Source organism: Anastrepha obliqua, chromosome 1, assembly GCF_027943255.1.
Source record: "Anastrepha obliqua isolate idAnaObli1 chromosome 1, idAnaObli1_1.0, whole genome shotgun sequence".
NCBI classification, from domain to species: domain Eukaryota; kingdom Metazoa; phylum Arthropoda; class Insecta; order Diptera; family Tephritidae; genus Anastrepha; species Anastrepha obliqua.
In genome coordinates this window covers 44849159-44910106 of record NC_072892.1, presented here as the reverse complement: position 1 = coordinate 44910106, position 60948 = coordinate 44849159, and the positions used below count along the sequence as shown (strand labels likewise).

Sequence of the window (60948 nt, the reverse complement as noted above, 5' to 3'; positions counted from 1 at the left end):
CTTCTAGCGGTTAGGAATTGAGCGAAATGAAGAAGTTGAGCATAGGTTATGAAATTTATTTTACTATGACAATTTCGAATTTTGAAAAACTCACATCTAATTTGTAATCAACGGCTCGGAAAATTCCCAAGTTGAGCTTAGTTTGCAATTTGAATGTAATCACGGAACCTTAAAGGATTAAAGCCATTCTATTCAAAGGTATTTTAGCTTGGTTTTTTGGAATGTGCTTCTGTGAGCTTTATATTGTACGCATGAATTATTTTTCAGTACAGCTTGTAGCCTCTGGCATGTTAGAGTTTTTGGAAAAATAATTTTTGAGTATTTTTCCACAAACTATTTTTCTCAAACCCGTGATGTGATGGACACTTTTGGACAACAGAATCGTGTTCAGCGCACAAAAATACATTGGTAAGCAATCGCATATAAAACATAAACAAAAAATCGTATAGATCTGGGTTTTCCGTCGAATTCGAGTAACGAGGCGAACACTATAATCAAGTGGCTATTCAATTTAAAATGATGTAATACGATGGACCATTTCTTACTGAACTAATATTAAAAAGATCAATGCAATACTTGGAGAAGTTCGCTGGTAGTGCAAGTATTATTTCAAAAACTTAAATAACTTAAAATAACTACTTAAAAAACAACGTTGAGCATTCGCTATGTTAATGCCTATGAAACAAAACGTAGCATACCTTAAGGAGAACTGGGAAATTAGTTGCTATTTTAATTTCTGTGTGTTCTTTCTATGTAGATTTTGACTGAGGAAAGCCCTAGTGAATTTTTTCGAGGAGCAACTTTCTAGATCATTTTAATCCTCTATTTACTCTACAAATGCATTGCTTTTAAATTTTTTTTAAGAAAAGCGCAAAATGAACCAATTTCGAGGAAGTTAATGGGAAGAAATATTCTACAGAAATAGTTCGGGTGCAATTCTGCTATACGTGCGTTAACTAAGTATTTCGTTGAAGTGAGTATTTCAACTGTTCTTTCCACGTTTTCCAAAGCGTTTAGGTACGTGATATAAAAATTAATTAGGCTATATAAAAATGTATCTGGGAATGCAAAAAGTTTTGGGCACTTTACTACATAACCTAATACTTTCTTCCTTAATTGAAATCAATGCGCTTCAAAAATGACTGTTGAATTGTGTTAGCTGAAAATTGTATGTCTTATTGGTGAATTCCGGATAAAAGTTAAACTATGTGCAAGCTTTTAGAACTTTATAAGCTAGAACTTGATGATTCAAAAACCGTATTTTTTCTAATATGAAAAACGAAAAATTTGATTTAAAATTTTTTACAAATGGAAGTTCAACATCTGGCAAATATTTGGGTTTTTATTTCAAAATTTTTAAATTTCAGCCATTCGAGTCACATTTTTTATGACCTGTCGGAATAAAGTTCCTTGGTGTTCCCGAAATAATGCATCGAAACTTTATATGAAATAAACAAAAAACACCAAATTAATTTTAGTTGCAGATATATTTGCAGATAAAAATACGATAATTTTGTTCTATGAAAAAAACGTATAACACCGTCAAGACAAAAACTTATGGCATTTTACAGCTTATAAGATTTAAGACTGCACCTAAAAAAATGTTTTCTTAGAAATTCTATCAAAAACGTGGAATTGGAATAAAAAAATGTTTCTAAGTTTTGTATAAAACTTCAGACGGAGTGGGAGCAGGTATATACTGCTCAAAACTAGGGATAAGGCAGCTTATCAAGCTGCCAGACCACAGCAATATTTTCCAAGCGGAAGTTTTTGCTGTGGGGAAAGCCGCGGAGCTAGCCTGCACTAGAACAAGGAAGAACTCAACAATTAATATATACGTGGACAGTCAAGCAGCAATAAAAGCAATAAGCTCATATTGTATTAAGTCTAAAAATGTTCGACGGAGCAGGGAGACCATAGAAAGGCTAGCCGCAAACAGTAGGTTGCATATCTATTAGGTACGTGATGACAAAGGCATTATGGGGAACGAAATAGTAGATAAGATAGCAAAAAGTGCTGTTACACTACCGTTTGAACAAGAGAACGACACACCAAAACCGCTAAATACAATATACAATGAACGATTATATGAAAAGGCGAGTGGAAGCTAGGTGGACTAACCTGACCACTTGCAAAACAGCAAAAGTCATGTGTAGAACTAACGACAATAATCTGACTCAATATGACTTACGCTCTCGCGAAAGGACTGCAGAACTATCATAGGTATGCTAACAGGTCATAATCTATTTGCTGCACATGCGTACAAGATAGGGATTGCTACACAGACAAATGCAGGAAATGCAGAGAGGATGTTGAGGAAACTTTAGAACACCTTTTGTGCGTTTGTCCGGTATTATTAAAAACGCGACTAAGATGCCTGGGAGCCCCACTGTTTGAGGGTCTGGAGGACGTCTCAAAAGCGGATCTCCCAGCTCTGCTTAGATGCACCAAAAGCGCTGACATCCTACATGATGTCTACTTTCAGTATTCATAGAGGTCGGTCCCTATCTGATATCACTAGGGACCAAAAGGTCTATGCGTGGCTTCTTGCCAACCAGGCTAACCTAACCTAACCTTATGTAAGGTTTCAAACATTTTTGTATGGTTTTGTTAGGCAATGAACTCTACTTAAAATGAGATATAGTCAATGTTCAAAAAGAAAAATAGTGAACACTGGTCAAAATGTTGAGGAGCTATGTTTATTTAAGGTTATTTAAGGTAAGGAAAGGATGAAAGTTTAATTTAAAGTAAAAAAAAAAATAGGTAGTAGAATTAAAACTGGAACGTTTTAGCTCCAGCAATCCTTGAGAAATATTAATATTATTACTATAAGTATAGAAGTATGGTATAAGTATTAATACCACTGAGTCAGTGAACGCAATTTTATGTCCCTTAATTCTCAAATTCCCAAGCTGTTTATTTTTTTGGTTAAATGATCAGATGAATATTTGATAAATAAGAAATTAAAAAAGGTTGACCTAATTAAAAAAAAAAATTTTAATAAAAGAAAAAAAATTATAAGAAATCAAGAGCATTTTTAAGTGACTTTAGATATTTACACTTTATTGCTCTAGAATTTATTAGTCTTTAAAACTACATATGAAATCTTTTTCTAAGAATTCTTGGCATGAAAAGTTAGTGGAATTTCTTTAATTTGTGTATAAAATGAAAATTGAATTAAAAACTAAAAATTAAAAAAATTTCAAATTTCGGGCCGAAAAACCTTTTTCAAGCTCTTACGACATTACTTTTTAAGAACCGATTTCAAAAATTGAGTATTGAGAAAAATATGACAGATCACACCGATCAGACAGAAATAGCGCAGCTTTCCAAGGGTTTTTCTGCAAAACTTTTATCTACAGCTAAATTTACTTGTCAGTTAGACGTAAGACGTTGGGTAAAAATTTTTTTGGCAAATTGTACATTTTCAGCGTATCGTATAAACGGATAACACTGTGCTGCAAAATTCAAATATTTTTGTTGAAAATGAAAACATCGAAATCGATACACGAAAATGTAATGAATTTGCCTTTTTAGTTCTTTTACACGACGTCTGAATTTTTATTTTCAAGGATCTTAAAAAAAAAACGAGTTAATACAAAATTGTACCAGGCATTAAAATATTTGTGTTGAATGAAATAGGAGAGTACACACAATCCTAAAAATTAGTTTTCGTGCTACCTATGCTAAAATACTCAAAAATATTCTTTATGGTTTTTGTCCTTGCATATCTTTGACGATTTTCATTAAAATCTTTAAACGGAAATATATTATGGGATATGTGATATTATATGGCGTTAGTGCTTATAACAGAATAGCTCAGACCTTCCGTAGAAAGCAAGAATCTCAAATTTATTATATGCGCGCTCTAATCTCGTGCGTATATCGACTTCCTCATGTGCTATTTTGATTGCCTCTTGGGGTGTAAGTTAATAGGAAATATTTTTTTTTTTAATTTGTGAGCCCATTTTATTATTTTTACTTAGTAAAAAAATAGCTTGGCACTAAAAACATCATCATTAATCTCAATTATCTCAATTATCTTCCAGTTATGGCCTTTTGGGCGCTTCAGGTTGCGGTAAAACAACTCTACTTTCTTGCATCGTAGGCAGACGTCGCTTGAATTCCGGCGAGATATGGGTACTCGGTGGACGGCCAGGTTCTAGAGGTTCCGGAGTGCCAGGGCCGCGTATCGGATACATGCCTCAAGTAAGTTCATGTTGATATTTTATGAATAACCTAAATACATTCGAAAAAAAACGAGTACAGTTTAACGCCTTTCACAGTTATTTGCTCCATGATGTGATAAAATATGTATAAGTACAGTCTGTGTCAGAAAAAACGAACCGCGATTAATCATGAAGTTTAAAATATATATATTAAAAGTTTGGTTTTGCATACAAGTATGTATAGCCTGACACCTTCTCGGCATGCTTTGAAGCTTTTCTGCGTAGCTCGTCGACAAAGAGCACCAAATTTTGCGAACTTGACGCACAAGTGGTTTAAATCGTGGACTATCTTTTCGACAAGCTGCGCTTTCATAATCCTCCACACATTTACAATGGGGTTGGCGTTTGGGGACTGAGAAGGCCAGTGCAATACTGTAACGCCATTTTCTTGTCTTGTTGTTTCTCAATGTGTTTTTCTGAGAGCAGTGGTTTTTTACGAAATGGGATGGTAGATAAGTTGACCTCCGGTCAGTCGTCGTTCGATGGTGTTGATACTCACATCTATTCCTTTTTTAATAAGAACTGATCGTGCTTGGCGTAGTCGCAAAGAAAGGTCCCGCTTAAAAAGTTGGACGATCTCTTTATCCTGTTTTTTCATCGTCACTCGATTCACCGCACTCGGAATAGTCATCAACATTTTTGTACGCTTTATACCGCTGATTCCACATCACAACAAACTTTTTTGATTTTTTAATCACTTTTGCAGCCGCCCCGTAAGATAATTGCGGTCCTTTTGAATACGTGCATAAAAATACCGCCTCGAAATTCTTCGGGTACTTCTCACTCATTTTGGTTTGGTTGCGTTTACGGGAAAGTTTCAAACGACACTAACTTGAGTTAGTACTGGCGTCGTAGCCCTTGAGTGGGACTATTATGCAATAAAGAGCAGAACGAAATATATCTTCAAGTCACACGGTTCTGTTTCTCCTGACACAGACTGTATGTGGTCACTTTTCTAATAATATCCTTTTTCATTTGAAGTTCGATTTGATCATTTACAATTTTTCTAATACGACTGGTTTTTAAATAATAGGATAAAATTTTATAAAAATACGAAAAATTAACGCAAGTGAAAATGGAGTTCTAGAAGGAAATATAATCAATGGGGAAATGCTTTCTTAGCTGGAAGTATACTTATTTCTAGGAGTCATCTAGATGTCACTAGTGAATAATCCCAGATTGTACCCTGTTTTTTGTATCATCTTTGACATTTGTCAAGTAGACAAATATACAACGCGTTAAAATTACTAAAACTTGTTTTGAAAATGATCGAACTTTAAGAACGACATATTACAAAATTCGAGGTTTTTTGGTAGAAAGAATTGTCCAAATGAGTCGAAAATTCAAAAGTAGGTGTATGAATTTCTAGAAACGGGTTCTGTCGAGAATAGAAAAAAGACGAGCAGACCAAAAATTGAACGCTTTGTTGAAAATATTGTTGCTGCAGCGGAAAGTGTTGTTGAACAACCGTCCACATCGATAACACGACGATCTCAACAATCAGGCATTCATGAATCGACTGTTTGGTATATTACATCTGCAGATGTGCTGAGTGTGGACATTTAAATTATATATAATTTTTCACATACGATTGCTAAGAGCTGTATTTTGGATACAAATAGTGAAATCTACAAGAATCTAAACTTTTACATGTTTTCTTTTAATACAACTCTAGGCGCGACTTTTGAGAGACATTTTACTTATGCGCATCACTTATACGCCCTGTGGCACAACACATGTGGAGTGAGGAAATAATATGCAAATTAGACGCGTTATCCATACGCCGCAGCACACCATTGTAGCTGTTAGACCGTGCTTTTCTTATTTCAGGTTTCTCTGACCCTTAAATAATTCGAATCCGTAAGGTATGAAGGCAAGCATGGATTTTCTGCGTTTCTTAAACAAGCTATAAATATTGATTGGGGGTATTTGAACAGAAATTCGCTTAGATCAGAAATCTACCCCTAACTTCTATTAGAAAGTTTCACTCTTAACGCTTCAGGTATTTTAATAATAATTATTAGCCTTGAAACCATAAATGTAAATTAATTTTCTAATAATAATCGAACCAAAACCTCTGAAAAGTAAACAAACGCCCCCAGGGTTCAGAAATTGAAAATAAATATAGGGAATAACTCCCAGGGTTAAAGAAATTGTTCACTGCCTGTGCTCCCTTTACTTCCCTTTCCCAATTTTCTTATGTTTGCCACTTAAGGCCTCTGCAAAACTTAATAAACACTCAATATTGCCTTAAAAATATCTACATAAAGTTGCATAAGAAGCTCAATCCGACACCAACAAATCACTAATCAGTAACACAATTAAATTGCAAAAAACAAAGCGTGCAGCGTAGTCCACAGAGAAGAAAAAATTTCAAGGCAGACAAAGAAAGAGGGAGAGACCCGAGAGAAATAGATATGATAGAGAAAAATATATATCTAAATAAATTCACCACATTTGCAGAGAATACAAATAGACAAAATTTACAAAAAACGGTGAGGGATCGACTGGTGCAGGTAGACGCCGGACACAAACCGTGGCAACAACGCGCACTATACCGAGCGTTTATCACCCGCACAAACACAGCGATTCGATACCGCAGAAACGGTACAAATTACCGCACGGCAATACCAATAAAACCGACGACGGAATAGATAGCACTTTAGAGTACGCACAAGCACTAGCCAGGAAACGGAAATAAGCGCCAAAACGTAGACACCAAAAAACAAAAACGCCAAAAAAATTGAGACCGAAAAACGCCCCAAACAGTAGGCACCGAGGAAATATAACGCCAAAAAGTAGTCACCAAAAGTAGATTTCCTACAAGTTTGCACCAACAAACCAGCGCCATAAAGTAGGCAGTGTTATTTCTCACTAGAAACTAGCAACCACAAGGAAAAACTCAGGAAAAATAGAAAAATGTATTTATGATATATATAAGGTATAGCTCTCTCTCTCCTTTTCCTCTACGTTATATCTTTTTTCTCTCTCGCCGAACGAAAATGCCCAAAACGTTGCATGGCCTTGAAATTTTCCTCTCCATTCTCGCTCGTTCATCGACACCTAAGAGATTTCACTTCAACAAATCGCTTCAAGCTCATTTACGTAGCCTAAAAATTAATTATTCAAAATCGATACTTCAGTTAACTTGACTTAAATGAGCCAAAAATAGAAACTTAACTGAACAAGGCTCCTGGTAGTGGCACACACGCACACACGCCGCTGTACATGTCTTTTGAAAACTTCTCGCTTAACGCGCATAACAAAAAAAATGCATCGCATTTGGATTATGAAGAATATTCTCAACTTTTCCTTCAAACTGCACGACGCGCTGAAATGACATATTCACATACCCACACACACTCATACAAATGTTACTACTAAAGGAAAATGCAACAAGACCATAATAATTGGAATTCAGCGAAATACTCTTACCCAGAAGCATTGCGTTAAGCTACCGCATAAGCCACTTTTGTAGCACTTAAACAAAAACATAAACAATCGAAAGCTGAAAAGTATTTTATGCGGCTTTTCGTGAGTTCGCACGTGAAGTTGCATTGAGTTTACGTAGCAGGCTTCGCTATATTTATTTTCAATATTTTCGTTGCTCTAGTAAAATATTACCAGCGCAGCAAAGGTGTGCGTAGCTTGAGGAGGGTAAGAGCGAATGCGATAAATTCAGATTAAATAGTACTTACAAAAAATTAACAAACTGCGTGGAATAGCTGTAGCGCAAGCGTTTCTTGCTAAATTTTAACAATTTAATTCTTTTTTATTTACTTTAGAACGATATAAATTAGAGTTTAAAGCTTTGTGCATATTAAAAAAAAATTTGCTAAAAATTTCGCGTATGCAATTTTATGGTTTATAGAGATCTGATATGATAAAGTGTAAATATGATGTGCTTCAAAAATTGCGTTAAATTTTTACAATTTTTGTCCTGATAGTGTAGAGCATTTAAATCGGGAATTTTTTAAGAGCTTGAGCACCTATAATGATAATACAAAACAGAATTATTGTTGGAATGCACTTTTTGAAATTTATTTTTTTGAACAAAATCATAAAATCAGTTAAATGTTTGCTTACTTTTTATCTGGCCGTATGTCGTAATGGTGGTTTGAATATTGCAATACCATCGCTGTATGGTAAGGAGCGTCGTCTTGTTGGAACCAAATGTCTTCGATGTTTAGCTGATTAATTTTTGGAAGCACATACAAACTGAGTGAGCATGGCGGACAGTGCTCGCCATTCTCGGTAACGGCAACATTTTCCCCATTTCGAACAAATGGACCGATGATGCTGTCAGTGCTCTTTGTGAACTTAGCATACAGAGCTTTTTTTCAAGGTAAATTTTCACCATTTGGAAGTGTCGTTTTAGCGTTAAACGGATCATGATGACTTGCCAAACTTTACTGAACAGAAATGTCAATACAGTTTGCCGTTCTCAGCTGTCAAGCCATGGTTATCTATAGCGATAGTTCTTATCCAGCTAAAAAACACCCGATACTAAAACTTCTTGGACTATAAAATGTTTAATTCTTTTTAAAGATTCCTTCTAAAAAGTGTGCAATTTTGATGAAAATTTATTGATTTTTTTATTATTTATAACCTGGACTAAAATGTTTTTTTTCCGGAGAATAAAATATATTTTCTTAAGGAAGTTATTAAAATTAAATAAGAGGCAAACAAGTGGTTCAAACTAGTCAGTAGCTCCCTAAGCTATAGTTTTATAATGCAGAGTACCTCTCAGAGAAGAGTAACTGGCTCCTCGTACACTAAGCTCAGTTGTGATTTATTACGCAAAGTCTGCCTAATCTATTTGCGCTCAGTTAGGTCTTTTGGATTGTATTTCTTATTTTGTTTAAGTCAAACATAGAACCATTGCTTAGTTTTACAATGACTGACCTTAAGAAGATATTACATATTTAATTATGGGATTACAAAAATTAACTATAAAATTAATATTAAAATTGCAGTAGTGATTTAAAAGCAGAAGTAGCAAAAAAGTTGAAATTGTAAAAAGTATTAAAAAAGAGATCAAATTAAAAATAGTAGTGTGTTAGTAGTAGAGGTAGGGATTGAGTAGTGTTAAAGAATGAGAAATTTTATTGAGTACATTCAGCAATATTTGGCAAAGTATCGAAGTTCTGAAGCGCACGTTCTCTTTTATACACTTAATTTTTAGCAGTAAAATATTCCAAAGACAGACAGAGAACATAAGGTGCTGACGTTCAGTCACCAAAAAACTGTATTTCTATGGGGCTAAATTTAGCGAACGGCAAGATTTTGAAAACATAAGTCGATTTTAGAGGTATCTGCTTAAGATACCAATGACAATAAAAATGTGGTTAATCCATTTCAAAGTTCTATTAAATGTAATCCCTATATTTCTAACAGTGTCCACGTATTTAATCACAGAGCTATTTTTTTTTTGTCGGGACAGACTAGCAAGTACATAACTCGGACAACATTAAGCCTTTTGTACTACACTCAGATTCCCTCTTTAATTTCTTTTAAGTCTACCCGACCTCCGAATAAATCTGCGTAGATCTTGTGGTGCCAAGGAGCCAAAGTGGTGGCTTCTTAAGACATCAGTGCCAAAGATCTCAAGCCAGATGCACAGAAAGTGGCCCGCCACATGCTGGGAAGAGTGCACTGTCTAAGATGCGTACCTTTTCTAAGTGTTTCGCCCATAGAAAGTGGCCCGCCATCAGTCCAATCAGCTGCCTACAGTCCCTTCCCTTTACTGATAGGAGGATCTGCGATAGTCGGTCGGACATTATAGGTAATATTAGTTTTGTACATCTGCCGCCTCTGGACAGTAATAAATCTCAGGCCTACAGGCTGGCGTAACACAAGGTGACACACTCTGGTGAAATATTTATAACTTTATGTTGTGCTGTGCAATAGATAGGGTAAACGATGCGAAAGGATCTAGCCCACGTGAGCTGTGATAGATTCACAGTAAAGAAAAATTAATTTTCAATTTGGTTTTTGAATAACTTTTTCACTAGATAAAAAGTAATGATTTTGAGTAATACTAATCTTTATCTGGATGTTTGCAATTTTTCCTCTTAAAAGGTAAAGATAGCATCTGTGAACAAATGCGGCAGCCTCAATGTTAAATAATGTTTTATCGAATTTTTCCATCACTTTCCGGTGATAATCGTTCTCATTCCTGTCGAATATTTTTCTTTAGGGTTGCGTTTATCTGAAACTTGTTGATATAAACCCGTGACTTCAAGTAGCCCCAAAGAAAAAATCTGGAATGGTTAAATCGGGCGATCTTGCTGACGAAGCCAAACCGTCAAAACGGGAGACTACGCGGCCAGGAAATGCTTCCTTCACAATATCATTTGAGGCCAGTGCTGTGTTTACGGTTACACCGCCTTGTGGAAACTACTTATACATGTTCACCAATCTCCGCTCATCATGTAGCAATCGCCAGTAAGTGTGACTGTGTTGGCGATGACGTCCTCAAATACATCTGGCCCATTCAGTTCTCTCGCGTGAGCGCCGCAACACATAATGGCTTTGAGTGGTTGCAATGGTTCTTCGTGCATCACACGTTGATTTTCAGTACCACAAAAACGAAAACTTTGCTTATTGACATAACTGCTTAAGTGAAAATGCTACGCGGTTCCGATGATGATTTTCGTCCACGAATCGTTCTCCTAGTTGTTAAAATTCAAGATGGATTAATTGATGCACGGTGTGCACTTTGTATGGAAACATTTGTAATTCTTTCACTAAAATTTGGGCAGCGTCCATCTGATGATGCCTGTTCGCGTGGCCCATCATCTGATTGATGTTTCATCGCTCTTAGTGACACCGGCAGCCACAGCCGTGATATTCTCGGTTGAACGGCCAGACCGATAGCGGTCGCGCTCTGCTAGATCTCATGTGGTTCCAGTCGAGCAACGAAGTGCCGAAATTTTTGTTCAGATGGCGCTGCACGATTAGGAAATCGACGTCTATATTCACGCTGCGCCAACACCGTTGATCGATTATTTGCGCAAGAAATTTAAATCCATTGTCCTGCGCAATCTAGCGCTCCATTGCTTGTCTGTTTGTATACTGCGAGATTGCTTACGACGTCATATGCAACAAACATACCATACACCGGCAGGGTGATTAATTTTATGTCACCTTTTACACCGAGCCTTTATGTGCATTGGGTATAAAAATGCACATAGAACATTTTTGGGGTTTTTTCTCTTAAGAAATTTATAATTTTTTTGTAACATTTTTTTTTTTGTGCTTTCCAACTTTCATTTTGTTCTCCTCCTCATGCTGTCTTCCTCGCTCTATAGCTGACTTTTTGTATGCATGCATGTGTCGCGTACAATTTTTAAGTGCTTTGGCAGCAACTTTCTCTTATCGCAAATACAGCTTAACATCCTTAAAATGTCCTCTCAATGTCTTCATAGTTGTCGAAAATGTCGAAAGCGAAACAGCAGAATGAAAATCAGACTGCTATTTTCTAGTAAACATGCATGTTTGTGTGCATGTGTATTTATATAAATTCGCTATTCAAAATTAATAGGAAACTTTTTTTCGTGGCGCATACAATTCTTAAACTCATCCACTTGGTGACATACTATGTTGCAGCCGATACGCATCACGCACACACATCTAGCCTGCCTTAAATACTTCGTCTTAGCGGTATGCTGCAACCAGTGTTTGTCGCCTCTTGATTGTATTCATAGTAACATGCTTGTGGGAATTCGAAAATACATAAGTACCCACGGCTAAGTACATTGCTCGATTTTGAAGAAGAACGAGAGCGCACAGGAAACAGGGCGTGAAAAGCGTAAATGAAAAAGAAAAGCGCATAGCAGCAAATGTGGCGACAGATGGTGGGAAAAAGAGGTGTACGTCAAAAAAGAGGTAAAGTGACGGGAAAACGCGCGCGCGCAAGCATACATACACACACATACACACGAAAATTCTCACAAGCGCGCTTACGACGATAGACAAAGTTGATGGAAAAAAGAATCCTTCCAACTGGTTAAACAACCGACATGGAATACTCGTTCTGTTGCCGTCTTCTCAACCATAGCAGTACTTGCACAATTGTCATGCTCGCCAGTGCGGCTTGTCCATTGTGACGCGTCTGCATGAATCAAGTCCGGATTATGGGCGGATTTGTGAGCGACAACTCAAGGATTCAACTGGAGTGAAGGAAATAAAAAAAGAAAATTATTATAAACCAGTACCAGTACGGCAAACTCAGTTTTGCGCACAGCAGTGGCGACAGCCGCAATAACCGCCAATGCCATTCCCGACGCCCTGAGCGTGATTGCACGCACGCACGCACTCACGTATACACACATACAAACTTGCTAACGACACACGTTTCGGTTGTAGTTACTATTGTATGCTTGTTCGCAGATTTTTGGTCATAAATCTAGCAAATTTAGCTCACTTGCCTCCCACCACCACCTATTCCTGTCGCTCACTTAGCCTCAACACACCACAACTCATCCTATCCACATCCACATTTATATTGCTCCTTTAACGCTACCGAAATATATGAGCGAGCGCCACAAAATATATAGCCCAACGCGACGTTCTCGCCTTTCACCTAACATTCAACGCAACTGGCTGAGCTTGCTTGTGTCGCGCGTTATTTTCTATTCTTGCGGGTTTTTCGGCATCTATTTGTGGGTGGCGTGTGTGCCTGTGTGAGTGTATGAATGTTTGTATTGTGTGCCGATTGTTGCCACAATAACGAAATTCCCGCAGGCCATGTCAGACAACAAGCGAATCTTTTGAGCTGAGCTCCTGAGATGCTTAAAAACGCTTAGATGTGTACCATTGAATTACAGAAGACGCTGCCAGGAGGCAAATACACGCACCCGCACAAGGTTGTGACCGAGGGAGAGAGAGCGGGAAAGAAAGAGTGAGAGCAACAGAACGAGGCGTTAAACCCAAGTGTTTCTTTTGGTTTTTCTTGTATTGGTTTTGGTGGGTGTGATGTTCGCCGCAAATAGCTTAGAACGACATTTTGAAGATCGGATTAAATGTTTGGCGCTTTGTGCATTGCCAATACGAGTAAATACCAAAAATCTAGTCGCACTTGTTCTACACACATTTTACACATCGCGTGGCGCATAGTTTTTCATTGTTGATGTGCGTTGTTTTGGTTCAATGAAAAATGATTTGTTTTTTAGCTGTTCGTGTAGTAAAAAGTATTTTTTTTGTCATCAGGCGTCCGGAAAAACAATTTTATTTGACAGCGCGAAAGTGCGGCAGTGGCATGGAACACACTCATCACGTCAGTGTTAAGTTGCGGGAAGAGAGGCTGAAAATTTTGTCCAAGATTACTTAAATTTAAATGTTTCAATTCGATATCGTTCAGTGTAAAGAGACATGGTTCTTGATATGCAGTTCCACTCTAATATACTCTATAATACGAGATACTCACTTTTATGGATAAGCTGCACAGTCTCTTTCTAATGACGCCATGGAAAAAAGTCAGTGAGATCATGGCGAAACTGAAAAGATAAATTTGAATCAAAAAAATTGTGTGTAAAAGAATTTAGTCTATCGTCTTTGGTTAATTCACTCCACACAAAACATCACAGAACTGGTATTCTTAAGGGGTTCCATAAGTCCAGCAGCGTCAAAATCGCGCCAAAAGAAAAACTGTTTTTAGAAGGTATAACAATAGAAATAAATATAAAAAGTTGACACATTCTTTATTCGTACTTAAACTTTATAAACAAATTTACTTTAATTTTTCTTTACAAAAATTAGAATATAAAAAATCATGTGACCCAAAGTACAATGAAAAAAAGTTGCTCCACGGTCTGCATAATTTCTCCTTGAAATGTTGATGGATTTGTAAAAAGTAAAAAAAATCTTGTAAAATAAAGTTGTAATTATAGTCTGTTTAGCCGGATTTTTGAATTTGAAAAAATTTTGTAAATTACGGCATTTAAAAAAAAAGTAAATCGTTTTACGTCATAAATTTCACACTTTAATTATGTTTATAAAATGTTTCAATAACAAACTATAGGGAAAACACTTTCGAATATTTAAAAAAAATCGCATCAAAAAATATTAAAAACTGTATGAGTTATCATGCAGACCGTGCCGGAAAAAGTAGTTTCGAGAAAAACGAGTTTATGGTTTGAGGTACAGGAGTTAGTGGACTGTAGAAGCTATAATATTGGGAATTTCCACATGAAAATTTCACAGTGTATTCTTAAAATACTATACTTTCGAAATATCGAAAAAAGTCGATTTTCTGAAAAATCTGGACGTATTTAACCCCTTCATCTACATTCGGTTCTCACTTAGCGAACGAGTCCGTTTTACAGATGTCAAACTGGACTGATGGCTCAGCCTTTTCTGATAAATTTTGAGCATCGAGCATTTTGATCACGTGGTACATATTTGCGATTTTTAATAAATAAATACAAAGACTGACATACTTAAAAAATACGCCATTTATTTTAGTGCGAATAGTGAACAATTAGAGAGACACTGTTGTAAAGAAAATTGGTCGACCATAACTAGCGTTTCACAATTCTTGGATCCATTTTCCACTGCAGCGATAACCAATGTCAAATTTATCTCACTCATGCATCAACAAAGGTGTACTTTGTGAATTCGTCATATTGAATAAATTTTTTTTTCAAATGGCTGGTTGAATAACAATAATACTGACAAAGGAACAATAATTTGTGGACCGGAAAAGTTGTTGGACCTAATAGACGAAACAACAGCGCAATAAAAAATAAATCAAATACAGATAAAGAAAAAAATGTACCTAATTATGAAAGAATAAAATGACAAATAAATAAACTAGCAACGGGATATGGATTTTTCGATTAGTCGTTTGTTAAGTCTTTCGATAAACATAAAACAAGAGGTTGTGTTACAGCTTCTTCTCTCACATTTTGGGACAAATATCCGGTGCCCGAGTCGTGCCTATCTTAAAAATCATTTTCAATGTAATTTTTAACCAACAAACTAATTTCATATTCGTCTATCTTAAATGGATTTGAAACATCAGTTGGATATTGACCGTAAAGTATGAATACCTTTATATTATTTGAATATAAACAAGAAAAGGGTGTCGTAGCCCCAATGGCAAACGAGGAAAAAAGCACATACGTTCAATCCAATCCAGCTCCACGCTGAGTTTAATAAGGGAACTGCGTCTGTATGAGGTACTGTGATGGGTAGAGGGCACAAAATACTATGGTATGGCAGTGTAAACCTCACAAAGAATCTAATCTCATCTACCAAATGGCGTGAGTAGTGACGCAAACAACGCTACGAAAACATTCAAAGCAAACAAAACTAAGGTCAATATGACTCATGAGTCTGAATTATTAAACCTTTTCCAAAATTTTTTTTTAATTAAGTACAGTATCATTGTTAAAAATAGGATGTTTCCCGCTGTAGTAACTTTTTCTTTTTATTAAGTCTAGCTTCCCTTAATAAACTATATATACATAGTTGTTTTTGCTCAAATCGTGCAGCATTTAAAGATTGGACATCCGACATATAAATGGTCGTGGGTAAAGCAGGGTTTTCCTAGCGTAAAGACAGTAAATGCTAATGCTTGATTTTGCAATTTTTTTTAAAGAAAATTTAGAGAATTTAAGTAAAATGGAAGAACTGAAGGAATTAATAGAATTCTTGGCAGAAATGCTTTTCTCCTTCGCATCATCCGTCAATGGTTTCGAGATTTGCTGGTATCCACAATTGGCGCGCACTCAAACCATGCTGGGTTAAGCAATCACAAAAGTGCTTAAAGGTCGTTTTGGAAGAAAACATTTCACGTGCTTGCTTGGGTTGTCTCACACTGTATTACGGGTGTTAGCAACACTGATGTAAAACTTCTGACTTGGCAGTATGAAAATGAAATTGAAATGTTTTACTCTTCCACAAGAATTCTTATCGAAAATTCATTCGGAATACTTGAAACTAAGCCCAGATCCTGTTTATTTAATTTCAAGGAAAATAGAAATTTGCGCTCAGTCGTTGCAATATTTGTATGTAGATACATTCTATAAGTGCACAACATTTGCTTTTTAGATCAAGTCAGCACTGCCGATGAAACATTAATAGAAGGTAAAGGACCTGTTGATTAAAAATAATTTAAAGAAAACGACATGTCAACACAAAACCGGACCAAGAGCTAATCAGTTCAAATTTCGTATTAGTTTAACACATGAGCTGAAAAGTCCCCGGTGTAACACATTGAGGGCACTAGTTTTATTACATTTACCTCTTTTTTAGTTAGTATTACTCTTAAAAAAGACAGCTGTTAAAATTTCATGATATTCTATTCATTAGTTTGTGAGTTATTCTGCTGGGAGTGACACTACTTTTGTAGTATTCACAACTGGATCAAAAAGAATTTCGTGTTTTAATTTTGACATGCTCTTTGATGGGAAAAAATACTGTTCAAGTGGCTTGAGTGGTGTTATGAGTATTCCGCTCCATCAAAAACAACAATAAATCTATGGTTTGCTGACTTCAAATGTGATCGTAAAGACACCGATGATGCATATCGCAGTGGAGGTCTAAATGATCTGGTAACACCAGAAAACATAAAAATATCCACAAAATAGCTTTGAATGATCGAAAAGTGAAGTTTCATGAGTTAGCTGACACCGTAAAGATATCAAGAGTACGAGTTGGCTGTATATTGCTTGACTTTTAACTATGAGAAAGCTCTGGTCAAAGTGGGTGCCGCGTTTGTTTACTGTTGACCAAAAATAAGAACGTATTGATGATAGCAAAACAATTGCAAAACTATATGAATTGAATTTCGAATTGCTCCCACATCCTCTGTATTTGCCAAATTTGGCTCCCAGCTACTACTGCCTGTTCGCAGGCTTGAAAAAATGCTCGTCGGTAAGAAATTTCGCTCGAAAGAAGAGGTTATCGCTGAATCTGAGATCTATTTTAAGGCAAAAGATAACTCGTTCGACATAAGTGGTATTGAAATGTTAGAGTGGCGCTGGAATGATAGCGTTTTTCTTGATGGGAATCACGTTGATGAATAAAGCTGATTTTGAACATAAAAAAAGTGTTTTCTTTGTTAGGCCCGGGACTTTTCAGCCCATGTGTTATGTCTAATAGCGTAGCATTACATTTTTTTGCAGAAACCCTCATTCAACATGAAACTTATCTCTGTAAAAGTTCAGTGTTTTAGACTTGCTTTTTATTAGATATTTTATTGCTCGTGGATTCAAAATTTTCCCGATTGCTAAACGCAAGTGAATAACTGCAGATGAAATGCTCGTTCTTATAGCCCTCCGTGTAAGGATCTGCAGTATGTAAGAAAAGGGCAAATATGTATACTTACAATAGTAAGCGGTCAAAACTTGAAAGTATCACCAGACTTATCTTGGCATTAAATGCCTTAACGATATACAGATATGCCACATGTTTACACAGAGTAATTATAGGAGCAATGCATGGCAAATTAATCCTGTAATGAAAGTGCTACATTTTTAGAATAAGAGTTTTTCTAATTTGCTTTATAAAACTCCATGTTTATGCCTACACTCGTTAGTCAGAGCTACCAAAGATAAAAGGCTGTGCTGCTAAACTAATGGCGAAAAAAAAAACAAAAACGAACAGAACAGAACAGATTATAAATTTAAACAATTTTCTATTGTAATCATTTTGTTGTTGTTGCATTTGCATGCAGAACTTGTTTCCAGATACCAAGTGTATTTTACGTTCGGAGGCGGCACAAATCTGTGGGTCCTGCCATTTGTGAACCAACATCTAGTAGCACACTACAAACAGGGGGGAGGAGCTCGGCAAAATACCTAAAAATGCAAGAAAATATATATATAAATACATATACTTACATAGTTTACCTAAGTCACCTGTTGGAAGAATAATGGATTTATTTTTATTTCACCTTGCCCTTGTCTACAAGTATACACACAAATACCCAACCTTCTTGGGCACTACGGAATTGAACGTCGCAGGCTTTATTTTAAATATTCATTAATTTATTTCGCGTAAAGCGGCTGATATCCGGTTTGCTGCCCTTAGCAATTGACTTTGTTTTTGCCTCGTTTTCTCCGCCGTATTACGCATGCTTCATTTCATTACACTTTTTTTTTGCTAGTTTTTATTTCAAATTAAATTTTCATTTTCAATACTCCCACTTTTCGCATTCCATTATTGACTGAATTTAAGCTGACATTTTAAATTCCGCCATTCGTTTTCCTCGAAAAATGTTAACCGATTTTTTTGCTTATTTTGTTTTTCTCCCTTACGCAGGAAGTCGCACTCTATGGCGAGTTCACTTTGCGCGAAACACTAATCTACTTCGGCATAATTGCGGACATGCCCCGTAACGAAATCGATGACCGCACTGAGTTTTTGCTCAAATTTCTGAATCTGCCAAATGGTTCGCGACAGGTAAAAAATCTAAGTGGTGGCCAGCAGCGCCGCATGAGCTTGGCAGTGGTCTTGTTGCACGAACCGGAGTTGCTGATACTTGACGAGCCAACCGTGGGCGTAGATCCCGTGTTGCGCCAGAGGTAAATTAATAGCGTGCGGCGTGTATTATTGTGCACATGTGTATGTTTGCATTTTCGTATATATTTCTTTTTCATATATCTTCTTGCTTTTTGGTTTGCTTGTGGTTTGCAGTATCTGGGATCATCTGGTTGACATAACAAAAACTGGGAATACAACTGTGATAATCACAACTCACTACATCGACGAGTGCGCTCAGGCACATGTGGTAAGTTTTTTAAATTTCGATTTAATTTAATGTAATTTAATGTAATTAATCAATATAATAGAATTATACACAGCGTGGGTCCTTTAACTGTCACACCTAATCTTTCGATGTAAAGAAAAACCTCAAAGAAATTTAGATATGAAACTTTATTTATTTGAGTTTTAGAGTATTCTCCAATATTATTTATAATTGAGCTCAAATCTTTCACTTTTTTCTTTGCTTACTAGCTTCAAAGGCTATTTAAGCCCAGAGCAGGCGGCATGGATGAATTCGTCTTGTTTTACCAACAATTTTCTTGAATAGACGCTTAAATTGTAACAATTTCAGGTTCTTAAGATTTTTGAATTTGACCAGCATATATTCTCATATTGGTACAGAAGGGGGTTAATAATCGGCTTAAGTGCAAAGAAGATCAAGGCGATCCATCCTTTGGAATAAAATATGAAATATTGCCATTCTACTACTTCTGCACAGTTTTTCCTTGTGATCCGTAGCAGAGCTTTGCTGGAAGCAATATGGGTCTTCACTAGGGTGTCCCAGGCTACAAGGGGGAATTTTTTTTTCGGAATTTCAATACGCATACCCTTTATTTTTTTCCATTTGACTCTAAAAATTTAAATATAAAATATTATTGAGATCGGAAGTCATTAACCCGTGCCGACTTGATGTCAAACTTTAAGTTTAAAAGTTAGTATGAAAACTATAGGCTCACAATAGAGAAAAGTTTAATTGAATTTTTAGATTAATTAAATAAATAAAAATAAAACACATATTTCGTATTTATTTCCCTTTTATTATAAAAGGGGCATCAATCATCGAATTTTCTTTTCAAAGTTTGCTTTTTACAGTCGGGATATACCTGTCTGTGTTCTTGTACGCAACGTAATAAAAATTGTTTTTGTTCCTCTTGAACAGTGATCAAACCATGGAAGTCTTGCATTAACTTAACCGCTCTTTCTGCCGTATCATTAACTGCTTTCAGTCCAGCAGCTTCTTTTTAGCCTGTAGAAACGAATCATCATTTGACCACGAAGAGGGGCACTTGTTAAGAAAACTGTCGGCAATCTGGAGTCGATTAAACAAGAACTTGCTTTTGACAGAGACGAAGTCATCAATGTTTCTCTCTGAAATTAAAACAGATAGATCAGTTATCAATTATACCTATTAGCAAACTTAGTCATAGAACAAAATCAAAGCTTAATTAACGTACCAAAAAGTGGACCACAGAGTTCTTCTTTGGATGCAATGTAACGTTTATTGTGGGCTGTTGGGTTTTCTCTAGTTAAGTTAGCAATCATTTTTACTTTAGTTTCTAGATCAACATCATCATCAAATAAAGCCAGAATAGATACTTCATCTGTCAAATACCACAAATGCTGGCAAAACTTTTGCAAAGCTGCTTTTGAAATGCTTTTGTCTATTGTTTCGTAATTTTTCATGGCCTTCAAAAAACACAAATCCTGATACGGCGCCTTTACTGCTAAAATACATTGGAGCCAGGGTTTTACGTAGAATGTCACGATGAACAGACATACGTCCAACAGAGCTGCCTTATCCTTGTTTGAAATTCTGAATTGAGAGCTAAGTAACGATATTTTGAATGAATAAATGGCTCTCGCCATCCATCGAGCCTGGTGCATAGCACCTGGAGGCCGAATCTTATATTTCTTCTCTGAATCTCCGCCAAGAAATATAATTGAAAGCTCAATTAATTCGCGATAGTCATCTCTAACGATTTCTTTGGTTAATTCAGTTTTGTAGAATTCTGGCAGCTTGTCAATTTCCGAAACATTAAAACAAGATAGCTTTTTTGTACAGCTTTGTTTTTTCTCGGGATCGATATTTTTCCAGTTTTCTCGGAATTTCTTGAATAAAGGGATGTCTGGGCTTGTAGTTACTTGACTGATTTTCGCTTCAAACGCGCCTTTAAGTACTAATTTGTAAACGTGATGACGGCAAGCAAAAATAAGCACTTCTCTACCCAGTTTTTGTTCGAGAAGCACACATGCTCCATTTATGCGGCCTGTGTTAGAAGCAGTAGTATCACAACAGAGAATCTGCGCTTTGTCTTCGAGGTTATAGTTCGTAATAGCATCCCAAACTGCGTCTGCCTGTTCCCTTCCTGTCGAGCTATCCAATTTAGGAACAGCAATAATTTGTTCTTTATTATCGTACGTAATAACTACCGGTAGGCGTTCTTCTTTACTTTTACGTGAATCTACAGCTGGCAACAGTTTTCCGTCCCAGTGGACAGTTACCGTGTCCGGGACCTTGTTTTGAAAATCAATTTTTATAGCTTCAGCCCGTTCTTTTCGCATTTCCGTACGAACTCTATGGATAGAGGACTTGCTTATAGGGAATTCATCCGTATTGTGCCCCGGAGCCTCAATAGTAGCTTCAATTATAAAGACAGAATCCCTCAGACTTAACTGACTCCTGTCTAATGCGGCAACTAACTTGGGAGTTATGATATTTTTTCGCCTAGAAGTTTTATCGGGCTGAGAGGAGGCTTCTCTTGCACTGGGCCTATTTTCTTCTAATTCTATTATTTCAGAATCAGAAGACGACTTTTCTAGTGGTGGTTTGCAAGTTGATGTGGATGGTGCTAAGGTGAACAATTTTTAGCACGTCGCTTTTCCTCCTCGATGATTCTAAGGCGCGTCCTTTCCTCTTTTTTTGTTAGTTTTTTGTCCACTCCGGCTAAGTGACCGGGCCGACCTGGTTCTCTTTGGCGCTGCAAGAAGATCTTATCTTCATTTATTTTAATCGATTAAAGAGCATTGACATGTGCGATGTCAAACAAATTGTTTAAGTTTGAAACAAACTCCTGTCGACGCTGTTCAAACACTTCCTGAGTTTTTTTCGCATTTTTTTGCAATTCTCTCCAAACTTGGTATAAGTTAACTAGTTTCTTAACACAGTTAGATATTGATCCGGTCGGCACACATGCCTTTTCCTAATAAATAATACACTCACGAATTGTGAGATTTGCACTTTCATTGACACTTAAGTTCACTTCACGAATATTATAGAAAAAAATTGCCAGTACTTGCCCGTTAGAGGGAAGTTTAGAACCGGTAATTTGATGTTTTACGTCGCCTATTAAAAATATCTCCTTTTTGGAACTTCGTAACTCCACTGACATGTTGACTACACGAAAAACCCGCGATTACTAATAAAACAAACAAGTAATTACACGCAATCAATCCGACAGTTCGCCCTACTGTACAAGTACCGTTAGGTTTCCGCGCAACTCGGCACGGGTTGCCGTGATTCTAAATAGACGAAACTTTATTTTTAGATGTTTTGAGACAATTCAAACAAAATAGGGACACTCTAGTCTTCACCAAAAATAATTGAGTAGAAATTCGTCCCAACAATACCGAGCCTTGATTTTAACTCCTTTGTGGATAAAAATTATGAGCTCCCCAAACTATATTGCATGAGGTGCTTTGATAACTTTGAATAGTTGTCTTGTCTGCTGGAATACCTGCCTTACTTGTTGAATACTCTGTATTGTACAGCGTTTTATGCATTTTTTGCAGCAGGTACAATTTCTCATCAATTACGCATTTCTGTCTTGCGTGTTCTTGCCTTTACCCCTCTGGATGGTTTTTTGATGCTCCGTAGGACTATGAATTTTCTTCTTCTTATAAGCTTTCGTCTTTAATTAATTTATTAATATTTCGAAAGGTCTTAAGCTCTCTTTTGGTGTCGGGGCCATTTGTCTTTGCCCAAAACTACGCGATTCCTTCTTGTTCGGTGACGGTCAGTCTTGGTGAAACCTTCAAGAACTGCGCTACAATTTCGACCTTAATATGGAATATTTCAACACTTTCTGTTGCCTCATAACGAACCCCTGTACGTTTTACAAGTCTATGGTTAAGTCCTAGATTCCTTTGCGACTTGACAATCTCACTTGTTGTCCTGTCATGTAAATTATAACTTGTTTGCCTTCATGGATCACAAATGTTTTTCAATTGAATCAGCTTCTTTAAAATAGTGCGACAGTTATTAGGGCCTTGGGTAGGGCTGCAGGTTATTTATACAAGGTAGCGCAAAAATAATCATCCAATTTTGTTTTTGAATAACTTTTTTACTAAACAGAAAAAAATAATAATTTTAAGTTAACAAAACAAAAAAACAGATATTTTGAGTGATGGGAATCTTTATTTTGACCTTTACGTGCTCCACTGCTTATCTGTTTGTATATTGCAGCTGCCTAGTCAAATATGATTGACGTACGACGCCATCTGCAAAAATTCCAAATTTTTCAATAGGATGATTAAATTTGCACCATCTTGCGTAATATTAAAATTATCATAAAAACTATGAACGAGCATCACACTAGTGTCAAAAACTTTTGGAGGCTGTGGTGGAGGCTTTTGGCATATGAGTTTTTCGTTATTGGAAACATTTTGTTTTGTGGTAGCCACAACTTCTGATTCTACCCTGACCTAGTCGTGCCATAAGCTCTCATACAACTTAATGTTAGTGTAAAAATTTTAATAGCGAGTTTTTCAAGTTTAGATATCAGATTTCATTGGAAATTCAATTTTTTACTAATTAATAATATTTCTGGAAAACTAAAGAAATATTAAAAATTATCGTTGTTAAAGATTCTCGGTCGATTATTGCACTATAGCGGCACGTATGACTTCCATATATTAATACAGATGTCGCTGCTACAATGACCGCTTACTTGAAATTCTCCAGATTTCAGTGGTCAACTTATGCCCTGCAAAGCCCGTCCAACTCGGATCAAGATTTGTAATCAAGAGAATTTAAGTCTTGGCTGCTCGATAGTCAATCAGCGGCAGAAATAAAAGTTGACGCAGTCACTCTTGAGCTGTTAATCTATTTTTGGCTGGGAGAAATCTTGTTGAAGGACCTAGTGTTCCCTATTAGAGAGTGAGGACGGTTTCTAAAAAATCTTCTGGGTACACTGTTGCTCCAGTATTTATGCTCTTTTCGCAAAAATGCACTGCGGGATGGAAAACAGCTTTCTTTTTTTGCTGAAATATATGTTGATTTTAACAATTTTTTATAAAAATATATTTAATTTCCTTACAGTGCCCCACACTTATAAAAAAACTATTAAAAAGAATGGAAAAAATTTCCTAGAAAGTGTCTACAAATAATTTCATATCCCTATTGAAAATTCAGCAGTATAACTGAAATAATAAGTGAACTAACATTAAATTTATTTATTTATTAAAATTTGTAGCCTTAGTCTCGTTTTTGTTATTTTGCTTCGTTTTTGTTTTTTTTTTTTTGTTTTTATTAGATGCACTTTATATAAGATAACATCAATTTTTAAAATAACCTCTTAACTCTTACCACTCTTTGACAACATCACTACTTAGATTGATAATTTTAATGCGAATCGCGTAAATAAATTCGTACTACTTTAGCAAACATTTACTTTCGAGTTCATTTAGAAAGATGAAATCAAGAGAAATAAATTAGCTTGTTGTAATTGTAGCTGTTGTTGTGCAATTTCAAGTTACGTAAATGGTACACAGCAGCTGGTTTAGACGGGTGGCTTCACGCGTGTCTACCGCATATTGGGTCCAGTGTTCAAGACCTACTGTTTTTTCTAATAGCGGCTACCCTTCAAACGGGAAGGGCAATACTATTAACCCAGGAAGGGCAATAGTATAACCCCGTTCCAAATGAAGCTACGTTGCCTGCGAGAGCTTACATTTTTATTGCAATCTTAATATCCGTACCTCAAATGAGAGGCGAAACTCGGCCGAAAACGCCTAACAAAAGCTGTAGGTACCAATTATTTTTATATACTTGTATGTATATGTGTATTACAGCACAATCAACGGAAGAAAATTAAAGGTGCCAATATGGTGACACATCAAATTAGACCCAAATATTGGGTGTTAGAATTAGTCGCGAAAGATTAAACATATCCGCATTAAGTCCGCTGAAGGTTAGAATTTTTATTTCCAATGAAGTGTACATTAAGTGTACAAAATATGTGGTTGTTAATCATTACATATATCGGGTGTTTTTTAAGGAGCTTGCGAACCTAGGATGATTACACAGAAATATGATTAGAATGAATTTATTATAATCTGGTAGATAATTTCATGGCATTTATTTTTTGAATATCGGGCATATGTCCACTTCTTCCAATAAATTTGGGCATAAGGCGTCAATGGTGGCTTGAATATTGCAATAAATCGATTCTTAAGTACGGTGAATGGCAAGTCTTGTTGGCACCAAATGTCGTCGATGTGTAGTCGAAGGCCTTTCCTGCTAACGGTACTAAGAGATTACTTGTTAAATAATTAATTATTACACAAAAGTAAAAAAATAAAAAAAGTAATAATATTGGGAAACAAACATTCAATCAATATGGCTTGGTAGTGCTCGCCATTCACCTGAACATCAGCTCCTTCCTCATTTCGAAAGAAATAAGGACCGATGATGTCGCCAGTGCTCTATGAACGCGCGAGCATATCTAATTTTTTTTTGTAAAGTAAATTTGCACAACTTGGAAGCATTGCTCAGGTGTTTAACGATTCATGATGTCTTGCCAAACAGTACTGAACAGAAAATTTAACACAGTTTGCCATTCTCAGCAGTAGTTGTCGATATCGATAGTTGTCTTACTGCTAAAAAACATTCAATACTTTTAACCAAATATTTTTAACCAAAATATGGTATATCACGCCTATGCATATATACTGCGCTTTGTAGATGAGTGCCTGCACTTCAAAACTATTTTTTGTATATTTAAATATCTTTCCTTTTGTAAATGCGGCTTTAGTACGCATTTGAGCACCCAATATGTTTAGGCTGCTTATTAACTTGTCTGCGCCTTCTTGCAGCCAGCTTAGCGGTAAATATCAACCAAAATAGTTGATACCGAAATTGATAGTTAAATAGATTTGTTTTCCCACCGAAAATTTGCAGGCAACTTTATTTGCACAAAAATCAGCGAATGTGTAGAAAGAGGCGCAAGTTTTCGCAATCATACTGAGTAGCAACGCTATTTTGCTTGCGAAGTGAGTGGTTGTGTTGGGTGACCTGCTTATACCAACAACACCTTAGATACACAAAGAGTCAGTGGAAACTTGCGCGCTGTCATCACTTTCGGCAAAGTGAAAAACAACTAGTAATGCATGTGAGCAAGTGAGTGGTTGTGTGTGTATGTGGGTCTGGGAAGATAAATATAAGGATGTATGAGGATATCACATACGCGCAAGCACGAGAAAAAGCTGACTACGCTAAGTGCGCACGGCGCATGTAAGATTGTTTGTTCTATCATTGCTTTTATACACCGCGGGAGCGAAAATTGCGAGTCAACACATACATACATGCGCACAAGCGTGTATATGTATACAATTGAGTGCGAAATATTAACAGAGATATACTTGTATAGGTGGAGCTGTGATTGAAGAAATGAAATACAAATAAAAAAGGATTCTATTATTGTTTGTCTTGCATTAGCTTTGTTAAAATGAATCAAAAAAATGCTTATCGTTCAAAAACACGTAGAAAAATATTTCAGTATCTACATTTTTTCAGTAATTGAGCTGGAATTGTGGCTTGCATGCTGTTCAAAAACATTGTATCCACATCACTGCCTGTTCCTAAAAAGCACTCAAAAACTTAAATTTTATAAAAAATGTACTTCAATAAAAGGAGTACAATCGAATTTGTCTAAAGCAGTTATTTTTATTTTTATTTGGCAGCCGCCGTAGCCGAATGGCTTGGTGCGTGACTACCATTCTTAATTCGGAGTAACGTAGTTTCGAATCTCCGTGAAACATCAAAATGAAGAAAAATATTTTTCTAATAGCGGTCGCCCCTCGGCAGGCAATGGCAAATCTCCGAGTGTATTTCTGCCATGGAAAAGCTCCTCATAACAAAAAATATGTGCCGTTCGGAGTCGGCTTCAAACTGTGAAACAACATCGAAGCGCACGTCACAAATAGGAGGAGGGGCTCGGCCTAAGACCCAAAAAAACAAAAGAGTATAAGCGTCGATTTTTTTTATATGTATACAGTCCACGTACCCACTTTGTTTTATTTCTAAATTTGCCATAGAAAAAGAAATGCGTGCGGCAAGAGAAAAAGTGTAAGCCATTCTTGCATATAATGTAATGCATTTGGTAAGAGTTTTGAAGAAATTTTTTTTTTGTTTTTTTTTTTTTATAAATGATTATTTTTATATGAGTGTGTTACAATTGCACTTAGTATATATAAAAGGATACTAAGTTTTGAAGTTAAGAAAAGAAAAACGAGCAAAATAAGAGGAGGCAATAATTTTAATGCGTTCTAAAAATTCTTCAAAAAATTATAACTTTTAATAAATGAAAAAAAGCCCTTAATTTTTACGAAAAAACTATTAATACGTAATGTTTTCTAAAATATCAAGCATTTAATAGGACTATGAATAAGTTCGTGCGGTTTGTTTTCGAAATTTGAAACTTTATTGACGTAAAATGGTTACAAATTTAATATTCAAAGTATTGTCCATCGCTTACTACTACTTTTTCCCATCTTTCTGGCAATTCACGGATTCCCTTTGTGAAAAATTCGGTCGGTTTTGCCGCAATCCACGAATCGATCCATTTTTTGACTTCATCGTAATTACGGAAGTGCTGGTCAGCCAGGCCATGTTGCATCGATCGGAAGAGATAGTAATCGGATGGCGCAAGGTCTGGACTATACGGCGGGTGGGGTAGGACATCCCATTTGAGCGTTTCTAAGCATGTTTTGACCACTTGTGCAACATGTGGCCGAGCATTGTCATGTTGCAAAATAACTTTGTCGTGTCTATCGGCGTATTGCGGCCGTTTTTCTCGCAGTGCTCGGCTCAAACGCATCAATTGTCGTCGGTAGACATCCCCCGTAATCGTTTCATTCGGTTTCAGTAGCTCATAATACACAACACCCAGCTGGTCCCACCAGATACACAGCATAACCTTCAGGCCATGAATATTCTGCGCCGACGTCGATGTTGAAGCATGGCCAGGGTATCCATACGTTGCCCGACGTTTTGGATTGTCGTAATGGACCCACTTTTCATCGCCAGTCACAATTCGATGCAAAAAACCCTTTCTTTTGTGCCGTTGAAGCAGTTGTTCGCATGCCATAAAACGGCGTTCAACGTCTCTTGGCTTCAATTCATACGGCACCCAATGGCCTACCTTTCGGATCATTCCCATGGCTTTTAAACGTTTGGAAATGGTTGATTGATCAACTCCCAAAGTTTTTGCAACCTCTTCTTGCGTTTGAGCCGGATCTTGATCGAGCAATTCCTCCAATTCGGTATCCATGAACTTTGGCGGCGCACCCTCGCGTTCTTCGTCTTCCAAGCCAAAATCACCACTTTTAAAGCGTGCAAACCACTTCTGGCACGTTCGCTCAGCTAGAGCATGCTCACCATAAACTTCCACCAAGATACGATGACTTTCGGCTGCTTTTTTCTTCATATTAAAATAATGAAGAAGAATTCCCCGCAAAAACACATTATTTGGCACGAAATTCGACATTTTCAAGTGTGGTAAAAATATTGTTGTTTACGCTTCAAATAAAAAACTTATACTGACGTTTGTGCCTTACGACAGTAGCTCTCCAATGAATGTTTGGAAATGTGGATCGATGGAATAATAATCAAGTTACGCCATCTGTTGTAAAACCGCACGAACTTATTCATAGTCCTATTAGTTTAATGGAGTTCAAATCGTATTTTTAAAATTTCGAATTTTCTTGAAAATTTTATTTTAAAATTAAAAAAAAATATGTGAAGAAAATGTGTTTAAAATCCTCTCAATGTTCTGAACAAATACAAAAAGAAAAAAAAAACAAAAATAAGCATTTTATAAAATAATAGAACAGAAAGATTTTTTAATGAAAATGAGTTGAATCCATGGCAATGAAACAAATAAATAATTTATTATTCAAATTATTTTTGATTTCGATTCATGCCTTGTTTTCAGCAAATTATGTGTTTTTTAATTCTTACCAACATTGGAATTTTTAATTTGAAAATTTGCATTTGTCTTAAAACATAAAAAAAAATATTTAAAAAAACAATATGCACATAATCTCCCAATGTTCTAAAAAGATATTAAAAAAATTACAAAAAAAAATAATAATAATAAATAATAAAAGAACAAACAAAAGAAAAATGCTTTTTAATGAAAATAAGTCAAACATAAATAACAATGAAATAAATAAAAACATTTAGCCTCATGAAAATATAAACAGAAATTGGAAAAACTTCAAGAATTTTTTTTTAATTCGTCTCAACGTTGAAATTTTAGTCTCTATAGATGTTTTAACGCTCTTGTGTACTTCTTATGGTAAATATATTCCCTCTCGCTTATACATATACATATATGTATATAAAAATATATCAAAACCTGCACCAAATCAGTTTCTTTACTCAATTTCTTCCAAATAACTAAGTTTCATTAATAAGCCCAGTCACAGCCATATACAGGTAAATGTATGTATATGTTGAAACGAGCGCTGTTTTCTTATTTGACTTCACCACGCACGTGCGCGCATTCGCATCTTCCGCAAACCGGCTTACAAATATAATTTCAATAAGTTCTCCCGATATACTCGTACGATTCTGTTCGTGCTGTTCGTTCTATTAGTACAATTCGTTGTTGCCGAACACAGCAGCTGCTGCTACAAGCACATTCTCTGCTAATAACTAAGCTACAGTTACAGCCCCTGTGACTGCTATATTATGTGCTAACAAACAGATATTCTCTTAACGAGCACATAAATGTACCCCTTTCAAAAAATTCAAACGCGTCTAAAACAGTTTTCATTTCGAAAAAAAGTGATGTTCAGTTTCATATCTTCACATTCAAAATTTTAAATAGATATTGCATTTTAAAATCAAGTAAATGAATTTTTAGTTTTCTTTTGTTCACTGCTATTATTTCGAGCATTGTTGTAGGCTGATCTAACTAGTTGTACACGTCCTTGCTTGTATGCTTGTGATTGTAGCGAGGCTCAGCGTGGCTTTCTACGACACCAGTGAGACTCTACTCTTCCGCGCACATACACAAGCATACATACCTATTCACATATTCTTTGTTTCCCCTGCTGCGCTCAGGCACACTCAACGCCTAATCCCTTTCGTACGAATGGTACATTGCGTATACGCCGTGTAGATCCTTAAGCAGTCATGCTGCTTTGCACACTGTGTACTCCTTTCTATCTCCTCGCCCTCTCATCTGGCTTGATGCATTGCTCGTACACGATGAATGTCCTTCCTGCTGAAAGAAGCTACTTCTCTGGCTTTTAGCTTTTGGCGCTTACAATGTGTGCCGAAAACTTTCCATTGATATTAAATTAAGTTGGACGGAAGTCGGAAATTGTAAATAATGTCAATTTCTATGCAATGTAATCCAGTACAAACTTACGGATTAACTTTTATTTATTAACAGATTTACGCGGAGGCCGAGCAAGTGATGTCTTTTTTTTTTTTGCCCAATACGAATAAATGTAGCTGGTGTTACCTTGGCTGCTAATATGTACATATGTGCATAAGTATTTGGTGTGTGCATAAGAGTATACACATGTAGAGATTAAGGTATAATAAATAAATATAATTGAATGAACGCATGTCGTGGCATATAGTGGTGTGTAGTGGCATGTGGTGATATGTAGTGGTATGTCTTATAGCGCCGCTTGGCACTTTTGGCGCGCATCACAACGACCAGTCAGTCGATAAAAGTTGCTCGTCGATACAGCTGTGTCCTTAATTAAGCCACTCTTCGTTTGGAAAGCATTGCGTATCTGGGGGTTTGAAAAACTAGGGAGAAAAAAGCGATTGCCTGCCAGTTTGGTGCGTTATCAGTCTGGTAGGTGGTGGGTTGTGGCATGCTGCTATGTACTTATATGTGGAATGTCTTTAAGGAGAATAGTTTTTCTTTTGTTTTCTGCATTCCACAAATCAACTCTCTATCTTGTTCGGTCATTTACTTCTCTTCCTTCGTTCACTTAATACTTATACTTCTTTTACCTTCATCTCCTTTGTTTTATTTACGCTTCTTTCACTCTGTACGCTTAATTTATTCTTGGGAGTGTCTGCTCATGTTCAAATGGTAATCAATTATTGTAGTTAATTTCCGCACGTCGCAGCCACCGTTCCAACATTCAACTTTTTCAACTTTCCGCTTAACTAAATGCCACCAGAAGAAAAAAGTTGAAGTTGTGGATACTGAAGTGGTTACTCGTACTAAGATGTAAATTTAGTTAAACGACTAAACGCACGTACGACAGCTAACCATTTCTAGTTGAACAGTTTTTAATAAGAAAGTGCAGAAACAGTGCAAAAGCATGAATGCAGTTTGAAAGGATGCAGCAATAACAGTGACAGAATTTTAGCAAAGTCTTCCAACTTTAAGGAAATGCCAATCAATTCTTTTACATAATTAAAGGGTCCCGGTGGTCTAGAGCTCGAAAATTTAGGGTATTTTTAGGAATTTTTTTATAATAAAAAAATTAAAAGGATATTTAAATGTGTTAGGCTTTTTTTTAACTTCTTTTACAAACAAAAACGAAACACAATTTTAATAATTTTAAATATGACGCTGAAATTGACCCTCCTGAAAAATTGGACCTGGACGGTGTTGTGCATTTTGCCTCTTCCATTTATCTGAAACACAAAAACCAGAAAAATATTAATTAGTATGACTGTAGCTATGTCCCTTACTAGAATAAAAAAAATTAGAAAACAGCGCGGTTTGAATTTGACACTCTAAAAATCGGGGTTTGTTCAGTTTTTTTTACCAAAAAAATACAAAATAATTGAAATAATAATATGATTGTAGTACGGAAGATAGCCGTTGATGTTATGAAGAATATATTAAACTTTCAGATGATTCGGTTAAATAGTTTTTTTTTGACAAAACCAGGCCGAAAAAAGTCATTTCAGGGGCGCGCGGACTGCTCTCTACCTGGTTAATGAGCTGTAGAAGCTATAATTTTGGGAATTACCGCAAGAAAGTTTCACAGTATATTTTTAAAAGACTATACTTTCGAAATAGCGAAAAACAAAAACAAAAATTTTGTGAAATTTTTGGACCACCGGGTCACCTTAAAATCTCCTTTTGCCGCCAAACTAGAGAATTTATTTTGCTTTCGTGTTACGGTATAACTATCGCGAGTAAGAGATAAGAGAAATTCATATTTTTCAATTGTGCGTAATTTCACCTTAATTATCGAGTCACTCACTGCACAAATTGTAGCTCTCTCTTTGCTGCAGCACTTTTCCTACTCAGATCAAAGTATTTCGTTTAGAAAGCCATTCCTCTACAGGACTTGTTTGTTGACAAGTTTTGAAAATATGTGTGCACTATTTAGTTTTAGAAAAAAAATCAGAAATTTGATTAAATATTTTAAACTTTTTATTCGGAGTCTTTAGAGCAATTTTAAATGCAGTTTCGTGGGCCACTGAATTTCTACATAATAAAATGTAAATTTAAGGAGGCTGAAAAATTGCGTTGACTTTTGAGTTTTGTTTTGTTTTTGCTGATGGTGTTGGAGTTTTCTTCTATATGAAAAAAATAAAAAAATCGAGCATTGGTTCCTTAAAAATTCTTTAATGGGATACCATAACTCCTCGAGTTGTATAAAAAGACGTTCAGTCAATCAATGTAAAATACTACTCTACAGAACCGCTAGCGTACAATGATACGTAGTCCATTTCACTGATTTACTTATATTAAATTTGCAGGGATTACCTAGAATAATCTCAGCTTTTAATAAAAAAAGTAATAATAAACAACTATGAGTGAGAAAGTTTTTCGAATATTAAAAAATAAATAGAATTGTCCCAAACTTTTGAAAAATTTTGTGTTTTCACAAAACTAAAGTGAAAATGATTTCTTTTCTACCAAAAAAACGTTTTTTAAATATACCAAACAAATTAAAAAAATTGTGAAAAGTTAAAAAGGAAATAAAAGTCAATAAATTTCACTTCAAAAACACTCTATGCCAAAACTTTCAACGTTTAATAAATCTTTAAATTATAAAAAAAAATTCTAAATTTTATCACTTCCTGTTAGTTTTTATTGTACTCAAGCCCGCAAATAAACCAATTTTCAGAAAAACTTTCAACAATTTTCAAAATACTTGGATCATTGACAAAAAATCGTTCAAAGTTAATAACGAAACAAAGCATTTTTGGCAGTACTTTCAGCAGACGTTCGGTATTTTAAAAACTAATTTAAAAACCCCGCGAAACCTTTTAACTAGCGCTCATAATGCGCGCTCCTTCAAACAGTTCTCATTTACAGTAATTTCATTAAGTTTAATCACTGTACAAATTTTCTCAAAATCTGCACTGCGTTGTTTTGCTGTTGAATAGCAGAGGGGGTGATGTCAGTTTGAGCGCATGTGTGGCAGTTGGTTGCTACTGAGTTTCACTAACTCAAAAGTTAACTTTTTCCCCCCAATCCTACTTTACCGAAATGAAGGGCGGCATAGTGACCACCAACATATACATACATACACCTGCGTACTCCCTCGTACACTTCATGTCCAACTGACTGACCAAAATTGATAGTCGAGTTGAAGTTGTGTAAAATAATTGACTGCGGCTGGGGTCAAGCAGAACTGTACAATGTGGTTTATCACAAAGTTTACTCGACCGCAAGTGGCTAACAAGCCAGGGCATACAAACTTAGGCGACTTAACATTTATGTATGTATAAGTAAAACAAAAAAAAATATGCACACGCATACAAAAGCGCATAAACATCTACCATTTACTGAAGAGTCGCATATACTAATTTCTTTATTAGCAATAAAAAAAATGTGCAAATACTTATTAGGGATGTACATTTTTCTATATTCACGATTTTCGGCATGCCGCAATTATAATCGCGGAAATTCGGGAGTAGTCCCGGGATTTAGTTACTAAAAAAAATTATATCAATATTGCTTGAGAAGTTCTCGTAACATATAAGTAACAAATAATAAATAAAATACAAGCGTGGCCAGTCAAAGTTGCAATAGTGAAGAGATGTGGATCGGGCACTTTGCCTACGACAGCCTTCTCCTTGGAGAGACACAAAGCGTCCGTCATGCACATGCGTCCTTCGGCATCAGTGTTACCAATGCGTATGCGTACACCAGCGCGTAATTTCATCGGAGATTTATAATTCCTCACCTACCGAATTTCGTACCATGCAGAGAGCAGCCATAACGTGCACATCATCGGGCTTTTTCTCATTGACAATCTGCATAAATCCAGCGACAGCAGCTGCACCACACTTATCACGTGACATGCCAGCCATTACACCACCAGCTTTGATATCGGCACCGCCAGTATCGTAGGTGACTCCCTTACCCACCAGCATGAGAGTCTTGCGTGCCGGCTTCGGTGGCACATACTCCAAAAAGATGATACAACCGCGATGATGGAGACCTTGATTTGCAGCGCCATTGACAGCAGCGAAAAGTGGATACTCCTCTTGCAGCTCCTATACATCTTGGACTATTTGCATGTTCATTGAAGAGAGTACACTGTTAACGTAGACTTCCACGCGCAATGGCGACATACGCTCCGGATCACCCACACCAATATCACGCGCTATTCTTCGACCTGATTCCAAGACTAAATCCTCCTTTAGATAATAGACTCAGCTTTAGGCGTATCAATTAAAACAGAAAGCTCCTTAATTCGACTTGCCTCCGCCGGTTTATCCTCGCGCAATTGAATTGGGACATATAACTGATCCAAAGCACCCAGTACGGTACAAAGTTCGCTATTGGAGAAGTGTTGGCTCGTCGGCACGACCAGCATTCAAAACCAGCCTTAATGGCGCGCTCCATGAACTTGGCCGCTGCTTTTTGATATGTGCGCACATCGTGGAAATCAGTTAATTTTTGTACGGGTGAATAAACTATGGGCAAGTCCAGTTTATGCGATTGGAAGCATGAGACTACACTGTCAAAAGCCTGATCCAACGTACGGAATTCGTTAAATAACTCGGTCAATTCAGTGGGCACTTGACGATCGATAATGCTTGTTTACCAAGCAAACAAAAGACAATAACTAGTTTTAATTGTACAAGCATATCTGATAAAATAGTTTAAGGTGTATCGAAAAAAGCTTGATGCAAAATATTAAAAATTAGTCAAGAAACCTTCTGACTCCGTTTCGGGATATGACTTCAGTAAAATGGTTTCAACTTGAAATAATGAAGACGAAACTTAATTTTATTATTTATATACTTATACATATCGGAAGTGGATGACCGTTCACTCATATTATTTTAATATTAGTTGATATATTGTAATATAATACGAATATTAATTTTTTAGTAGTCCTTAGAGTCAAAGAACACGCTGATTCCTACCGCAAAGGAGTTGTGAACGCAAAGTGCTTTTTAGTGTTACTTTATCGCTACAAAAGGGGATTTTCTTTTTCAATTTCCTATACAGTGAACCAAAAATAAACTTAGATATTTGTTTATTCTGACTTCAATTTTTTATAACTTCAGAACGGTTCAATTAATTTTCAAAATGCAAAAGACAATATAAAATATTGAATTCAACATTTTATTGCATGTAGAAACGAAAAGAGTATAGAGTAAGATCGGGTATTTTGGGCTATTCGGGTAATGTGGTCAACGTCTGTATTTTTCATAATAACGAACATGCACTAGAAAGATTGTTTACGGACTTTAAAATTCATGCGTATGTTTTACGCTGTTTGTCTTTTGAATTGAACTCTTTACTGACGAGTAGTTGATCAAAATATTTTGTGAAGTGCAGTCGTTTTGTTTTTCAGTGGTATTATTAATGGTATTTTTTCAGCAAGTAATTATTTTTAGAGTGTGAAAGTTCAGATAGAATTATTAAACTATTCTGCATTTTTTAATGTGGTACGAAACTCTTTTTAAATTATTTAAACAAAAGTTTGTAATACTTTTTTCTTGTAAGTGGAACAGTGTCTAATGTGGGCTAGTCAGCGTCGGGCATTGTGAACTAGTAGCCCACATTACTCCCTTAGTATTTTCCTAATTCTGGTTAATTTTCCTGTTTTGTATTTCCCAATTATACATATTTAGACTTGCCAAAAATGGAGAAATAAGGAAATGGGACCCCGGTATGATGAAAAAAGCCATTGTATCAAAGACTCTTGATGTACCGCGTTTTACATTGCAAAGAATGGCAAGGAGTAATGCATCCCATAGCCTGCTATTAAAAACCCCACTTGGACGTAAGCCAATACTGGAAGAAGCTACAGAAAAAGATCTTGTAAAATATACATTAGAAATGAAATCAAGACTTTGCGGCGTCACAAAACACGATATTCGTTCCCTGGCTTTTCAGTTGATGGATAGAAATAGAGTGCCAAACAATTTTCGGTCCATAAGCAATGTGCAGGGCAAGGTTGGCTGCATGGATTCCTGCGCAGGCCCACAAAATGAGTTTAGTTTTCGCTCTCCAATGGGATCGCTTTTTAATATAGCAATGGGTTTCATAAAAGAAAATGTAAAAAAGTTTTTAGATTTACTTATGCAAGAGTATGAGAATTCAAACTTCCACCATCTGCTATACAGAATGTGGATTTGTATTAAGTTTAATATTTTTTTTTTTTCAAAGAGTCAACCAAGAAGGTCATTAATTTAAATAAAAAAAATGTATGAATAAATTCATTGGCTTATTATTAACTCTTACAATTGTTTTGGTGCTTTTATCTAGTGTCCCACTTTACCCGAACACCCTGGGCCACATTAACCACCATTTTTCTTTTCATCAACTTTTAAGGTGGTTTCAGTGTTTCTATATTATCAGCCGAAAACGGTCATATTAGGGTATATTTTGCAGTAAAATGTAAAGATAATTCAATATCTGTTAGAAAGAAAACAAGATCACTTTCCCATTACGATTATTTTGACAGAAATTAATATCAAAGTAAAATGGTGCCCACAATACCCGATACTCTAATATTTATGTTATTTCGAAGTTTCCCAGTAAACAAAGCAATAACTTCATTGTACAACTCAAACATGAAGTGGGACAGTTATGAAAATATGGAAATAAACTAAAATTCATGGTTTAATATTTGGTGCAGTATCTCTTTGCACTAATTTCTGCTTAGAGGCGTGGGGGGGGAGGGACGAGTAATACTTTTTTTTTGCATTGTAAAGCAACCATTGCAACTTACGCGCATTATGTTTTGGGTCGTTGTTGTGCATGCAGGTGAATGTTGCTGGCAACTGTAGTCTTTCCACAGTTTTAGGAATATGTTCCTTAAATATTTCTAGATAATTTATTTTAGTCATAGTGCCTTCAATAAAACAAAAAGAGTTCACTCCATTTGCTGTCATTGCTCTCCAAATCATTACATGTTCGCCTCTATGTTTCACAATACTGACCACATTAGACAGATTAAGAGCTGTACCTTCTCTTCTCCAGACAAAACTGCGGACTTCCGACCCAAATAAGTTTAATTTCGACTCGTCGGTGAAAAGAACATTGCTCCGAAACTCATTCAGCTAGCGAACTTTTTGTGGGAGTGTACGCTCTGTATTCGTTACTGTGCAGAAAATTTCTGATAGTTTGTGGATGTACGTCCAAAATTGACGAATTTTTAAGTGATTTGGCAATATTAACTGCAGAAACTGTCGGGTTCTCGTTTATTAAATGTATAATCCTTCTCTTGGTCACATATGAGTTAATTTTGGAAACTCTTCCAGTACCATTTTTTTTTAAATAATGGTTTTTATTTTTTCAAAATATTATGCAAATACTTTCGAATGAGGTTTTTTCAAAATTTTTACGATTTGACGCTCACTTTTCCCTGCGGAATGGTATTTCTCCACAAGTTTCTTTAAGTCACTCGATGTTTGCTTATTAATCTTCACTCTTAAAAACTTTCAACGTTAATGGCAAAATGTGAGAAATAAAGCTAACTTTTGCAGTTCAGTTTAGAAAACATAACGGAATACATATTTTACTTAAATATGCTAAAAAATTAGGGTGCTCCACTTTTTATTTGGCTTTGAAAAATTATACTATTGCCGTTATCACTTAAATAAATGGAGTTAGCGTTAATATTTAAACACCACTTATGCATATTGAATAGTTACAAATGAAATATATTCAACGCAAATGATTTCTTAAAAATCTGTGAACAATTTATTTATTTATTTACATTTGACTTTTTTTGAATATTGTATCCCTGTTTCTTTTTGGTTCACCGTACTTCATAAAAAATTGAAAGTCCCGAACATTTCAGGAGTGCTGACAAAAAATCCCGGAAATTTCGGGACTTATAAACGAACAAGGGATACCGGGACTGACGTCCCTAATACTGCCGCCTCATATAAAAAAGAAATTACAACAAAACAGCAAACAATTGCACAAGTGACCAACTAAACTTTTTATCTCCAACTTTCTTTGTGCTTTATGTTTACAGATCGGCCTCTTGCGTGGCGGTCGCATGCTTGCCGAGGAGGCGCCTAACTTTTTGCGCCGACAATACAATGCCAACTCACTGGAGGAGGTCTTTCTGAAGTTATCGGTAATGCAGAATATGGGACGGCGGCGTCGTTCTTCGATTGCACAGGAAATTGTCGAACAAGTGCAAGTGCCAGCGATATCCAATCCAGCATTGGACATGTCGGATGAGCATAATACGGCCGATATCTCTGGTGAATTTGGTGATAACATTTCGATGAACTCGGCGATACGTGATCCGATAACGGCATTGGAGGTGCCCGCACTACCACTCCCGCCGGAAAAGGAATCGGAAGCAACGCTATGGCAACACTTGGATGTGATAAGTTCGCATCATATGCGTGCGCTAATGTGGAAGAATTTCTTGTGGATGTTGCGCAATGTGGGGTGAGTTGAGGCATACAGGATTTACAATTTAATCAATTGTTCAATTTTTCAATTTTCTAGATTTATGTTTCAATGTAATTTCCTTTCTCTCTGCAGCATTATGCTCTTCATTGTCGCTTTACCGGTGGTGCAAATCGTACTTTTCTGCTATGCTATCGGCCACGATCCAACTGGTCTCAAGGTGGCTGTCGCAAACGGTGAACTCTCAGAACAAATGGTAATCGATCAATTTTGTCCAGTCTATCCGGGTTGTAATCAAACGCATTTGAGTTGCCGCTATCTGGATTTGTTGAAGAGGAATAAAAGCATGGAAGTGGTGAGTTTAGGGCAAAGTATTTACATAGTGAGAGACAAAAAAAGAGTGAGGGAATTAGCCTGAATTCTAGGCTTTCAACCTGGTAGTTATGTGAAATTTACATTACCTTTCGTTTTCAGAAATATTTCCAAACTGAGGCCGAAGCCAACGAAGATGTGCGTCTCGGCAATGCTTGGGCGGCATTGGTTTTTGATCAGAACTATACGAAATCGTTGAACGAACGCGTGGAAAGTGGAAGATATGCCGATAATGCGACTATTGATGCTTCAGATGTTAATGTACGCCTGGATATGTCAAGTGAGTAGCATTAAATAAACATACAGGGTGGTTTAAATACAAGTATTTTTTTTAAATTAAATGTCATGATTTTGAATAAGATCATGATCATAAAAATGAAGAGATAGAAAAAAAGTTTTCAGTTAATATTAGCTACTCTGCCTTACAAATGCTAGCCATCTATATTTGTAGGACAGCATCAACATGTGAATCACAAATTACACAGTGCAACAAGTTTAAACTTTCTTACACCCGTGAGAAACTCGATTTCTATCCGTTACAAGAGCTTAATTGTAGAAAATTTGCATTTTTTACTTGTCATCAGCACTTCTTTTTAAAGGCTTTTAAGGTTTGAGTTTAGACCTGGAATTCGAAAAATTATTATTATAAATAAACTTATGGGTACCCAATGAAAGAAGAATTGAAAGAAAAAAAACTTTTCCATACAATGATCCTTCTCAAAACTTGTGGAAAATGACCTTTGAAATGTTTATCCTTTAATATTTTGTATGACATTCATTAGTAAGTACAGTAAAATCAATTAATTTAATTAGAATCTGCCAAATTATATACTCCTTACTTTACTTCTTCTTCTTGATTGGCGCGATGACCGCTTACCGTTTAACAAAGCGCGCCACTTCATTGCTTGCTCGTGCTAGCTGGACACACCAAATGAAGCCAAGTTCTTCTCCATCTGATTTTTCTAAAATAAAGGAGATCTTCCTCTTCTTCTGCTAGCACTAGCTCGTAACGCATTGAAACCTTTCAGAGCTGGAGCGCTTGCATCCAGTCGGACTACATGACCTAGCCAACGTAGCCGCTGGATCTTTAATCGCTGCGCAATGTCTATATCGCTGTAAGGCTCATCAGCTCATTGTCGGATCGCCTATGATAGTTGTCGTCACTGCCGTGCAAAGGTCTAAAAATCTTCCGCATAATTTTTCTCTCAAACACTCCTCATCGGATATTGTCATCGTCCAAGCTTTTGCGCCATACGCTAGAACGGGCACCATGAGAGACTTATAAGATGTTCGTTAGGTTACCTATTTAGCCTTTTTTGGCACGAGGCTAACTTTACCGTTCCATAGTTAAAAGCTGTATAAGCTGATTTTTCTGCATATACACGAGGATAATAGATATGGGTCTAAGGTGCATTTTTCTTTAACGCTCATAAAAGTAGATGCGAATTTACTAATATTATGCTTTTCAGTTGAATTAAAATTTTCAAGAATATAGAAGGCTAAAAATTTCGAAGAACACTTCTTTAGAAGTTTTGAAAAGAATAATTGTGGGGAAAAAATTAAAATTTTTTTTTGTATTTTTCTTTAAATTAATACCCAAATGTACTCACCTCTAGTGGGAATAAGATTCCTTGTGCCTACGGCTGACGCGCGGCGATTCATGCATAATTGATTATCCCCCGGGGAGTTGATTTCTGTTTAGCTTCATTTCATGCTTTCTGTTTTGTATCCAGATAGGTATTCGGCGATGGCTACAACCTCAAGACAAAAGCTTAATAGGACCTATCAATCCTTGGGTGGCTAAGCTCACCAGTGGTTGGAGGACCCCGATGGACAAAATAGCTAAGCAGTTCCGCAGTTATTCCTATTGTGTCGCCTCCCCGTAACCGCACATATTCCCTCTTTGACGCAAGAACTTGAAAATTTCAAGGTGAACCAAGTAGTTGTCCTTAACCAAGCTTAACCCGTGAGTCAACAAGGTTACCGAAATGTGTCACTGAGAGCCAAAGAAGAAGAATTAAATGCCTCTCGATAACCAGGCTCTTCCAGACCCTTTAACATAGTCCGACTGCCTACGGAGTAAGGTACTATCTCTGCCACATACCCTATATCCCAATTTTTCGGTCCAATGCCTCCCCTGGAATTAGAGAAAATGATGGTGATGATATGCCTACATCAGATATTTGCATAGTTTTATAAAAACACACCAACATTTTTACAAAATTATTCCTCAACACGAAGGAAAGTTGTCGTAGATGAAAAACTCGCATGGGTTAAGTTAAGTGCATAATAAAGATTGGTTGAAACTATTGTTTGGACGTTTGTCGTGCGTAGATACATTGCGAATACTTACGAGAATTAGGGAGGATATATTTGCATGGAACGTAGCTTGTGGAGCTTCTGTACCGCCCATCTTAGTAAAATGATATTGACGGTGTTATTCTTTCGAACCAAAAGACCTCCAATCGTTTTTGTCTTTTTTATATGGCATTGATCTTTTATGGCATCCTAGAAAATAAAGTCTAATAGATTCAAATCATAGTCTCTAAGCCAGCTAATTATAACGAATACCGAAATATGCACGCGAAGAGTGCTTTATTTAATGGTGTGTACGGCATGGCGTGGTAAGCTACTGACACCAAAGAACACACAAGTTCATATTTTCACTTTCAGCCTACAAGAAATAAGCTCTGCAGCATGGGCTGCTTGCCGAAATTGTATTTCCGTGTCATTTTCGAAAAAGGGCCAATGATGCCACAACCTCAGAATCCAATGAAAAATATGCAAATCCCGCAAATTCGCAAATGCCATTTCTTGCATAATTTTTGATCTTCATAAGTAGTAATTCCATTGCTAACATAGCCGCTGGGATGGCTATATGCTTCATAAGCTAAAGAAAAAAATTCTATTTCGAGCCCAACCGAGAAGCACAAAGAGCGGTTGGTCGCAACCATCATGCATTTACCGGGATCGTTATTTGTGGCAGAATTCCAAGTCATGTGGTCGCTTGCAAAATCGGGGGGGGGGGGGGGGGGCCGTCTTTGCGAAATTTATTCAAAAGTGTTTATTTTTCTAATTTTTTTTATGCTGCAGACGTCGTGTTTTTAGAATAGCTTTACAAACGGTGGATTTGCTGGCTGCAACATTTGCCATTTCTTGAATTTTACTGTTGAAATGGCGGAATTTGATGGAATTCTAAGGACTTTGCGAGTTTCCTTTAGTGTCAGAGCCATCGAAGTTCTGCTTTTTTAGTTCTTACCATAGGGGGCACCTTGTTTCACGTAACGATCCACAACATTTTGACTTCGGCCAATCTTTTTGGCCATTTGGCGATTGAAAAGTCTCAATGAGGCATCTCGATCTCGATTTGTCTTTTTTTGCGCTCTGCTAAAATTTTTGGCGGCCGCCGTAGCCGAATGGGTTGGTGCGTGATCACCATTTGGAATTCACTGAGAGGTCGTTGGTTCGAATCTTGGTGAAAGCAAAATTAATAAAAACATTTTTCTAATAGCGGTCGCCCCTTGGCAGGCAATGGCAAACCTCCGAGTGTATTTCTGCCATGAAAAAGGTCCTCATAAAAATATCTGCCGTTCGGAGTCGGCTTGAAACTGTAGGTCCCTCCATTTGTGGAACAACATCAAGACGCACACCACAAATAGGAGGAGGAGCTTGGCCAAACACCTAACAGAAGTGTACGCGCCAATTATTTGTTTTTTTTTTATTTTTTTTAAATTTTTGGCTTTCGCATTTTATTAGAATTAAGAAGTTTTTGACCAAACATTGTCAATGCTTCAAAAACGATACCTTTGAGAAGGTTTAATGCGCAAATAACGTAGGCTAAATGAGCGCCGCCATTCAAGTGAACCAATAAGTCAAGCACAATATTACAGCTGCTGAACTTTAAGTACTGCGAAATATTTTACTTAGATGGAATAATATTTTGATGCATGTTTATTGTCGGGGAAAGTATAGTCTTTACATGAATTATCAGAAAACCTTGGGTAACAGATCACATACGCTTCCTTTAATAACCATTTTATTCCATAAAACTCGTTCTCGTGGCCGGAATTCAGAGAGAACGTAGGTTCGAATCTCGGTGAAACACCAAAACGAAGAAAATGTTTTTTCCTAATAGCGGTGGCCCCTCAGCTGCCAATGGCAAATCTGCGAGTGTATTTCTGCCATGAAAAAGCTCCTCATAAAAATATCTGCCGTTCGGAGTCAGCTTGAAACTGTAGGTCCCTGCATTTGTGGAACAAGATCAAGACGCACACCACAAATAGGAGAAGGGGCTCAGTTAAACACCCATAAAAATTATTGCCTCTAATAAGATGGACCGAACTGTAACTATAGCACAGGGCCTTATTGGCAAGTTCTGATTTATTCAATTTTAATAATTCTTTTAAAAATTATAGTTCACACTTATAAAAATCTATATGAGTCAAAATTAAAAAAAGAGTTAAAACAAATTTAATTCATTTTAATGAAAATTTCGAACTTGCACTTTTCGAGTATGCACTTTTATAGCCAACTGAATTTTGGTATGAAAAGCATGAATTCAAAAACGCTAAAAAGTGCTCGTTTTTTTACATTGAAAAAAGCACCCCACATTCACACAAAAAAAAAACAAAAAATTCAAAAAACAACTTACATTTAATAGCAACAATAATATCAATTGGCGAAGCCCCTTCTGCTTGCTGAGGAGTGTGCCTTAATGTTTCTCCACAAAGAGAGCGCTACATTCAGCTGCGGCGGCGGAAAGGTTTTTAAAGCAGAATACCTGAAAGTTTTTCGAATATTCCGATTAAAAAGTGGACAATTTTGCTTAAATTTTTTTTTTAATTTTTTAATTATTTAATTTTGTGCAATATTTACAAATTTGATTTATAAGGCTTTTGTTTTGCAATGAACTATATTTTTATGGAATAAAAACTTACCAAAAACAATTTTGAAGAAAAATATTGCGAATTTTGTAAAAAGTTAAAGTGACTTAGTTATGTGAGCACAAGTGTTCATGTTTATATTCAACTTTTCTCAGCACAAATATTAGCCACACTTCATAATCTCCTTTTTTCTCTCTCGTCCATCCACAGATCAACAAATATCTACATTGCTATATCGCGATCTTCAGTACACCTTCTTCGATTTCGTCGAACTCATACTCAGCGACTGTGAATTAAATGAGAAGATCGGCCGTATACCCATCGACTGGAGAGATCCCATTTACGGCACACGCAGTCCGAATTTCACCGACTTTGCTGCACCCGGCGTCATATTGACCATCATTTTCTTCCTATCGGTGGCCATCACATCAGGTGCCATGTTGATTGAACGCAACGAGGGCATGTTGGAACGTTGCCTGGTGGCGGGCATTACCGGCCCCGAGATACTCTTCTCCCAAGTACTCTCACAATTCACTGTCGTATTGCTGCAAATGTCCTGTGTACTACTAGTCAGCTTCGGTTTCTTCGACTTGACCAACGAAGGCAGCATTTGGCTAGTGATTGGTCTCTGCCTCCTCAATGGGTTGTGTGGTATGTGTTTTGGTTTTGTGATTGCTTGCGCTGTGGACACAGAACGTACTGCGACCTATGTGGCAATGGGTTCATTCTTGCCAATAGTAATGTTGTGCGGCATAATTTGGCCAATTGAGGGCATGTATCCGGTATTGAAGTTTATTGCCACTATCTTGCCATTGACCAAACCCACCGAGAGCATGCGTTCGGTACTACAACGCGGTTGGGGTTTCTCCGAACCATCTGTGTATAACGGCTTCATCTCGATAACCATATGGGTGCTGGTATTTCTGGTGCTCAGCATATTGTTCCTCAAATTCAAGAAGGGCTGAGCATGCATAGTGGCTGCGCTGCGTGTGTGTGTATGTGCGTGTATCGGTCTGCTAGGCTGTGCAGCCTGGAGCACACGGAAATGCGCGTTATGGTATTTTTCGGTTACAGGGTTACAGTGAACAAAAAACATTTACCTAAATTAAACAGTTATATATAATAAAATAAAGTTAATGCGATAGTAGTACTTTTATGTATGTATTTGTGTATGTACAATGTGTAGTTTTACAATTCGTTGAATGCCTATTTTAATGCGTTAATTTCTTGGGGGAAATTTGCTCTGTGTTGGCAGTCGCCATAGCAAACCATGATTTTTTCACTTATTTTTTATTTTTATTTTATTTGATTTTATTTGTAGATTTTGTAGATTTAAGGCAAGAGGATTTTATTGTACTATATAAAGTGTAAATTATGTTTAAATGGGTTAAGTAAAATGTCAAAAAAAAAGAAAAATCAAGTATATATTCATACACATACATATACATACATACTCGCACAAAACATATCTACACATACTTATATATACATATATTTGTATGTGTGTGCTTGTATGGATTGTAGTAGTAATTTATGCAATAAAATTTATACTCACAACGATGATAACGGTTTATTTATTACACTTGGCATTGATGTCAAAATACATGGATAATCCGGGGCGAAAAGTAGGACGCATTTGCATATTCAAATGGCGCTGATTTAAAGCAGTGTCTGTTTGTTTAACGTAAGGCTCTTTAAGGCAATATAAACAAAAAACAGTATAAGTACGATATTGAAAAGAGTACTTTTTTAATTCTATTCAAACGCCGGTTAGTTGGTTGATTGATGTGGCTGTGTGATTAACACTCCAATTAGCGCAAAAACGAGCTATTTAAATGACACAAACCTCAGTTTAACATACAAAGGAATACGTTTTCATGCCAAGTGATGCAGGTATTTTGGACATTGCTGTTAATTCTTCTGAAAATTGGCTTAATTGTAGGTGTGAATATAATAAAATGTAAAATGAGGAAATTTTAAACAAAATTAATAATTTTGATAAATATTTTAATATACAATTTTGAAAATTTTGGTACAGAAATTTCAAAGCTAATTATCTACGGTTGTTTTAACATTTATTTCTTCAATTTTTAAATTTTTAGGATAACTTTTTTTTACTTCATAAGAAACATTTTTTTTTTTAATTTTTTAGGACACATTTTTTTTTTTAAATTTTTTATGATTATTTATTTCTTTTTACATTTTTGAGAAAATTTATTTTTTGCCAGTTTTGAATTTAAAAATTTAAAAATTTTAATATAGAGTTTTCAAAGTTAATTATCTACGGTTGTTTTAACATTTATTTCTTTAATTTTTTAAATTTTAGGATACATTTTGTTTTACTTCTTAAGTAAAAAATGTTTTTTTTTTAATCTTTTAAAACACATTTTTTTTTAATTTTTTATGATTATTTATTTCTTTTTACATTTTTGAGAAAATTTATTTTTTGCCAGTTTTTGAAATTTGAAAATTTGAAAATTTTGATATAGAGTTTTCAGAGTTAATTATATACGGTTGTTTTAACATTTATTTCTTAATTTTTAGGATACATTTTTTTTCTTCTTTTCTTAAATTTTTACGATTTTTTATTTTTTTTTGACATATTTTCAAAAATTTATTTTTTGTCAGTTTTGGAAGCAAGGATTTCCCGAAAAATTTTCGTTAAAAATTTTTTTATTTTAAAAAGGTAAAAAGAAAAATTTATAAAATTGCCCTCTTGTGGCGAGGGAGTTCCATTTCACTAAATCAAGAGTCACTTACATGAAACTTTTTGGGATTACCGAGCGTTTTAAATTTTTTTTTTAAATAAATAAAAAAGATTGATTCGAGTTTTCCAAAAATCGCAAAATAAAAAAAATATTCTACCCCAAATTTTGCATAAAACTTTATAACTTTTTTATAAAAGCCCTTAAAAAAATATGTTTTATCCTAACATAGAAAATTTTTGAAAGGTATATTATGTCAGTTATAAATATATTAAAAAAAAGCTGAAGAGATTAAAATAAAAAAAAGCTCTATACCAAATTTTTCAATATTGAATTAAACTCAAATTATAACTTTTTTTCAATATTTTCTCAGTTTATTCCTTATTTGACTTTGTAGGCTTAAACAAACCAAATTTTAAAAGTTTCGGCGGGAATTTCCAAAATACTTGGATCACTTGGCATAGAATCATTCTAGTTACTTTGAAAAATGTTGCAATACTCGAGCAAAACAACTTATTTTCATATGAGTGCGAAGTGCACAAACTTAGAAAATTCAGAGACCTCATGTTGCTCAGATTTGTTCAACTATTTGTTTAAATATCCCAAAATGTATGGTTGGTTGGTTGGTTGAGGTGCTGTCTGGGTGACACGCCCCAGACTCAATTAGCACAAAAGGTGCCATTTTGATACACCAATAGCAGAACTACTGTCATTATTTGGTCAAACCATCTTGGTTTGGCTATAAATCTGCCTATGTCATTTATTTTCTTTCCTGCAATTTCTACCAAGTTGTTCATTGAGAGTTTTCCCAGCATTCTATGTCATAGAGCACCCAGGCTTGGGCACCCACACAGATAGTAGAAGACTGTCTCCCTAGAATCCTCTTGATTGCAGCTTCTACATCTATTGTCATACGGCTGCTCCATCGTAATTCTAAAGATATCTGTTCTTGGCTTTGCTGGTTGCGGTGTTGGTCGATCTGTCAACAGCCTGATTCTGATATTGCAAAAAGGTCTTCCTTTTTCCACTTCTATCACTTCGGATACACCAGAGGAACCCGCTGTCTTGCCAGATGAGAGATATGTCTGTCATATGTGCTAAGGCATTTAATTCTTCTTTCATTATCTGACAGTTTTTGAGTTGGTTGTTGGTGACTTTGTAGCTAAGATGGCTGCTTGACAATCCATAAGAATATGTGCTTCTGATAGTTGTTGTGAAAGATTCCTGATTATCTTACAAGCTTTTCTTATCCCGAGAAGCTTTGCTTAAAAGATGCTATTTCAGTTCGCCAGGTGAAAGGACTTGGAAGTTTTGAGGGCTTTCAAATATACACCCACGCCGACGTCACAATCATTTGAATCCATCGGTGTAAAATGCGGTAGTATCTTCCTTGACTAATAATTAACTTCCATTCATTTCGCATGGGAAACATTACCTTGAAATCTTGTCTGATGTCTAGGGTAGCGGTAATATATATTTCTACGCAATGCTGATCAGATGCCGAGCATTCTTGCTATGTAGAAAATGAGGTTAATATTTTCCCATGTTTGCACCGATTTAATAACAGATTTTTCACCTAAAATATAAACTGTTGCCTCCATAGTTTGGCGAGCGGGTAAGTGGTTTCCATATCGCAAGCCCCAAATATTTGTACAGGGTTGCTCACATTCGACGGACCCATCTGGCAACCCTGTATCTTTTGACAGAGACGTCGGATCGCTTAATGACATACCGCGTTGGAAGCGTCAGTCCAACCAAATTTTTACCATGGAACAGTACAGGCCACGCAAACGCTCGCAAATTGTTGAAATTTACATTCAACAAAAGAAGTCAATTGTGAAAACTCAACGTGCGTATAAAAAATTAAATGATGTGAAAAGTGCGCCTTCTAGGAACACCATTAAGCGTTCGTACGAAAGGTTTTCGACTGGTGATACTCTTTCTAATCCAAAGAGGCCAAATCAAAACCGACCAAGGCGATCGGATGAGAATATTGCTCTTGTATGGGCCAGTGTTGAGACGTCGCCAAGGACATCCCAAAATCGCCGTTCTCAGCAGTTGGGCATTGCTCGGACCACTTTACAACGAATTATCCGCATTGATTTGCATATTCCCGTATAAGATTCAATTGACGCAAAGATTGTTGCCTGCGGATTTAAAAAAAAATACATGGGTCCGTCGAATATGGGCAACCCAGTATACTGTATTTTACCGCTTTGGACGGGATATATTATCGGAACGATATTTTATCACGGATGGATAAAGTAGCTCATCGACTATTATGCTGATATTCGGTCGATATAGTTTGAGTAAAATTTTATTCATACACCTACGCTTATACCTGACACATCATATTTTATAACACTTCCACTAGAATGACTTGCACAAATTGTCGGCGCAGCTTTGGTGCTTGAAGACCATTTGGGACAAATTTTTTCTGACTTCGACATTAATCTGTAACCTCGGTTGGTGTAAAGCGGTTCGGTGTAATTTTTAAATCAAAATGGATTGGATGAAAATTTTGTTCAACATCACTTTACATAGTCGTATAAGTTTTACCGGTAAACCAAATTTAGGCATCGTAGCATCGTTTTTTCTGCAATATCGACAAAAAAAGGTATGATCTGATTTTTTGCAAGATTTTATGAAATCTTGGGAAGAACTTTGCTTTCTATAGTTGATTTACTAGATTCAAAGTCAGTGTGACCAATCAATTTATATACAGATACGTTATTATTTTACAAGATTTATTACATTATTAATGGTACAATAAAGAAAGTGAAGAGGACGTCTCTCAACCCGGGAGTTTGTGGGTTACTTCTAGGATTTAAACTAGGCTTATCAGTGGACACCGGCGATTTGTCATGTATAGGAATAAATAAACTGATCTAGACTTTATCAGTAATTATGCCGTGTTCTTTAAGCTCAGCTTAGAAACACCGTGGATGGATTTGATAACTGCTCTCAGAGATCGTTCAGTTTGCCAAAAGTATCGGGATGGTAGAGTTTGATTCCTATCAGGAGCAAAAAAAAAATCTGTCAGGTGATAAGATCTAACAGTCATCATTGTATAATTCAGGCCATTAGGGATGATGTATAGATATCAATTTTTGAGTATTGAGTTGAATAACTTGGTGGAGCTAGTGGTATAACTCCTAGTTATCTATACAACCATATCTCTTTTTATATCAAATGCAGCGTCTGTGCTTTGCTACGTTATTTCACATATTCATAGAAGCTTCACTACAGATTTACTTGGATTTTAGTATTTCATATAATACGTTTTATGAATAAGGCGACTACGATTAGAAACAGGCTGCAGAAAGTTTAACGTATGTCACTTATGTGCACCATCGACGCTCTTAGAACCACACCCTCCGATGCTTTAAATACTCTTTTCTTTTTACTTCGCTTAGAATACGACGCAAATAACACTGCATTCGGCTTCCGCAACTAATCAATAGAGCAATTGAAGTGTCAGCCACTCTGTCGTAACACTCAATCTGGACCATATTTTAATAGGTTATTTAGTACTATAATTACAGATAGATGTGTGTGGGTTACCAATATTCCAAGTTGAAAATACTACTTACAGTTCTTTACTGAGAGCGCAAAGCTTTACGAAAAAATGGCTTTGGTGTCTACTGTAATCAGCCAAAAGCATTAATTTGGATCATCTTTGTAGCATCTCTTACAGAAATGGCGGAATATTTCCGCATCCATTTGATATGAGTGCCAGGGCAAAGTGGCATATCATACCGAGGAATTGTAAGGCAGACAAATTAGCGAGGGAGGGAGCTATCACTCGCCTACCTCTTGGTATCGAGGTTGTAGGTGTACCTCTCTCAACCTATAAACTGCGTAGATCAAGTAGCATTGTCACTTCAGCCAAAATAAAATGACTGACACAGTACGCTACAAAAATAATTTGGCCAAAATACGACATCAGGCGCTCAAAGGCCCTACTTAATCGGTCAGCCTCAATTCGAATATTCCAAAAGCTGCAAGAATGAGGAGGAGGAAGAGTTTGCCAGTCATCTTTTCTATCTCTGACCTGCGTGACATGCCAGTAGGTCTAGATACGTTTGCTCATCATTCTTGAATGGTACTGATGATCTTAGGAATACAAGTGCCAGCTAGATCAATGAGTTTCCACTTAAAACAAATTTGTGGGAAACGGTTTAAGTAAGTTGGTTTGAAAACAGACTGCAACTTCTACCTACCTAGAATACTTAAATGAAATCGACTGCCACATTCAGCATATGAGTAGAAGCTTGCACGTTATCGGTTTCTCTCTATCATATTTTAATATACCAGCTATCAGTACATAGTGGGACAGTGAGTTTCTTAGATCTTATCAAGGTTATTAAGCAGAGGACGAATGCACTGAGATAAATAGGTGTAAACTAGGACTTATTCACAAATTTTAGCAATTCTTTCTTAAAAATATAATTAATTTGCTCCAGAAACCTAAAAAATTCATATTTCTAACTGTGTGCAAATAAAAAAAAAATTCAACAAATTTGCATAAAAATTTAAAATTTTTTAATTAAAATTTTTAGGGTATACAAATATATAACCAATTGAATTTTGGTAAAATAAAAGGGTAAGTTTCAAGAGGCTGAAAAATTGCGTTGTTTTTGATATTTTTTTTGTGTTTTTGCTGCCGTCTTGTCCATTTTTCTCTATAGTGAATGCTCGAAATTTGTTTCGTATAGAAGAAAGCACCCAATATTTCTTAATAACATTGCAAATACTACATTAACTAAATTCCATAGTATATAAAATTTCATATATAAAAGTATAATTTAATGGTAGTTCCATAGATGGCAGAAAACGGAGCAGCAGTGAGTTTTTAGTGCGCCGAACGATTCTTTTCCGTGTTCAATGATTAGTGCCACCTCTACAGCAACAAATAAATGCTTTGAGCTTCCGCAAATGCGCAAAAAAGTTATCTGAAAGTTCTGAAAGAAGCAGGTACAACATGCAGCATTTCCTACGTAACAAAGCAATTTTTGCGTATAATATTTCCAAGAAGCCCGTGGTGAAAAAATGCGATATCGATTGGCCAGCAAGGATTCTGGAATTGAATCTACCTGACTTCTTTTTGTGGGAGATTTTAAAGCACAAACATTTTATGATTTTAAAAACCACATTTTAAACTAAAAAAGTATACTGCCTTGCTTATATAATGTTGGACACATCCTATAACTCTTTTTATGCAACCTATCGGTTGTGCGAATTTTTAGGCGTGCAATTTTACCTTCAATTAACGCATGCATTCCCGTGTGGCTACTTGGCCGAGTTTTATTACCGAGGTGATATTACTATTTAAAAAAAAAAAATTGATTTCTATTTTCACCATTTTTAGTTTCACGCGCACAATAAGAATCGCATCCCGGACTTACTGAAATAGTCTGATAATAGTCTCACACAAACTTCTATATTTTTAAAGGCCTATGAGTTTACCCAGAAAATATTTGTACGTTTGCATACTACATGCGTGCATATAACTGCTATATGCCCACTTAAATCTACAGAGACTCCGTTACATTTACATAAAAGGAGTTGCTTAATTTTTCTGATTTTTACATTTCCAGTCACATTTCAAATATTTAGATGTTGTACCCCCGTTTGACTTTGACCAATATTGGTGAGAAAACTTAGTGCGGTATTACTGGAAATTCAAAAAGTTGAAAATAAGTTTATTACTGCCAAGTGTGGCATTTCCGATTTATACATAAAAGTTGACAGCCCGAAGCCACTTACACCAGTTCCCTGACAACCAGCTCGTTGTGGCAGAGTGACGAAAATTGTTGTAGAATGAATGTTTATGGACATTTCGGGGTCAATAAATATATACATACATGTATGTGCATAAATAAAGAAACATACATACCTACGTACCCAGTTGGAAGTTTTATTCTTTATGACATTTTGTGGTAGTTATTTTCAAATGCAGAATTTTACATTTAGGTAATTTGAAGGTGGCTGCAATTTGTTGGTGGGTTTTTGCAGTTGGTGGGTTGTGCAGCCCCACAGGCTGTTAGAATATGAACAGCTGTAAGTCATCTGTTGCGTATTGTAAAGGAAACTCAAATACTTGTAAATATTTATTGAGCCACTCCTATCCACTCTGATTTTCCTGTAACATGTAAGCTAAGTCTGTTTTTATATCTAAGTTTTTGGGTTAGTTTAATTTTAATTTAATTTTTTTCTTTGATTTTTTTTCATTTAATTTTTTCATCTGGAAAGGCCCGGGAAATTATTACTATTCATTCCATTCAAAATGATTTATCAAGGTGAACTATATTTTGCCACAAAAATGCTCAACATATCAACAAGACAGCATGAGTTAGTTGATGACAGTAGATTCCCATACCCAGCAAAGCTTTCCAAAAAAATCCTAAGACTAACAATTTATATTCCAGTTCATAAGCCAAATTTGTGCATTATGACTAAGAAATCAGTAGTTTTTATTTGATATACCAAATGTTATTTTGATCATCGATTTATTTATGAATTTTATGTCGACTTTTGGTTGCTGTTGTTGTTGTTGCTGTAGCAGTAACTTTTCCCTGTTAGTGTAGTGTAAGTCGCCGGTCGTTTTCGTCTAGCTCATCTAACGTTAGGTCCAGGAAATTTGCTATTTCGACAGGTTGGGTCCAGAGGGAGAGGAGTGTTAGATGAGTGGATCGACTTTTGATCTTCATTCTCGCTTTAGCATTTTTATACTCACTGGTTTCAATTCTAAATCTGTTCTAAAAGTTTTGTTGCTTTTACAAACGATTTATTTATATACAATTGCCTTTTTTTGGTTGAGTTCTCACCAGCTTATTATTGTTCATATGTGGCTTATTCATTCTCATCGATTTGCTAATCATATAATTTATCTCGATTAATATCTTTCGATAAATGTAAGCTTTTCATTATTTTCAATTTATTATTTTTTACTTATATATCGATTACGCGGTGCAAGTTCATAACTTGGGCGAATTAGGCCTTCTGAACTCATTGGTGTCCCCCGTTTTCCCAGATCGGCTCCAGTTTTCGATCTCAAGTTATTTGAAATTTTCCCTTGAAGCAGCTGAGAGCTCATTAGAAATGATCTTACATCATTACCACACCACTTCAGTAACATAATAACGAAAAGCTTAAAACAACTTGGCATTTCTCAGTAGCTTATGGACATCGAGTGCCTTGCTCCGGATATTACAAAATATAAGTAGTATCACCCGTAATCTCACATTTGATTAATTGATTCCGAGAAGGCTATATCCTAAACTGATTATTTCGAAGATTTTGAAAAACAACCGAGATTACATTAAATAACAGTGCTGTGTAAAATTTTTATAGAATCGCTTTAAAACTGAGGGATTTACTTACAAAAAATAAATAAACAAATAGAAAAATTAAAAATAAGGTAAGTTGTAGACAGTTTTCCATTTCAAAATTCGTGAAGTACGGTTGTTCATAAAAGAGCTAGCAGCATCCCATAGTGGGGACTTTAAATGCCGTTATCTCGAAAGCTGGCACCAATCTGACAAAACGGAAGACTCTTTTTTAGAAGAACCCAATTAAGTAAGATCAGTTAAAAAACGAAGTATCTCCTGTCTACAAGCAAGCAGTCGGCGCACTCGCGTATCGGTACCCACGTCACAGTTAAAATTTCGAGGTTGTAAAGGACTTCGTTTATTTAGGAACCAGCATTAACACCGATACCAATGTCAGCCTTGAAATCCAACGTAGAATCTCTCTTGCCAACAAGTGCTACTTGGGACTAAGTAGGCAACTGAGCAGTAAAGTCCTTTCTCCTAACGTATGGCGCAGAAGCGTGGACGATGACAACATCCGATGAAGCGACGCTTGGAGTGTTCGAGAGAAAGCTTCTGAGTAAGATTTTTGGACCTTTGCACGTTGGCAACGGCGAATATCGCAGGCGATGGAACGATGAGCTGTATGAGCTTTACGACGACATAGACATAGCGTAGCGAATAAAGGTCCAGTGACTACGTTGGCTGGGTCACGTCGTCCGAATGGATACAAACACTCCGGCTTTGAAAGTATTCGATGCGGTAGCAGAGGAAGAGGGCGGCCTCCTCTGCGTTGGAAAGATCAGGTGGAGAAGGACTTGGCTTCACTTAGTGTGTCCAATTGGCGCCGGTTAGCACGAGAAAGAAACGACTGGCGCGCTTTGTTAAACTCGGCCAAAATCGCGTAAGCGATTATCGCGCCAGTTAAGAAGAAGGGAAGTTATAAAAATCTTTGACGAAAGAAAGATTAGTGAGTGTAATTTTTAGTTTTATATTATTACTATTTTTTTATTACTTCAATCAATTGTTCATTCGGACCTGCCTAATAAATTTTACAATATAACAACGTTTTACTTCGATTTTATCGATTTTAGCTTTATATAATCGATTTGAACATTTATTATCGATTATTTGATCTATTTTACATTCGCGCCTATTTATTAATTATTATATCGAGTTATTCCTTTTGTTGTCGATTTTTGATGTGTAAGTCATTCATATATTGTTATTCTCAGTGATTTTTTAATTTTTTGTCTATTTTGACCATTAGTTAATGTATTTTACTAACGGCTAAGCATTCTATTTGGCTTAGAACTTAATATATTCTTGTTATAGATTTTAGATTGTAGGTATTTTATTTGTATTGTATTTATTTACTCATTTATATTTATCAATTTATTACAAAATTAAAAAAAAAAGAATATGTGAGAAAAAATTATCGATATGAGGGATTTATTACTTTTAACGGTTTCAATCGATTACCTTTTTTATCTACTTCATACTTTCTACAATTCAAATATCTTTACATAAAAAACTGGAGCCAATCTGACAAAATGGAGGTCCTGGTTGACCCAGGCGCCAATTAAAAAAAATCAATTATAATAACCTTGCCGAAAAATTATTATTACTTTATAACTTCAACCGCTTGCTTATTCCCATCCTCTTATTTTTTTTTGTATAGATGTAGCCTTTTTATTTTTTATTGAATTAAATATTCATATACATTCCCTCCTGCTTATTACAATGATTTATTAATTTTTCTATCGACTTTTGATGGGTACCTCTTTATTACTTTTTTTACCACTGACTTTTCTGATCGATTTTCTATTATTTTCATTAATTTATTTATTTGATTGTCGACTAAGCATTCTCGGCTAAGCGTTCCCTTTGACTGGTATTTATTATTGGTTCTTGATTGTATGTCAATTCATTTCATTTTATTACATACATAAAATTTAAAAAAATATAACAAAAAATTATTAATATGAGAGATTTACAACTTTTATCATCGTTTTGTTATTCTATTGCATTTTTACTATATTCCATTGGTTTCAAGTTTTTCTTTATTGCAGCAATTCATATTTGTGCTTTAGCCAATAATATATAGTTTCTTTATCAATATTCGACTGTATATTCAGTTATCCTTTCTTATTCATATTTGTATTGTTTTATCGATTTTTATTACCGATTATTCATTGTATATATAATCATGTCGATTTATTACCTAAATAAAATAAAAAATTTTAAAATTTCCAGCCAGCAATAGGCAAATTTTAACACAGCTTCAGAGCTTTATTTTTAAGGTGATGTGAAAAAGTAAAAAAATCATATTCACAAGAGTGAATATATTGTATAAAAACTGTGAACTATTCCATTACAATTTAATTTCTTATTAGCTTTGAGTTTCTTGTTTTGCCATCAAATAATATAATTCTTACATATTTTTTCAGTTTTTAATTGCATGTGTGAATTTCAAATATATCCCCAATTAGTCCCGGCCAGCCGCGGAATGCTTCTTTAGCTACATTTGATTACAAGTCGATGGAGTCAGCTCGATGAAGTCATCCCACTTGCAGAAGGCATAGAATCAAAGGAAGTGTAATTATTTTACAGCTATGTATGCAAAAAAATAAGCCTTTCGGTACCAGCAGACGTCGTTTATCTGTGAATGCGGTACTGGAGCAATGAAAAGCGATCCATATTTTTAAAACATTTCCAAATTTGGTGTGTACAGATGACATAATAAAACTTTCATCTCTACAAAGGATTTCCCGCTGGGCATATAGTCATGTCTTTATTTATGTTTATTCTACTGTGGTACTATGAGCGCTGCGGAATGGACATTTTGAAATTGCTACACATTCTGCTTAGAGGTATAATACTCACACATAGAAGATGAAGCGAGTGAATGAATGAATTTTTGGCATGTTCACAACCACAGGCGACTGTCATCGTCAATATGCAAATTTCGTACAAATTGCCATCTTCTCGGCGACAGTACTGATGCAACCAATACAATGTCATCTTATGCATACATGGTATGAGAATGCTCATGTATGCACATATGCATGTGTGTATATGTATTGTGAGCCAAACAAACAGAAATTTACCAATAGAGTAAGTCACTGTCGCTTTACAGAGTGGGAGTACATGACTTTATTTACATACACACATAAGTGTCATTACTTACATACACAGGCCCCTGCATGCATACATATTCGTGTGTATAAGTCTACGCGACAATCCAAAGTCATCAGTGGTACAAGCATACAAAAACGCCTTGGGTTTGATCGAACTTAATTTGCTGCTTTGTTTCTTATTTATTCGATTCCGTAACTGTATCAGGATCTGTATTCGCCGTACTGCAGCCGCCCAGCGCGCTCACCTACTATTACTGTCACTTCATTGTTCGACCTACTCGTATGTAGTTCGACAAAACAAAGCAAGATAAACGAATTCGGAAGGTAAGCTGGCGAATTTACGATTTACATGCACACATACATATGCACGAGGGTATGTACAAATAACAATATATTCAACATATACATTCATACCAACATCGAGAGCCTTGTAAAAGTCAATTGTATGAAGTGACAAGCTAGCAAATATATTGTTATATTATAATTAACCAGTAGTCTCTTATTCTACTTATGCGAATTACAAAGACTAGTAATCAAAGTGATTTCATTGATCGTAATTCGGAAATGTGATAGTCAGGTAGGAGTATTAGAAAGTTGTGTAGGTATTATTTCAATGCTTAGTGGAGACTGGGGAAGCTTCAGCATATCAGTGTATGTAAAAGGCGGTGTAAGAATAAAGAGACTCCCTTACGTTGCTCAACGTCTGTTCGATGTTCTCTGAAACTTGTTATATAATTTTTAATTAAATTTGAGGCGTTGAAGGATGTGAGATCAGTTAGTTGTACAATGAACAATAGAACAAAATTGTAATTTCCACTCCGGTGGCTGAGCAACTAAGCCCATCCCTTTCCAGAGCAAGCTCTTCCACTCTTCCATCACACCATCATTTGCCTTATGGCAGATATTGATTAGGCGACTCAAAGTATTAAGTCTTTTAGACCAGCTCATGAGCGATACCTTATCAAACAACTCAAGCATTTGGAACATTTGTGGTAATTTTTTATTTGAAATTGGTTTATTTGTTGGCTTCTTATTATAAGTAAACTAAAAAAAATTTAATTTCATAATTTGTATATCTATTCCGTGTGGAAAATTTTGATACATGGTTTTTAAAGTGAAATGATAATATTCGATATACAGTGTAGCATCTCCTAATGAACACCTCTATTAGACGGGCACCAGAGACCTGCATGGGTCACTGTTTTCTTGAGTTGTTCATACGCTAAATTTCTTGCTCACATTCAGTCAATTGATCCAAAATATTTAGTCAAGTGCAGTCAGCTCATGCAGGCGAACGCGTAGTTCAGCTCAGTCAACACGTATGATCAATGTCTTCGGCTCAAATCCAATCATTGAACAAAAAGCAGCATTGAATGAAATTAGCATCGGCCTTTGCATTCAAACGATCAAACTAGCACATGTTCGAGCAAACGAGCGTTGGCGTACAATGTACGCTGTAAATTGCGTTTCGCATTTGAAAGGATAGTTGGTTTCAGCCGTTGAAAAAATGAATTGCAATGTTTTCCTTATTTACATTATTTTCTTTCGTGTTTTATTATAAGTTTTAAGAAAAAAAAACAAATATGAAAATATAGTGTTTTTGCTTTAAAATTTTGCTTTTACTTTGCTATCGTTACATGCAAAAACTCAAGCGGGATCATACGTGTTCAAACCGGCTCATTTGGCTCTATAGCCCTTTTATTCCTGCTCAAAAAAGTGAATGTACAGCCGAACGAGCAAATACCCGAAACGGCTGCTATGAAGACGATTGGTGATAACATCGGAGAACTAAAACGCAGCACATGATTTGATTGAGCTGAAATAAACAATGACAATAACTTATTTGAACAAGTTCGATCGTTTGAACGCAAAGGCCTGTTTTTTTGTTCAAGCGAAGCGTATAAATGTTTTACATTCAACCGGTGCAGTTCTCTGACGGGCACCTCCCTTGGCCGATCATTTATTTCCTACAACAAGTCTTAGTTATCGAAACAATTTTGCCTCCCTTGAGCGAACATCTCTCTTAAGCGCACAAAAGTTGACTGAAGGTAAGTGTCCGCTCAAGGGAGGTTTCTCTCTCTATATATAATATAAGGTTGTCAAAAAAGTCTTGCGGTATTTTTATTGAATTTTCAATTGTTCATAAAATTGGTTATAAATATGCGCCGTTTTGTTCGATAACGAGTTCTCAACGAGATGTCAACTTCATAATGCCCCTCTTATAGAAGCTCGCTTCCCTATTGTCAAAAAACTCGGAGAGCCAATTTTCACAGGACTCTCTTGTGGACAACTTCCGACTACCAAGCTCGTTCGCCATGGACAGAAATAGGTAGTAATCACTTGGTGCGAGATCCGGACTATACGGTGGATGCAAAAGAACCTCCCATCCGAGTTCCCGGAGCTTCTGGCGCGTCACCAAAGATGTGTGTGGCCTGGCGTTGTCCTGATGGAACACAATTCGGCCTCAGTTGATCAAAGATGGCCTCTTCTGCATGAGTGCTGCATTCAAGCGGTCCAGTTGTTGCCAGTACAGGTCCGAATTGAGCGTTTGGCCATAGGGGAACAGCTCATAGTGGATGATTCCCTGCCAATCCCACCAAACACACAGAAGAACCTTCATGGCCGTCAATCCAGGCTTGGCCACCTTCTGGGCAGCTTCACCGCTTTTCGACCACGACCGTTTGCGCTTCACGTTGTCGTAAGTGACCCACTTTTCATCGCCAGTCACCATCCGCTTCAAAAACGGGTTGATTTTGTTGCGATTCAGAAGCGATTCGCTTGCATCCATACGGGCAAAAATGTTTTTTTGCGTCAAGTCGTGTGGCACCCATACATCGAGCTTCTTTTTGAATCCAAGCTTCTTCAAATGGTTTATAACGGTTTGATGACTCATGCCCAGCTCTTGGCCGATGCTACGGCTGCTACTATGCCGGTCTCTTTCGATCAGTTCAGCGATTTTATCGCAATTTTCGACGACAGGCCTTCCGGACCGTGGCGCATCTTCGATCACCTCTGCACCAGAACGAAAACGTTGAAACCATCGTTGTGCGGTGGAAATGGAAACTGTATCGGGTCCATAAACTGCACAAATTTTATTGGCAGCATGAGATGCATTTTTGCCTTTATCGTAGTAGTACTGTAAAATATACCGTATTTTCTCTTTATTTTGCTCCATGTTTGCGACGCTATAACTCACGAACGACTAAAAGCAAACAACAATTAATCAAACACGTGTTAGCACGTGAAAAGAGCTTTCCAAAAAGCTCTAGCGTGAACGGATGCGACGAATACAACTAGAACTACGCGCTTGCAAAGACAAGCTTGCGGAAATACCGCAAGACTTTTTTGACAACCTTATACAATATGTATATGTATATTTTTTCTAATAAAATATTATCTTATTTTTAAAAACTATACTTTAAAATAATTTTTTTGTTTTTTGGCCCTTGGTAGGGATGCTTGGCAGTGATGCTATTCTGATTTACATTTTCTTTTACAAAAGAGTGTGCCAAATATTGCAGACACTAAGTCCGGCACTACAAATCTCTCGGAATCATAAAGCATATTTGGTGGCACTGAGAAGTTGAGAAATTCCTTGTATCTGTTAGCACGACCTAAAAATAATTTCTTAAGAACACCTCTTCTTCTTTTCACTTCAATGTGTTCTACTAACAAGCTGGGTAAACGAAGTCGGCTCTGACCGCATGGTTTAGTTTATAAAATGGTTAAATTTCTAATTTTTCAGTA

At 36.1% G+C, this 60948-nt stretch overlaps 2 protein-coding genes across 2 annotated transcripts; one reads left to right on the top strand and one right to left on the bottom strand.

Annotated features, from left to right (window-relative positions):
• The first annotated feature begins 358 nt into the window (after positions 1-358).
• Positions 359-45603, top strand: LOC129250349 (ABC transporter G family member 20). Its single transcript, XM_054890000.1, has 8 exons — positions 359-408; positions 4050-4209; positions 18501-18763; positions 18876-18969; positions 38400-38827; positions 38924-39143; positions 39263-39440; positions 44254-45603. The coding sequence occupies exons 1-8, from the start codon at positions 359-361 to the stop codon at positions 45006-45008; spliced, it is 2148 nt and encodes a 715-aa protein (XP_054745975.1). The 3' UTR covers positions 45009-45603.
• Positions 34113-34766, bottom strand: LOC129236238 (putative aminopeptidase W07G4.4). The gene has a single exon (XM_054870498.1). The coding sequence runs from the start codon at positions 34324-34326 to the stop codon at positions 34123-34125; it is 204 nt and encodes a 67-aa protein (XP_054726473.1). The 5' UTR covers positions 34327-34766; the 3' UTR covers positions 34113-34122.
• Positions 45604-60948: the final 15345 nt, after the last annotated feature.

Excerpts from the sequence above, each read along its gene's own strand:
- LOC129250349 (XM_054890000.1), top strand. The coding sequence starts at position 359 with ATGGACACTTTTGGACAACAGAATCGTGTTCAGCGCACAAAAATACAT. Across the intron at positions 18,764-18,875 it reads GATCCCGTGTTGCGCCAGAG|TATCTGGGATCATCTGGTTG; the intron begins GTAAATTAATAG and ends TGTGGTTTGCAG. Across the intron at positions 18,970-38,399 it reads AGTGCGCTCAGGCACATGTG|ATCGGCCTCTTGCGTGGCGG; the intron begins GTAAGTTTTTTA and ends TTATGTTTACAG.
- LOC129236238 (XM_054870498.1), bottom strand. The coding sequence starts at position 34,326 with ATGCTGGTGGGTAAGGGAGTCACCTACGATACTGGCGGTGCCGATATC.